The 60,948-nt window shown below is 36.2% G+C and overlaps 1 protein-coding gene across 4 annotated transcripts; it reads right to left on the bottom strand.

The window, feature by feature from the left end:
• Nucleotides 1–1,190: 1,190 nt before the first annotated feature.
• On the bottom strand, nucleotides 1,191–33,954 carry PRP40A (pre-mRNA-processing protein 40A). 4 transcript variants are annotated; one of them, XM_088942891.1, is made up of 30 exons: nucleotides 33,756–33,954; nucleotides 29,366–29,417; nucleotides 29,207–29,275; nucleotides 28,764–29,090; nucleotides 28,469–28,666; nucleotides 28,210–28,286; nucleotides 28,020–28,089; nucleotides 21,088–21,140; nucleotides 20,115–20,172; nucleotides 19,635–20,011; nucleotides 19,454–19,526; nucleotides 17,525–17,623; nucleotides 17,369–17,437; nucleotides 17,206–17,283; nucleotides 17,008–17,094; nucleotides 16,883–16,917; nucleotides 16,216–16,321; nucleotides 12,790–12,870; nucleotides 12,600–12,692; nucleotides 12,366–12,419; nucleotides 12,144–12,260; nucleotides 11,920–12,018; nucleotides 10,032–10,079; nucleotides 9,842–9,934; nucleotides 7,339–7,446; nucleotides 7,162–7,226; nucleotides 6,966–7,068; nucleotides 5,447–5,782; nucleotides 5,194–5,327; nucleotides 1,191–1,555 (listed from the first exon to the last, which is right to left on the bottom strand). In XM_088942891.1, exons 2-30 carry the CDS (start codon nucleotides 29,396–29,398, stop codon nucleotides 1,504–1,506), a joined length of 3,192 nt encoding a protein of 1,063 aa, XP_088799017.1. In that variant the 5' UTR covers nucleotides 29,399–29,417; nucleotides 33,756–33,954; the 3' UTR covers nucleotides 1,191–1,503. The 4 variants fall into 4 exon arrangements, with proteins under 4 accessions (XP_088799017.1, XP_088799020.1, XP_088799018.1 ...); XM_088942894.1 differs by having other exon boundaries at nucleotides 1,191–1,507; XM_088942892.1 differs by lacking the exon at nucleotides 1,191–1,555 and adding an exon at nucleotides 4,661–4,928.
• Nucleotides 33,955–60,948: the final 26,994 nt, after the last annotated feature.

The following is a 60,948-nucleotide window of genomic DNA, read 5'->3' as shown; positions in this document are numbered from 1 at the left end:
TATCGGATAGCCCGGACCCATTGACCGCCCTACCAAAGGGTTGGTGAATATGGTAGGGTTGGTACACTACCCAACCCAACCATATTATTATTAATTTGGCAGGTTTGAGTAAATAGAATATTTCAGTAAATAAATACGAATGATTACAATTAACGCATTTATAAGTAATGTTATAAATTCTGCAAATTTGGAATATAATCAACATTTGTGACGATGGATGATATTAAAATTCAACAGACAGTAACATAAACCTCTGCTGGAGTGATCGTCAAAAAATTCGGACGAAAAAGAACGGCGTATATTGTGTGACCATGATATATTCCATTAACAATGACTTATAATCAGCAATTCACAAACTTTGTAGTCTCCGCACTTTATTAATGAATTATAATAAACAATTTATGTGAACAAATCTTGAATTCCTAAACTGCAAGAGAAGACGAGGTTAGCTTCGTCATGGAATCATAAAATCACCCCAGCAAGAGTGCGGTTGACATCGTAATTAGCTAGCCCTGCATAAGCCTCACATGCATCTGAAATAAGCAGTCAACAATCCGGGTTTCTTCCAAGGAGATTGCCTCAGACCGTCACACAATGAAAGAAATATCTCATTATAGCCTGAATTAAAAAAAAAAAAAAACCTCGAAAGCTCCTAATCTTGCATTTTTTTTCCAACGACTTTACCGGTTATGTCTTGAGCCGACAACTCCTATCATAATCGAGTGGGTGACCCAGGTGCTATCAGAGGAGATGGAAGTGGGGACGAAGCAAGGAAAAAGTAGCCTATATTTTTAGCATCTTTGTGACTAGTCTCCCTTTTTTCCCATAAAACAGACCGTCACACTACGAAAGAAATATTTCATAATTTCCTGGAAAAATTCGAAGGCACCTAATCTAGCATTATTTCTAATGATGGTTTCCCCAATCTCTCTTCAACCCACAACTCCTATCATCTCAGGGAAGAGATGGAAGAGGGAAGAGGGCAAGTAAGAAAAAACTAGCGTATATTTCTAGCTTCTTCGTGACTAGTTGCCTCCTCTTCTGCAAATCAGAAACAAGACAGAGGCCTTACTGAACCGATTACAAGTGCCCACTATTGCATTAACCACTTAGTTATCATTCTACAGGTCATAAAATCATGGCCTTCATGGCTACGCCTACGTCCAGAGATATGATGAATCAAAAGAATATTTATCAATCAATAGAAAAACCTTTCATAATGAAAAAGTAAATAAGAAAGGACAATGCCTGCAAATTACAACACTTGCATGGAAAATAAGAAAATATTCTTAAACCTCACAAATCAATATCAAAACCACAAATGATGCCCACCTCCACTAAGCTACCATTCCAAGGCAAAAAGGAAACCAATTTACAGATCGAATCCCCTTCACCCAAGATCCCCCTGGAACAATTTCCCCATGATCACACCCCCCCAGTCATCCATGCCTTGGTAGATCACAAGAAATGCTCAAGTAAATTTCTGTTTATTTAGTGTCCATCCTACCTATGGCCATAAATAGTTTCATAATTAGCAAGTTTCTCGAGAGAATCTCTGGAGCATGTTCAAGAGAAAAGCAGAATTTCGTTAGATGGTAGCAAAAAGAATTGTAATTAGTTCTAGTTGCTGAAATAAGGGAAAAAAAAGATGGCACAGAAATTACAAGTCTGGGAGAATTGGAACAGTAGTATTAGAACCTATCTGTCAACTAGAAAAGGTGGCCATTCAAAGTTCAACAGTTTTTACATAGCCATATACTCCCAGGCCAGTCGGTTCTGGTGAATCTTCTCAGGCAGAAATATAGGCTGTACTTTCAGCATTACATAAAAATTATAGTTGAAGGGGGTTATAGGTAATTATACAATGGATAAGAAGTGATTATGACAGGTAGTGGAAATATAAAGTTGGCAATGGAATTGAGACAAGACAAAAAAGGGTTACCAAGAGAGGGTGAGCAGATGGGGCTAGGTGCCTACTTAAGGGGTTTTTGACTCGCTGCCGATTTAATAACATGGCTTGTTTTGTAACTAGCTGATGAGAATGATTTCCTGCATATCTGGTAATCTAATAAAACGGATTGATTAGTTCCTCAGGTTTTGTTTAATTATGCTTCACTTTAAGATATTATACTTCAATTGTTCTTCTCAATGGGCATTACCTATCAAAGCAATTTGAGGCATGCCAATGCCAGCTAAAATGAGGATTTTTGTTTATAGGTAGGTAATACACATAAAAATCAATACTAGTGAAAAAATATATTCTAATTCCCAATCTCGTATCCATTCAAATCTAGTATTTGGAGTTATTCTTTTCGCCATCTGTTATTGATAAAAAAATATTCTGTTCTATATTTGGATACCTCAGTCCACCGTTGATTATAGGATGTTTACTCGGTGCTTCTAGTCTCTAAATTATAGACAGAGGTAAAAATATGTAGAGATGAACTAGGGAATATTTCTTTGGGAAGAAAAAACGGAATAATAGTTAAAGGGAAGACTGGAACAAAGAAACTCCTATAGAAAACATTTTTGTGAAGGTGTATCATTAGAAATTTTAGTGTTGTTTGTTCTTCAACAGGAATTTTGATAAACACACAGCAGCTCCAAGAGATTTTTTTATAGTAAACAAATTAGTTAATGGGAAAAAAACGAATACTCTCATTCTTCATCAACATATTATTCTTCCCTGTCATCACCTTCCTCCCAAACCTCCCCCATTCCCCAACTGCTTTCCTTTTGTTATATTCTTCCCTTCTGTTTTTTTTTCTTTCAAGTGTTCAACTGCCTTCCTCACCACCCCAGCTCCCCCCAAAATAAAAGGCTGAGAGACATCCCAATTGCCACTTGTCTGTCAACCAGTCGATCAATACCCACTCTTCCAATCTTCCCTTCTCAGTGTAATGTTCTTTTGGAATCTCTTCTACACTCCTCCTTTCCTTTACGTCCTCAACCTGAACTTCCTCATCAACAATTTTTTTTTCAAATCTCCCGATCATTCGCCTTTCCCCACTCTATCAACAGTCACCTTCCCCACGTCCTCCTTCCCAACTTCACCTTCATTCCCTTCAGCAAACTTTATCCTATTCCTTTTTCCTCCTCCTCCCTGGCGAGACTTCAATTTTTTTTAGTTGAAACTAATCCTGATGCCTTTTTGACCAAGCCTACTTCCAAAGAATTTGCTTCACCTCTGTCCTACACAGAATTCTAACCTCTAGCCATGATTTTCAACCCCTTCCTCTAGTAGATTCTCTTCAATCTGCAGCAAAGACCGTCCCCAACATGCCCTTCCTTAGAGATGCACAGGTTCATCCTTTCCAGCACTAAATGGCACTGAATTTCCCATTAAAAATGAAGCACACTTCAAGGAAACCCGACCCAGAAGAAAACCCAGATGGAGAAATCGTCCTGTACTCAGAAAGGCTACAAGACACACAAGAAAAAAAAGGGGAAAACAACCACTTGCTGTGACATAAATCATCATGTCATGCTCTTAAAATAGTTGGGATCCGCTAAAATGTGTGTCCGGAAGCCTAGTTGGAGACAAGTTTACAAGAGAGGGAGAGAAACAAAATGATGATGAGACGCATTAGTGTTCCATTCTCATCCAATGGAAAGAATGACTGTTAATGAAAAGGGTTCTCATTTCTAGTTCTCAGTATTCAATCAGAGAGGCAGTGGCAATTGTAGACCTTTCAAAGTTTTCTTTTTGTTCTTAATGATTGAGAAGAAAACAAAACAAGCTTAACATTTAATGCAAATACATGACGTCTAAAACATATTTATATATAGAAAGAGACCATAACTGTCCTCTCAAATTGGAAATAAATAAATAAATAAATATTAGGCATATATTATAATCAGGTTGAATGGGATCTTATCAAATCAAATTGGATCCATCTGAATTTGATCCAATAAGTAAATCAATCCTGTTTGCTGATTCAAATTTGATTTATAGAAATCCGGCTGGATCAAAATCTTTCTTAAGTAATACATTTGTTCAAACAAACATTAATTAGTCCTCTCAAATTGGAAATAAATGTACTAAAATAAATAAATAAATAAATATTAGACATATATTATAATCAGGTTGAATGGGATCTTATCAAATCAAATTGGATCCATCTGAATTTGATCCAATAAGTAAATCAATCCTGTTTGCTGATTCAAATTTGATTCTTTTAATGATATCACTGAATCCAATTTATACAAATCGGGTTGGATCAAAATCTTGCTTAAGTACTACATTTGTTCAAACAAACATTAATTTGAAATCCAAAATAAATATGAAAATATCCAGCAGTCTGGTAACCACCCAGTAGCATGGCATGGAGTTCCATAAAACAAGTCCAAATCATGTGAACATGCCAATTGGATGGTTCATTTCACATGCTTTCCAATGACAAAAATAACCAGCAACTCTCCACTATTACCACCATGCCACAAGTTATTTTTGAGAAATTTAATTAAAAAAAGGCATTAATCAAGGTGAAGAATCAAAAAAAAATACTCTAATTTACAGTGTCTATCCAGCTACTAGAAGATGAATGTGGGAATGATCATTTACCCCATATAATAATATATATATATTCATCCCTTCCTATAAATGTTTCAGAAACTTAACCAAATAGCTGAATTTCCAAAATCCAGTAAAGCAGAGACATACTAGAACTGCAACAGGTTCTTTATTATTTGCACAAACAAGAGATCTTAGGAAGTTTTGATTTCATACAAAAAAAGTGACCCAACATCTAGTAGTACAAGTCAATGTAAAAATTGCAGAACCTGACCCAGTAGGTACTATATATTTCTGCATAAAATAGGGCAATATGTACTTATTTGGAAGTGTATTCCAATCCAATCTAGCAAGTCATGTATCCAACCTTGCAACCCCTCTCAAATTAGAAAATTATCTTGGACTTGATACTAATCTATTGAGACAACAGAATAAACAAAGCCATCAACTCATCAAGAAATTTAAAGGAATCACTGTAAAAGGAATTTTGGAAGCATGGCCAATTAAAAAAGCAACTATATGGATGTATGAAAAACATATATATACTGATCATGATATCTACCAAATGTAATCAAGTAAACTGTTAATATTAATATTTTTGAGTGGAGAAAGATGGGAAGAAAAGGAAAACAACAAAAGCAGGAAAAGGAATCAGTAACGGATAGGACAAAGGGAACTACCGGATTTCCCCATCCTCTCCAAGTTCCCCATCTTCAAGCTCCTCATAAGCACCATTTCTACGGGAACCATCCCGGTGGTCCCTTTTATGTCTCTTATGCCTGCTTTCACTATCTGATTCAGGTGTGTATGCAAGCTGCACCAGATAAAACATAAAATTAAAATCCTCCCAACTATGCTCAAATACAAATTAAAAAACCAGATTTCATATCCCATAAAATAGAAAGGGATTAATAACAAAACTCATCACCGTACCTTCCTTGATTTTTTGCGGTCACTGTTATGTCTACGGGACTTCTTTGAATCCTCTTTCTCATCCTTTTCAGAGCTCACATCATCTGCTGTACTATGGTGGCGTTTACGATGTTTCCTGTCTTTGTCTTTATCCCTGTCCTTGTCCCGGTCCTTGTCTTTCTCCCTTTTCTTGTCCTCTTTGGAGACATGAATGTCAGTTACATCAATGTTTTCATTCTCTGTATCATCCTTTTTAGATCTCTCTTTTCCTTTTTCTCTCTCACGTTCTTTCTCTTTTTCCTTTCTTTCTTTTTCTTTCCGCTTTTCTTTCTCCTCTCTTTCCTTTTCTTTTTTGACCTACAAGTCAAAGAAGTTCAGACAATAGGTTATTTTCTTAATTTCACAGTATTTCTGTCTCTAGAGTTGACAAATTCATTAAATAACTGAAAAAATAAACAAATAAACTAGCTAATAAGTGAGATAAACCACCAAAAATGAATAAGTACACTTAAAATTCATGATCAATTGAAAAGAACAATTACTACGTGCGACCTCTTATTTTTACAATAAATTTAGAGGAAATATTAGCATTGGCTTTTTCAGAACAAAAACATCCTTGGCACAACTAGAAACCAATTTACATCTAGTACAGCTAAATGGAGAAGTTCAGTGAATGAATTGTTTTCTCCTTTGCGTTCGCTGCGTCTCGTATCCTCTTTTACCAAAAAAAATGGAGAAGTCCAGTGCAGCCAAGAAAGCTTGCTTTCACTTGAAACCAAACTCAAAATTTAGAAAAAATAACATCCAAAAGGTGGTCTATTTAGATGCACAATCAGTACAAAAAGCATAAATATTCAGGTTTGAATTATTTGACAGAACCATATGTTGACAAATGTAAAAGATGCAAGTAAACACTGGATGACCAGATGTCCCCTACGCAAAAAATGAAGAATCAAAAATAAAACCATGATGAATCATCCCCCCCATGCGGCAACTCAATCATGAATGAAAGTACCAAGTGCAAGAACCTAATTTGTGGCATACAAAAGGTAACTCTCAAGAAATAACTTTATCACTAGTTCATTGAAACAAAGCAATGTAAATCCAATCTTCAATAGGTTTATAATCACACATTATTGCTGGTTCGCCTTGTCTCATAATACTCAACACATGTGGACCCCACATAAATGCTACCTATGCTTTTAAGTTTCTTTTATAATACCAATATTTGTTCGTTTTTGTGTTTTACCAGTACACCACCATATCCAGTCAACCCATCCTAAGACCTCAGATAGCTGGGACCATGATTAGTAATGACCTTTTAACTTCAATATTATATGATTAGTCTGCAATAGTAAGTTTTATTAGCACTGTTCCTCATTCTTATTTCAGATAACAATGCCTAAAGGCCCTGAACATCTGCACAATATCTAGCTACCTACAAATAAAAAAATGAAAAAACGGAAAATTTATGATATATGAAATATCAAACATGTTAATGAAACGAACAGTCCAAGAGGCGCTGATATAATTCAGGTACCTTTTCCTCCTCACGCTTCCGCTCCTTCTCTTTTGCCTTCCCTTGCAAGTGTATTATATACTCCTCAAAGATCTCCCTTCTAAAATTCTCATCCGAAATGGATCTAAAAAAGTGCATTTCACCAGCAAACGAATAAATGCATTAACTAGCTAGTTTGTCCAACAACTAATGCCATTAATGTAATTAGTATGCATACCTATACTCTTGGCTATCCTCAAATAGTGGTTTGGACTCTTCCCATTTAGAGGATGCAGTAATTTCCTGTAGATCAAAGCAGTTGGAATCAAATAAAACAAACTAAAAGCCACTCTTAACCAAAGCATTGAATAGTGACAATGTCAATACCACTCACTAATGCAAAAGCTTCTCATACCTTAATGGAGTGTAGTAGTTCAGAAAAATCATCAGCCAAACGTTGACGCTTTTTAGCTTCCTTTTCCTCTTTCTCCTTGATCCTTTCCAGTAGCTCGTCAAACACAAGCTGCAAGCAATGTTGGACGTGGAATTAAATTCATAGCATAGGCAAAAAGTTAAACATGACCAACAGAAAGTAACAAATGGTAGGCACAAAGCAGGAACCATCACAGAAGAACTCAAGGCACAAAGAACAAGGTGATCTGTGTCAGTGATTTAAAAGGCATGCCTAGGCACATTTTAGGGTATGTGCCTCGCCTAGGTCCTAGGCGCAGCCCTTTCTAAAGGCACACGCATGCGCCTTGTGCCTCAGACAAGGCATGCGCCTTCTGAAAATTTGACGCCTTTTTGCTTTGAGAACCCCTGTTTGCTAATGTTGTCATTGATTCATCCTAATAAAATATTTTCTTAAATAGCAATTAAAATTTTAAATTCATTATTTTTTGTGTGAGAACTAAGAATTTAACACCTAACATGGACTTGTTTGGGCTTGCCTCGAGGGGCGTGGCACAAAGGCGGTTCGTAGAATCAAAAGTGTAATATGTTTTACATTTCATTAGCTACTTGAAGTAATGCAATTGAGTGAAAAAACAAATTAGAGGTTTTACATGCTTGAAAATGTTTTATATTTTCATTTTATTTTTAAATTCTCATCCGATTATGCTTTACATCTTATGTTTATGGATTTTAAATTTAGATAAATGGTTTTTTAAAACATTTATTTTAAATTTTAAGTTTATATTTTTATTAATATTGTGTTTAATATTTTTATTTTATTGAATTTTATGACTTTTTTAGCGTTTTTTGTTTTTTGTGCCATACTTCAAAAAAGGCACGTGCCTCGCCTTGCGCCTCAAGCGCAAATTGACCTTTACACCTTTTACGGGCCTTGCGCTTTTAAAACATTGATCTGCATCTACTCAACAAGGTGCAAAAATGCCACAAATTAAAAAAAAATGCAGAAAATTAAAATTATTAAACATATTAATTTAAAATATTAATTTTTAAAATGAATGTTTTAAAAACACTATTATCAAAAATTAAAATACAAACATAACACGTAAAAAATATTGAAAATGAAAATGTAAAAAATAAAATCAAACATAACATATAAAACATATTCAAGCATGTGAAACTTTCAATCACTTTATTTTTTTCCCAATTGCATTTCTTCAAATAGTTAACATGTTGTTTAACATTTTGTATTCCTGATTCTACGAGCCGCCATTGTACCAAGCCCCTTGAGTCAAGCACAAACAAGTCATTGTTAGGGTCTTAAATTTTTAATCTGAACAAAAGGATTTTATAATATTATTTGACTTTAAAAAATATCTTCTATTAGGATGAATGAATGAACAACATTAGCAAAGGTGAACGCCGGTGCTGAACTGCAAACTGCACCAAGCGCAAACCTAGGTGCATCAGGCGCGTGCCTTTTGAAATGTTGCACCTGAGGCCTATGCAAGGACCACAAGATGCATACCATAAAATGTGCCCCGTATGTTCACCTCAGGCACACCCTTTAAATCACTGAGTTGGACTTACATTTTATAGAATTTTCCTTTTAGCCAAAGTAATATTCACCTATCACCTCAGGCACACCGTTCGTTTTGCCCATCCTGCTCTAATTCTATGTGCAACATCCTCCTCGATCTCTACTTTGTTATGAATTATTGAACCAAGGTAATTGAAAATATCACATTGCATTTTATCCTGGTGCACAATCCTAAGCGTACCATGGTTTACGCACCTATTATTCTAATTTATACCGCATATATTCTGTTTTAGTTCTACTTATTTCACCTCCTATTTCTAATACAGTTTCCATTAATCTAATTTTCATCTAAAAGGAAGACCCATTGTAACTCTTGAATATGTTTAGTCAATTCATCTATGGCAAATAAAGAAAGACTATGTGCTGAACCTTGGAGAAGACCCATTGTAAATCTAAAAACCGCATCTCTCCCCCACAGGTGTTATGACATTGATTTTCGATCCTCACACATATCCTTAACTAGGTCTGCATACCTATTTGCAACTCCTTTCTTACCCAAATCGCACCATAATCATCTTTTGCATCTTTAGGATAGCATAGCTAAAAAGACAGAACCATCATGGAGTTGGTTATGGCTTGGATTGGTCTCTTAATAGTGATTATAAGAAGCTGAATTTCACTATTAACAAGGTAGTCATTCAGTCATAGAGACTAATACAATTTAAAGCTCTTAAGTGAGGAACATTTATTCTTTCTTGGCATCATTTTTGTTCATAATATTCCTCATTCTCAGCCAAAATGTGCATGTGTGTGTGCATACACACTAACACAAAAACACAATAACACAGGAACAACATTTGGGGTCCACTCAAGCATCCACTAACATAAAAATGTTAGTGGGGAACCAACATAAAATATAGCAACAGATATAAAAAATGTAAATCAACTTTCAATGAAATAAATTTACCTTAAAGTTGATATCCGATATTGATGGAGAACCAACATGCTCAGCTATAGCTGCTTTAAAGTCTTCAATCGTCCAAGTTGATGCGATACTAATCTGAAAATATAGCAACAGACATTTAGAATAGTTAACTATGTAATAAAATAATAAAAAGAGGAAATAAAACAAGAGCGGGAATTAAAAAAAACAATACCTTTCCCAACTTTATTGCATCCTTTATTCGAGTCTTGTCATCATGATACTGCCAAAAAATAAAAATTAGGAAATCTACAATAGGTTTCTAAACTAAAAACGAAAATATGCAACCTATTTGATTAATAATTACTCATTTGAATATGCAACAAAGTTGTCAGATCAAGTAGCAGCCTAAAACCAGTTTTCCAACCAGTTCTTACATGTTACAACAATAAGATCCCATCAGCCCATTGTTTTAAAAGCGCAGAGCAATTTGCGCCCGAAGCACAAGGCGCAAGACAACGTGCACGCCTTTTTGAAGCAAGGCGCAAAAATTCCAAAAGAAATTCTAAAATTATCAAAAAAACGTCAGAAATTTTAAAAAATGCCAAAAATTCAAAAAAAAATCAAAAAATATTAAACATAATATTAATAGAAAATATAAACTTAAATCTCAACATAAATGTTTTAAAAAACCTGTTATCTAAAATTAAAATACATAAACAAAACAAGTAAAGCGTATTCAAATGAAAATTTAAAAAATAAAATGAAACACATAAAGCATTTTTCGAGCATGTAAAAACCCGAAATCTCTTTTTTCCTCAATTGCATTACTTCAAGTAGCTAATGTGATGTAAAACATATTACATTCCTGATTCTACGTGCCGCCTTTTAAATCACTGCATCAGCCTGTTATAATTGAGCCCATAGTTGTCAAGGCGTCACCTAGGTGCCCTTGGCCGGGCACCTCACCCAAGGTGGGTGCCTTATATAACATCATTTATATTGTTGTGTCTTATTAACTCATGTGTTAATACATTTTACTATATGCTATATATATCACTTATACTTTGCTATAATGTTTTACCATTGAAATTTAAAAGATCGAAGGGTTTTGAGGAGAGAAAAAGAAAGAAAGAAAGAAAGAAAAAGAAAGAAAGAGGAAAGAAATAATAGAAATATAAAGTGGTTCTTTTTCTATTATCTCTCTCTAATTAAATAAAACAGAAATTCCATCCTTGTTTTTTCTATTTTACTTTCCATCTTGCAAACTTATCATATAAACTTAATAACCTTCTTTAGTTGCTAATTGATACGAAATTGCTCTATTAAATACTTACTATAGTAGTATTATATTTGAAAATAATGAAATTAAGATATGTACAAGATTTTTTATCTTTTACACGTAATATGTTGCCACATTTTTAGAGGAAATTTAATGTTCTTAAATCTTAATAAAGAGAATTGCTTATTTTTAATTAATATACATGCCAAATGGTATATAAAACTAGGGAACTAGCCAAAAGTTGATTCTTTATATTATAAAATTCTTATCACCTAGGAGACTAGGCACCCCAATGTCACCCAGAATCGCCAAGACGCCATGAAAACTATGATTGAACCCAATACAAGTGATTTCTATGTACTCCTCGCTTAGCTAGTCCATCCACCAATCCATTAGCAGACCTTCTAGTCCAATACAGAAACTTTAATGCATATTTCTTCACCACAAATATCCATGACAAAGGAATTACAAAGTTGTAATTTGCACTGACCAGATTAAGGAGTTACATTGCATCTGTCAATAGATAAACATTTATGGTGTTGTATATCTAACAAAGCTTTTAGTTTAAACTTACATTTGCATTTAAAACAGTAAAGATCCCTGTGATTTAAAAAGCACACCTCAGACGTGCCCAGGCGCACAGACAAGGCACTTTTTTTTATGATCTATACCTCATGCGTCACTTAGGCCCAGGAGAAGCCCCTTTGAAAAGGCACACAACTAGTGCGCCTTCTGCACTTTGCACCTCAGCTCAGGCGTGTGTCTTAGTTAAATTTTCTAATTTTTTTAATGCATTACTCTTAAGAAACTACTACAGGGCCATGGTAGAATGTAAAAACACCTGTTTCTCCAGTTCTTCTGAAACATCTTCAAATAAATCTTTTGGTGTTGATCCAGATGTGTTTGAGGACACTGCCACATAAGCAGGCAAATCCTTGACCTGAATTGCAAAAAACAAAGAAATGGATAAGGAAAAACATTACCAATATAGAAGCAACACAACTTCAATTATATAAGCCTGTTACATTGAACTTGAATTCAAAACCAAACAAACTACTGCATCACCTTCATGCAATAGTCACGCCAGTGAGTTTTGGCAGTAAGTGTCCCAGCAGTTACATGTTCTTCCATCAACTTACGGAATTCATCTCGGTTTTTTCTTTCAGCTCGCCTAAGTTGTTCCTACATTTGTGTTGCATGGAATGAGGGTGAAAAATAATCACATTTCCACCGCTAGAAAAAGTATTTTTTATTAGTAACCATAAAAAAAAGGTATTTCCCCCACACCTTCTGAATCTTCCTCTGCTCTTCCTCTTCCTTCTCCAAGTCGCGTATGTATTCCTGCAACAACATTCCAAAATCAGTCACTTTGTTTGTACTGCAAATTGCAACAATAAAAAAGGACACTTCAAATTGGGTATCATAACAAAAGAACTCCAATATGCAATGTTAACAGTGAACTTGATTCCACACTGTTCTTATGCTGTACCTACGTACACATAAATTAGATGAGGAATTTACCTGGAAAATTTCCAGTCGGTCAATTTTTTCAAGACGGGAGCATCTTTCATCATCCTCCAATCGATCTTGCACTTTCCGCCATTGACTGTTTGCCTGTTAACAAAAAGGAATAATAAAGGGTAGATGTTTATAAAAAGATCAAATTTAAGAAGTGAATAATAAATAAGAAGCTCATTTTAAAGAAGCTTACCTTGATAAAGTCACACGACTCCAGAAATTGTCTGTACTCCATTATGTTTCGTTTATGTTCCTCTTGTGCTTTTGCTCGTTCCTACATAGGAACCACATAAAATGAGTACTAAACAAACAGATATTCAACAGATATTATTAAACTTCAAACTGCTTCAAGACTTCATGTCAAGCATAAAATTAGGAACAGAAAAGAGTGCTCACAGGAGGGGTGGGATCAAAACCCATGGATCTACAGGCTCTGTGCAGTATGACCGGTAGGGGTGTTCAAATTCGGTTGATAAACCAAAAAATGACCGATCGAAACCGAATAAGCTAGTTTGATATGGTCAATTCAGATATCGGTTTGTTTCGGTTTGGTTGAGCTTTTCAACCAAATCGAACCAAAAACCGAATTAGTGGCTGTATTTAATTAAGTATATTAAATATATAATATTCCATTCAACACTTTATACTTGTTAATTAATAAAAATTATCTTTTTCAATAGGTAATGATCAATTCGCAATTCCCCGTTGTGCTTTGGAAGGTTGGGCCTATTCCAGCTTTTAAATAATAATAGTTAATTAAATAGCCTAGAGAATCTAAACAACTAGAGTATTAAAGTCTACACTAATTATTAATTATTCATTAATTGTTTGTGAAGAATGAGTGTAATTGCTTTAATAATTAGTCATTCAACTGTTCATTAAATAACTGTAGTTGCATTAATTGTTCATTAAAACCAAGGTTAAAGATTATTAGCTAGGTGTTTATTAATCATTAAAACCCAACCGAACCATATTCAATTCGGTTAGGGTTAGTTCGGTTGGGACTGGGAGGGATGGTCAAACTGAATAGTCGGTTAGGTCTTCGGTCCTAACCAAACCGAACCGACCAATTGTACACCCCTAATGACCGGTGGTCAATATAGATGCTTTCAACTGCAGCATGGAGAATGAACATAGGATGATAGAGAAGGATTAACCCAAAATATTTTTGGACTCAAGCATGCAGATAAACATTGAGTGTCAAAAATAATAAAAATGCATTCGCAATAAAAAAGATACTAAGAACCCCAAACACTATAGCCTTTTTATTGTTAACACTTTGTAGCCTTTTTTCTATAACCAAGAATTAATCCATTTACACATGCTTAGTATAATAAAGATAACAGAGTCCATTTGTGCATAAACAATCAAAAAAAGGTTCTCTTGTACAAGGTTATTTGTTCTCACTTTAGCTCATTCCTTTTTACTTGAAGGTCTCAAGGTTAAACGATATTGGTGAAACGAGGAATGGAATAATTTTCTTGGCCTACATAAAGAGGGAGAATTATGTGGAGATGCGCTCACGCTGCCATGATTTGGACTCTTTGAGAAGAAAGGAATGCTAGCATCTTTCAAGAAAGGAAAGGAGCAGTCAGGAATTGAAAGAATGTGTGTTGCATAGGGCAATACTTTGGCTGCAAACTTGGGAAATCTTTCATCAATTCTCTTTTAGTGGCCTTTGGAGAAACTGGTCAGCAGTAGCGAGGTGTTCACCTTTAAAGGACAAGTCAATTACAAGCTGGTCTCCTCCATCTGAAGGCTAACTAAAGCTAAACTTTGATGGAAGTAGCATGGGTAATCCAGGATTTTCCAGAATAGGGGAGTCTTGGGAAATGAGAAGGGAGAGATTCTGTTGCCCTATTCGGGCCCTTTAGGAGTTGGGGACTCTATCAGAGCAGAGCTATTAGCTACTGTACAAGGGGTACAATTTGCAAACCAGCTGGGAGCATCTAATAATTGAAGGGGATTCCAAAGTGGTGATAGGCTGGTTGAAAAATCCTGAAGATGCAATATGGCGTTACAAGAATGAAATGAAGAAATTCAGTTGGTTGACAAGGAATATGTTGGTCTCTTCACAGTGGGTGAGGAGATCAGCAAATACTTTGTCCGATGTGTTAGCCGAGCAAGGGGTAAATAGGGAAGAACTGTTTTGGGCTCAGCTGTGATTCCTGTATTTCTTTCCTAGTTTACTTGTAAGATTCAAGGAAGGGCTGCAGCTCACGCCTCTCCCTGGGATATTGTGTGAATTCACAACTCTAAATCAGCTTTTAAATTAATAAAATTTACTATTATTCATCAGAAAAAGCAAGGAATGGAAGAAGAAGAAGATGGTGATGATGATGATGATGATGATGATGTTTTTATAGTTATTCCTTCAGCTTACAAGATCCATGACAGCCAAAAGCAGCCATGAAAAAATAAGGTAAGCCAATATCTACTTCTACCTCACTTTACAATGTAAATTTCATACCCAATAAAGTATGAAGCTGTGACCTTGCTGTATCCAGGTAAATTTCATACCCAACACTGAAATCAAACCATGCCCCTTTTTTCGTTTTCTCTAAGAGAAAAATCTTTCTAAAGAAAATACCCATCTTAGAACTGGTGGAAAGTAGTTTTACCTAGTTAGCAGCAGTAATTTAAAAGAGCAAGGCGCAAAAAAGGCGCAGGGTCAATTTGCGCCCGAAGCGCAAGGCAAGGCGCGTGCCTTTTTGAAGCAAGGCACAAAATTATAAAAAAAGCTAAAACATAAAAAAAATGTCAGAAAAATCAAAAAATATTAAACATAATATTAATAAAAATAAGAACTTAAACTTTAAAATAATGTTTTAAAAAACCTATTATCTAAAATTAAAATACAGAAACAAAAGACGTAAAGCATATTCAAATGAGAATTTAAAAATAATCAAACATATAAAACATTTTCAAGCATTTAAAACCTTTAATCACTTTTTCCGCTCAAACATAAGGCGCACACCCTGAAATGCGCCTCGGCACGCCTTTTAAATCACTGGTTAGCAGTCCACCTCCCCAATATTTTACCTCCCTAAATATTGCTTTATAACAGTTGTGCAAAATTCCTTTATAAAGTTTTAGAAATCATCCGGATGCAACATTGGCGGGCCCAAACTAATCTGACCTCAAGCCCATATCCATGTGAAGGTCATAGGTGAAAACCCAAGAGGAAGCCTATTTTTGTCATGTGGCTGTGGGCCAGTCCATGATACCCAAAAGCCAATAACCTACAGTCCATAACCCATTTTTTGACTCATCCCAATTTAAAAATTGCTATAGTAGCCTCACTTGGAAAACCCAAAAATGGAATATTCCACAGATGCCCAGGAGACAAGATCCGTCAGAATATTCTAACTTCTAAATGCCTGGTAATTTTGTAGTTTTTGTTTCCATGCTTTACAAGACAATCTAGCCTTGAAGAATTTCAATTAAATCAAGCTTGGGTTAGGTTTTGTAGTTTGGACCCATTGAATGGAAAACAGAAGTGTGGTAAACAGTTGTCTTTACTAACGAAAATTAAAACAAAGTACTAAAGAATGATGCATTCATCTTTTAGCCAGCAGAAGGATATAAGATATGTTCAAAAAATCTAAATAGATATTACCTTTTTCTGAAGTTCCACCAGATAGTTTTCAAAAAGATCTTCCCGATCTCTAGGTCGCTCAACAGCTTTGAATCGTTCATCATCCTCAAACATGGATATGGCTTTGCTGAAAGATTGTCCAGAACATTAATTATAGCACTTAAATAGCAATGCAAAATAAAACCATGGGATCTGGACTCACAGAATTCTCTTTTTTATCTTTTTCGAAAGAAATGTAACTTTCCTAATTGTGTGCAAACTAGACAACAGAAGGCCCTTCCAAAATAGATAATTAGACTTCAATATTATGTACATGGAGTTTCTATCATTCTAAAGGCCCACCGGTTAATGAATGCTATAAGCTTAACCTATGATCGGAAAAAGGGAGGTTCCCATGTTGCTATTGACTGGATAAGAGGGGCATTGATCCTTATGGAATATCTAATTACAAGGGATCCATAAATTGACTATTAAGTGATGGTTTCCAGAGGGAACATTCTCTGGCCAGAGGAATTTTAGGGAGGAATGAGCAGATAGTGTCTGTAAAAGCTTATCAATTGGACATTCAGGCCAGAGTTTTAGCCCTTTTTTATATATCTCTTATGCATCTATTTCTTTGAAATGATAAACAAAACCACTAATTATTATGCATTATTGATAAGAAAAAGGTGTAAGAGAAGATGCAGACCTCCATCTCGTGGATGAGGTTAGCTCTTTGGACTCCTGCAATGTAATTCAAGTAAAAATAACAGCATCAGAAACAAAGACTCATAAGTTAATAGCATATAGCACATTCCCAGAGCAATAACTTACTTCTAACATTTTTGTGAATTCTTCTCGTGCTCTTTTCTGCTTCATGCGTCTCTCCTCTGCCTCCAGTTTCTTTCTCTGGCCCAGGTACTGACATATAATAACAAACAGAATGTCAACAAATTGATTAGGTGTAAGAGATGTATAATTGTACAAAAATTAAACAAATAATGAACAGAACTCCATTGCCAAAAGGGCTACCTCATTAAAAGCTTGCTTCCGTTCTCCAAGAGTTTTCAAAGCACCATATCTCTTGTCATTAATTATTACCCTCATGGCCTAGGATTTTCCATAGAAACATCAATATCAAATGACTACATAGTATTCAGAAAGGCTTAGAATAACGCTGATGTAGTTTGCTTACCTGCTCCCAAGTCCAGTCAGATTCAACATTTGCAGATTCCAAAAGTGCTTTAAAAGCATTTTTTGCCTCCTGATAAGAGATATTAATGCATGCCATAAATTCTCAGACAGCATACAACTAAAAATCAACCATGAAAGGCAAATCCGAAGTCCCTACCAGCTTATTCGCATATACCAAAGGTTCATCATCAATTGTTTTCTCCTCAACTGGAGTAATATTGATTTTGCCTGCAACAGCCATCCCTTTCTTTGCTTCCTAATAAACGTAAACAGCATCCACATGTCAAAAAAAGCACATATGTGCCATAAAATGAGAAAAGCATGTCACTCAAAAGAATCAGACGGATTAATTTCAACAAAATCAGATGTAGCATATTTTCTTGTTGATAGGCAATCAGATGTAGCATAATCAGCATCACATACAATTACCCATAATAAAGAGGAGAGATCTAAGATAAAAACATAAAATAACAATTCTGCTCATAATGTGGAGATGTTGATTAGTAATGCTTATTTAAAAAAACACAAAAATAAAGCAAACCTCATTTCTTTATTTTTTGTGGGTGTAGTTAGAAGAGAAAAATATTGAGCAATTTAAAATTGAATATTCTATTTCAGCCAAAGAAGTCCATGGAAGCAAAGAAAAATGCACTGCAAAAGCTTTCAGATGTAAAGATTTTGGTAAAGAGGTTGAGATTTGCAGGCTCAAGGTAATTGGCTAAACCAGAAAAGAAAAAGTATTACATAAGTATGAAGCAACAAGAAAATAGCAGTGACTGAAAAGAAATGAAAGAGGAGAAGATAAACTAGGGAACAAGAGAATAAACCTAGACGGTCTGCCTTCTAACATCTATGGATAAAATTCAACCAAAGAAGCTAAATTACAGATGGCATAGTTGAATACTAAACATAATGGCAGGGCATCCCTTTATGGAATAACTGAGTGGCACATGAGAAGGGTGGAGAGATACAGTTGAAGACTTGATATTAGAGTCATCTCAATAAGAATCATGAAAGGAGATATCATTGTTGGGCATGTTAAAGATTCTGACATTTCATGGAATCTTGAGGAACACTTCTATGAAATATTTTCCTTTTTCTGTTTGCATATTTGACAAAAAAGAACCAATAATGCAAATGATGACTGCCTTTTCTCCTTAGAACACTAATAAGTAACATTTTTCATTATGCCAGGTCAGAGTTCTAGATATATCCTAGATTCTGAATTGTGTGTCCATGCAACACTGGCTACATTGATAAAAATACAACTAACAAGAGATAACAGGTGACAAGACACAATTCCTGAACCAGGGGACATCAAGGGTAGAAAAGTAGCTCCAAGCTATTCTCCCTTCCATGTAGGGCAGCTAGTGCCATTGCAACCAAAGACCCAGTTGCCCATTTAGAATTTTGCCAAATCTCTCTAAGGCTGCCTTGTTGATATTCAATTTTCAAATGATTCAAATCCTTAAATCGTCAATTTCATTACTGAAAAGTGTTTCTATGGCTCTGATATTTGTCATTATCACTACCAAATTTTTCTTCTGATGGCTCAAGATCACACTGTGATTACCCAACAAGGACAAGTGTGCTTCATTAAAAGCCCATTTAGACTGCCTTAAAAACACATATTTTATCTTCATGAATAAATTTATTAAATCATCTAGACAGATTCAATACATTACCAAGCTCTTGAGAGGGGTGAACTGTATACATACCTAAAATTTGGAATTTGTTGCATAGTGATCACTCACTACAACATGCACCCACACATTTCTCTGTCTAAGAGTTTACCATTGCACAGTTTACAACACCCAAGACCCTGAATAGTCAGGACCAACATTGGGTAATTGCCCAGCTTAAGATATCAATTCAACAGATTAAAATGATTACCAGCTACTTATGCTTTATAGAGTTAAGTCGGTTCAATCCACACGCATGTATTGCGTATACTTTATAACTTTTGTAAATTCCAGTAACAAAAACAAGGATTATTAAGATTTAAGAATTACCAAATTTCAGATCATAATCCGTACTTGAGTTGTAGATGCATAGTTTTCAATTTGTTAAAAAAGATGAGCAGTACCTCCAAATCCTGAGCAGAAGCTCCATCCACAGAAGCTGCAACATCTTGAGTAGACACATTCTCAGCACTATTCCTGCAAATGTGGGCATGTAAAGGGAATTCTTTTTAAAAAATCCAATACCAGACAAATGCTAAATCTTAAGCAAGTTTGCAACATCTAGGAGCTTCTAAAGATGCATACGTTGCTGTAGTATTTGCACTGGCAAAAGCAATAGGAACTCCAGCACCACCTGGAACAGAAACTGGTACGGTAGCAATAGCTGCCGCAGGAGAGTTGACCCCAACTGCATTCGTTGTTACTGCACCAGGTACAACAGGAACAGCTTGTGATCCAGAAGACACCACAGGGAGTGGATTAATAGCAGCAACAACGGGTGTCACTGGTACCGGGCTTGAAGCTACAATGGGTGTCACAGCTGATGTAGCACCAAGTGGATTAGCTGCAGCAGATGGTGTTTCAACTGAGGATACAGTGAGAGTAGAAGCGGTTTGAGAGGCCATGGTAGTCTCCGATTGTATGCCCTGACTAGCTGCCTTTTCAGCCTGTTCACGTGCCAACTGAAGTGCAAAACACGATTACAAAATGCAAAAAGAGGGAATAAGATAATCCTTAAAAGTTGGGAGCAAAAAACAAATATCTCAACAAATTCTAATGTGACACCTTAAGTTCGTCAGGCATTGTCCATTTGGATTGTTTAGTAGCCTTGTTGTAATAATACCTGCAAAAACCTCAATATTCAGATTTAAATAATTTGCAAAACACATTAGCCAGAACTCTAGTCAGAGTTTTTTGAAGGCAACAGATGATATAAAAGCCAAAGGGCCTTCTAGCGTCAAAGGCACAAGGTAGGGCACATGACAGGACAAAGAAAAGTGCACATTTTTGAAAAACAAAAGTATAAGATAAATAAATAACATTAATACATAAAAATATGGAAACTCAAATTTCTTAAAAGAAATTAAATTTTTCAAAAAGATAATTAACTCAAGTCAAAATGCACAAGTGTAGCATATAAAACAAATTTAGGGCCGGTTTGGTTCATAGGAAGAATACGGGTCTGGAATCGGAATTGGAATGCCAACTGTTTAATTGGGAATCGGAATCCCATTCCTACTGGAATGGCATTCCCCCATTAAAGGGAATGGTCATTCCCTCCCCCTCCCTTGGGAATGAAACCCCATTTCAGCTTATTTCAATTCTGATTCCGATTCCTGTCTGAACCAAACAGACTATGGGAAAAGACCATTCCGATTCTGATTCCAAAGGATTTTGATTCCGATTCCGACTACAAACCAAACGGACCCTTAAAGTGAAAGTGAAAGCAGACAAATGTAGAGCATAGAGAAGTTATTAAAACACTCAATTATACAAGCATGCAAGCTTTTCAATGTGTTTGTCTATCTCCTAGTTACATTACTTATAAGAAGGTGTGCACCAGGGGTGAAGCACAATGCACACCAGGTGCATGCCTTTGAAGCAGGTTGAGCTTGGATTGAAGCAAGTGCATGACTGCAAGCCTTAAAATGTGCCTAGCATGTGCACATAGGTATACTTCTAATAATACTGACTCTCTTATATAACATTTATCTCAGTAAAATGAAGAACTCTTATAAAACTGGAACTTATCACGCACTTCCTCCCTTCTGGAGTTGTAAATTCCTTCCAGACAGTTGATGCATCTGCCCTCTGTAATAGTGACAAACTGAATGAGTGATATTGAAGTTCAGCACATAAAATTAATTTCTTTCACAAAAGGAAGTTAGAAAAAGGAATTACGATCAATATACAAGATGCTATCCTATTCATATTAACCAAACTCAACATAAACCTACCAAACAGCATGAATTGGTAAATATCACAATACAGCCAATAGAGTGATAGACTCAGGTAAATGAAATTAGCATTACACTAATATTTAACAAAAAGAGGAAATTGCACAGAAAAAAAAAACAAATATTGAAAAATATTTGAAGAAGACTACAACAGATTATAAATATCCAAAAACAGCAAACATCCTTCTATCTTGCCCCCAATCAGCCATGGCATGCATATGGTTCCATCCTTTTTTTCAATATTTGCAATTTTCCTACAAGAAATCTTTCTCGAATGTCTCATGCCAAATAAAAAAAATTAACAAGCCATCCATCAAATTAATAAATAAAGGTAATCTTAGATTTGAGGTCAATTAACCTTTATTTTGCCTGGTGTAGCAGCAACGAAGGAATCTAATATAAACTCCCAAAACAAACTTATCAATACCTTCAAGAACTTTCAGATAATGTTATATAGTCATTGGACCTGGTAAGCCTACAAGCCCTGTCCATAATCACCATATGCATGAATATGCCATTCTCTATTCAACAGATTATGGTAAACCCTTCCACTAAAAAAGGAAGCACAGGACCCAGCATCTTTACACATAAGAGTATTAGTACTATAATCCTCATTAAGCAAACTCGCCAATTCCAATATATAGCAGTTCTCCTGCCAGCATATAACCATATAGGCCCATCAACTATCACACTTAGTTTGATAAATAATAATGTCAACAACATAGATACACTATGATTATGGGTCCAAAAGTTTCCACACTTGATCTATTAAAAGCAGAATGTTTCTTGCTTCACTATGTTACTATATTTCTACCAGCAAGGGTGCAATATCCAGATATAAACCATCTGTCATAATCTGTGTATGCTTCCAGACTAAAATGCAGATGGTTTGCAAAAAAGATAAATTTACCTGGTTAAGACTTCAAATACTTCAACACTCTTTCAACTACATCAATGTTGGGAACATTGGGTGCATGCATGTATTGGATAGTGACACCAATAGCATAAGCTAATAATACGGTATTGTCAAAGAAACAAAAGTCTCGCAATTAGTCTCTTGAGTTTTTCCTTTATCTTCTAACAACTCCTCACAACAGAATTAAGTTTATAATTAGGATCAATGGGATTTTCATTTGGTTTGCAACCAAGATAGCGTAGCTTCTAGAACAAATTTAATACATACTTATGTAAGACATGCAGATATCTTTTTATTCCAAGGAAGGACCTAAGGTTCCCCAAATCTTCAATTTCAAATTCAGAATTTAAGGAAATCTTGAACTAAAGAATTTCAGGACAATTTCCTATCAACCAAATGCTGCTCACATAAACAATCAATGTCATAATGAACTACTCACTGTACAAACAGTATGACCTACAAGGTCTTAATGATATAAACTTTTGGCCTTCATAACATATCAAGCAAAGCTATAAGCAATTATTTCAACCCATAGATTGCCTTTTAAGAAGATGCACCTTCCAAGACTGTCCTGGTGCAATAAATCCAAGAAAAAAGAACAATTTTCCACCACAAACAGTAGCATACACATGGATTTCATCCTGGAAACTAGAACAAATGTCTTTGTATAGTCTACACCATATGTTCAGATTTATCCTTTGCAAGTAGTTTGAGTTTTATATGGCTTTATACTTGCCAATAGACCCGTAAACCTTACCTTTAACTACAATTACCTAACTAGCCCCCACATCTTAATCTTCAAGGGAGAACTCAACACATTTACAATAGCTGACTTGCACAGTTGCACTCAAGGGGATTGAAAACACAAGAGGTAGCAAAATGAAAAGTGTGATATTAAGGATATAAAAAAATAAGATAAAAGGTGACAAAGGCATGAATCATATTAAGGTGATCATGGGCCAGACTGACCGAGGCTTAGCACCCATGAAAAGGGAAATAGCCCAGGCTGGGTTCCAGTCCAATGTCTTTAAATATATGGTATTAAATATATATATATATATAATATTTTTATAATAAATTACATATCATATATATTTAAAATTTATGTTATACACTATGTAGTGTAAAATACTGTATATAATATGGATCTAAAGGTGTCATATTATAATATTTATGTATAAAACATGACACAAAATAACACACACAAATATATTATATATATGCATACGCATAATATATATAACATGTGGCGGTCAGGCTCAGACCTAGGCCCAACACAGGTGTGAACACAAAACTTAAGCCCAATCCTGGAAAGTTCCAGACCAATCTGAAATGATCACCCCTAAATCATATACTATTTCTCAACTGCAAAGCAAGGCCTTTTGTACTGCATGGGCAAAATTGTATGTGAAAACTTTGTGGTTTCGTACAAAGAAATCGGTGGCAATGTTTTAAAATGTGGAGGCGTGACACAAAGTTTTCCACAATCTGGACGCTTGAGGTGTAGTTCAGAACATAAGAGGCATCTTAAGAGGAGGGAGACGAGGAAGAAGGAGAAGGAGCAGGAGGAGGAGGAAGAAGAAGAAAGAAGATCTCATCTTTTGATTTCTTTAATGAGAGATATCTTATATTAAGAAGAATGAAGATGCATCACACCAGTGTTTTAAAAGCTCAAGGGCAAATTTGCGTGCGCCTAAGGCGCAAGGCGCAAGGTGAGGCAGGAACCTTTTTGAAGAAAGGCACAAAATTACAAAAAAAAATAATGCTAAAATTTAAAAAAAAAAAGACAGAAAATTAAAAAAATATCAAAAATATCAAAAAATATTAAACACGAGCATAACATGTAAACCGTATTCAAATGAAAATTTAAAAATAAAAGCAAACATAAAAAGCATGCACCTTTTGAAAGGGATGTGCCAAGGACCTGGGCGAGGAGCATACCCTAAAGTGTGCCTAGGCGCTCCTTTTAAATCACTTAATCACACTAGCTGAAAGTGGGGTCTTTTCTTTCTTTTCTCCTTTCTCTTCTTTTTCTTTCCCTTTTTTTGATCAATAAGATAATCAGTTTCATTCAATAAGATAAACTCTCTTAACCCATCCCCAACCCAGAATAACCTATTTCTCCCCACTTCTATAGGAATGAAGAATATGAATGGGAAAACAAGTAGAATGCTTGCTGTTAGTGTAAACAGCAAAGAGACAGTTTGCCTGACAGAAGAAATAAGATAGAGGGGGAAAGAGGAAAAACTTCTGGAAACAACCAGAATACAGAAAACCAAACTTTATTTCTTCAAATCAATCTTCTTGAATTCCAATTACAATGACTATTTATAGACTCAACATACTAACTTGGGTGTCCTCTTTCAGACTGCAATTTGTACTAGGAAATTGATCCAACACAACTCCTAATTACTCTAGAACTAAGACAAACACATTATTAATCCATTAGGACACTTAAATAAGGACTCCAACTCCTAAACAACTCTAATAATACTTTCCTAACCCAAATAAAACTACTTTAATTTAAAAACATCACAAATTACTAAAAATAGTAAGCCATGAGTTCACTAAAAATAGTAATTACGAGAAATGCTATAAATAGAAAGTCCTTCAATTACCATAAATAATAATTTCAAAATAACAGAAACTAAGTACACTCCACTTCCAGTTTTTACCAGTTCTCCCACAAATTTCCTTCAAGACCATAATGATTAATGAGGCATTGAGGCAAAAACCCATTTCCAGACCATTTCTTCCTTTTTTCAAATCTATTAGCTTCTGTTTGGGTTTCCAAAGAGGCTCAAAGTGATTTAACCAAGTACATGCTGCTGCATCAACTCCTCATCCAAAAAGGCATATGAGGTTTACACCTCTTGCACATGAGGCATACGCCCCAAGGTGTTTTGGGGGCAACACACCTGGAGGTGCATCTCTAGGCATATGCCTCCCATGCCTTTTAAAACACTGGTTTGCGTATAGATGGCAGTGATAGCAACAGAGACAGAGAAATGGATCAAATAAAATCCTCAACTGCCACAGAACTCGACTAGTACACAAAATAGCATAGTGGGAAAGTACTAGTCCATTAGTAACAATAACAACTTCAAGTGAAAAAATTATCAAAATGCCATTTCAAAAACGTTTCAGCAGGAAATCTCTTGCAATCCATTATTACAAGGCTAAATTAATTATAATTCACTAAGTCCTGGACAACCAGCCAATAAAATCTACTATTTTAAGTTAAAACATATTATCGAACTACTATTTCAGAAAAGTTCCACACATGTACTTAATGCCAAATAGAAAAATAAGGACATAAATCAAAAACATAACCATGTGGATTAAGCTTAACAATAGAAAGATCAACCATATAAAGAGAAAAAATCACAAAGAAAAAGGAGTACTAAGAGATGTTGCTTTTCTGTTTCAGCTTCCAACATAAGATAGAAAGTAACACAATCAGTTTATCTTTTTAGACAAACAATGATAAGAAAATGCACCATCTAAGTACCATCCCAACTATATGCAGTCAGCTACCTGAATCCTGTTCCACCACTACATTCTGTTTCTGTTCAGTACTATATCCATTATTAAAGAATGGGACCTTTAATCATTTCTCACTAATTCAACCTTTTTGGTCTGCCCCTAGCACTTCCAATCCCTTCAACGTGTAACAAATCACTTCAATGATATGAAACATGTGATGCAAAATGAAAGAAAAAAGAAAGAGAAAGGCACCTCTTTGAAAGCCCTACAACTAAGAAAATCCACACAATGTTTCATTTTCAGCATTAAAAGGAGAAACAAATTAACGAGTTAAAACAAACGAGCATGAAAGTGGCCAAACAAGATGCCAATAGTAGTTACAGTGGTTCTACGGTTCTAAACATGTAACAGAACCAGAAAAAGGTTCCTTGAGAACGATGAACCGCCACAAAAGCCCATGAAGAAAGAATTATAACTAATTATGTAGATAGGTCAATGGTAGTTATTCCAAGCAGTGCAGATCCATAGTATCCCATACCTTTTAATTGAGAAGCATGTGTACCTGTGACCACTCTAAAAATGCTATAGATGTCAGATAAGTGACAAAAAAACATGTGAAGATAACCACCAAATAAAGACAAATCAGAATATTTTCTTAGCAATAAAACATCATCAAATTCTAAAAACTACAACTCTATAACTAAAACATATTAAAGATATTCATACAATAGAGAAATGCATCTAGTGATCATGCGATTAGAATTAATTGGACACATCAAGGCACTAAAAATCATATAACTAATTTCAGCATGCAAGGCAACTTTATTTGTAAGAAACAGTAAATTAAGCTACATTATTAAAAAGAGGAGAGAAAAACTCCATATGTTCCTATCCCTAGAGTATAGGAAAGTAATACTAAACTTCTTGCTGACTAAACCTTGAAGCCAAGACACCCCATAAGCTTAACAAGTTTGTTCCTGGCAAAGGAACACTCTACAATAGGTTCTGCCCTGCAACCCTGTCCTAGCAAGAAAATCTGACATACTGTTTGCTGACCTAGGAGAACACCTCAACAAGCAGTTCAAGATGGTGGCCAACCCGCTTCCTTCACTAACCAAAAATCTCAAGGTCCAAGGATCTTCTTCCCTTGATGATAGCCAGTTGACAACTACTTGATAGTCTCCTACTACTGTGTTAGCCCAACCACCAGATGACCAAGCAAATTTTAAGCCTTGTAAGAGGGCCAAAAGCTCTGCTGCAAGAGAGCTACAATCATTGGACAGATCTGATAATGTTAGCTCTTGAGGGTCCAAAGCTCTACAATCATCGGGCACAATATATATGCCCACCATGATCTCCGAACGCTTCAATACCAGATGCTGCAGGATTGCCTAAACAACACCCATCAAAATGTCATTTTATTCTGCATCTTCAGGGTTATCCAATCAACAGCTATCTGCTGTCTTCAGAGAGTAAAAACCAGCTACTCTCACTAAGGCAACTATAGAAAGCACCCAGATGCATTTTCAAACAACAATTTTAATCAATGCAGCAACCATATTGTAAATTGATAACCAAGCAAGCATAAAACCTGAAACAAATGTAACCCGGCTAGCCATTTTTGGATCATTGATCGGCCATTTCATTTTAATTTGATGCACAGGAACTGAATGTAAATGTGATATGCATATATACAGGGACACTTTTTGTACTTGATTGAGGGCTGCTGTCCTCCTATAGTTTATACACTTAATACAATTACTTCTCACCTTTAAAATAGAAAAAAAAAATGAAGTAACTACTATAGTAGTACATCTACCCTGCAAACATGCTGCCCATCAAGAATAATTTCCATCAATATTTATCAACAAAAAATAAATTCCATCTAGTCTCACAAAAAAATAATAGAAAAAGAAATCATATCATGTCTAAAATTCGCTCAGAAAACAGCAGCCTTTACTAAACCCTTGCCATGACAAATCATATCCAACCACCAATTCATAGGAAATGACTCTACATGATAAAATAAAAAGTAAATAGCAATCATTGCCTGCCTTGAGAAAGCAAAACCCCGCCTTCAAATGTGAGCAAACAGAGCAGTCTTTTTTTTCTCCTGACTTGCCATGACATCTACAGACCAGAGGAAGAACATGCAAACAAACAGATAATCCGCATAAAACAATGTTCCACAATATAAGCACAGCTACTATTGCCAACAACCACAAAGGGAGACGTGAATTCAACTTTCAAAGCAATCAATGGTGTGATTGACAAGGAATATGAGATGAAGCTCTTCATTATGTGAAACAAATATTAGGTAGCATGACTCACCTCAATAGGGGTCATTAATTCTACGGGCTTCTCCCAACTAGATTGACGGGTCTTCTTATTGTAATAATATCTGTAATTATTGTGTGCAAAATTATATTAAAAAAAAAACTAAAAGCTTACAACAAATGAACATGAAAAGAAGTCACCAAAACCAACTACTAACAATCAATCTGCCAATAACAATCAGTACCTTCTACCATCAGCTGAAGTATGCTCCTGCCAATCTGATGAAGACTGTTGAGCAGGACTTGGCTGAGCAGATGTTGCCTGAAATTCCAAAACAGGAGAAAAACATAATCAAGAAAAGCATATATTGCAAAGGGGGAAAAGAAAGTAAAGAAAAGGAAAAAGACATATCAAAGGGACTTTCCTTTTGGTAAATCAGTATAAGATTCATATATAATCAATAACCAACAACCAAGTGAAGAATATAATGAAAAAGACCATACCGGAACTTGAGCAGCTGTAATTGAAGGCTGTTGAATGTTCGCCTGCACAGGTGTAACAAGAGGTACACTCTGGCTTCCAGATGACAACCAAGGTTGTCCTGCAGCTGGTACTACAGGTGCATGAATTTGCGATACCGGCTGGTACTGGGTAGAGGTATTAATGTTACTTTGTGGCTGGCCATAAGACGATATTGTAAACTGCAACAATGCAACGACATGAAATCAAAAAAATAAGAAGCTTCACCAATACTTAAAATGTGTAACAACAACCACGAAAGCAGCAGCAATATCTTACAGTATATGATGATGAAAGAGGCATGCCCATGCCACCTATACCAGACATAGGTTGAGCATTTTGCTGAGGCTGTGATGACACAGATAAAATAGGCCTGTTTGGCTGAGGATAAGGCATTGGAATTGCCTGTGATGAAGGTGGGCCAGAACCTGGCTGACCAGGCCTTGGAGGCAACTGTTGTGTTGGTTGAGAGAACTGGAGTTGCTGACCTTGAGCAGGAGGTGTTCCAACATTTGATACAGAAATACCTTGGCTCACAGGGCGAAACTGTTGAGAAGCAGCTGGAATAAATGGCTGTGGTTGTTGCATTGGAACTACAGGTCGAAACTGCAATGAAGATTGAATTGCAAAATAGCATGCATTACAATGTGTTAGCTTTTAAGAGAAGAAACTATTAATATAAAAGGAGAGATAAAAACAGAAAACTCAAAAGAAAAACCTACTTGCATAGACATGGGAGGGCCATAATTTTGAGGAGGTCCAGCTGAACCAACTACAGGCGGCCGAAGTGGCTTTTCATAGAAATGTTGATTGATTCATCAGGGTTTAGTAAAAAGCTAAACAAATAGCAGTTTCTAAAGAATGAAAGAAAACTACACTACCTGTGCTCCAGATGATTGAGGATTATTGGCCATTTCTTCAAAAGGCAAGCATCTGAAACATATATACAAAAATTTAAGACCTTCAAAATTGTTGCATCAAAAGAGAAATCACTAGAGATTATTGTATCATAAGAAAATCAATAGGGAAAAAAGAAACCACATTTTTAGCCCACCAAAAAGAAAAGCATTTAACTATGACTTGATTGAGAAAGGAAAAAAATGACACCAATTGTAAATTTGTAATCTCCAGAAAGATGCTCCATATGATTAGGGGAAACGCAAATATATAGAGAACAAATGTTTGACAGCATATGTGGTTGATTGGTCTTTTCTACTTGAGGTCTTAAGGAATTGTGGGTTCGTGGATACTGGATAGATGGTGTGCATGGATTGATGGTTGGTAACAAACATGCCATTATTCAGTTATTTTTAACGGGGCAGTTAAAGATTGCTTCCCACAAGCAGGGAGACCCCCTATCACCTTTTCTTTTAACCTTGGTGAGTTGGTGGCAGATGTGTTTCGTAGGCTATTAACGAAAGAAGACTTTGTAGAGGTTTGAGGATTGGTAGGAACATTTCAGTGACTCACCTACAATTTGCAGATGACACAATTGTTTTCTGTGAAGGAGAGGATCCTCAAATGGCAAGAAATTTGAGATGGGGAGTGAAGCTGCCATCACCTTGGAAAGCCATTTCATGGCATTCTTCCTCAGTTTTTAAGCCTTACTAGGGACAATGTCTACACTAGAGACAAAATTTTATTCGGAGAAGATCTTTGGATAGGTAATTCTACCATTTAGGACTTCTATCCCTCTTTGTATTCCTTGTCATTGTTTAAAAACGAACCCATCCAAAGGGCTGCATCTTTTCCCCTTTAACTGGTAATAGTTAGGACTTAGGTTTCAAAAGACATCTAAAGGACCATGAGTTTGACCAGGTTGCTTTGCTTCTGAAAGTTCTTGAGCCTTTTACTTTAGATCCATCTTTGTCGGATTCTAGAATTTGGACCCCTCACCCCAAAGGTGTTTTCACCTATGCCTCTTCTTTTCCTCCATGTGCTTAAACTCTTCAACCCCCTCTTTCCACTCCAAAGAAGTCGAGGCCAAACCTGTCCCACCTAAGGTTAGTGTGAGCTGTTAGGAAGTCTACCATGTAAAGTTAAACCTTAGATGCTCTACAAATCAAAAGGTCTAGTCTTTATTTGTCTTTGTCCCCAAACTAGTATATCCCCTGTAAAGCCAGTGGAGAGACTTGCTTTCATTTGTTTGTCACCTGCCTGATGGTTGAAAGCCTTTGGGAAAAATACTTGTACTTTTTGGGTGTAGGTGGTCAGCACCTATGCAGGTCACTGGCCTTTTCACCCCTTCTCCCTTCATCTGATCTAAGTGGAGGGGTAGAATTATGTGGAGGTGTTCAAAAGTTGTGTTGGTTTGGACCATTTGGGAAGAAGAGAATTCCAGATTCTTCAATAAGAAGGAAATAAGCCCAGAGGCTCTATGGGATTGCATCAAAACAAGGGCTATGCGATGGGTTAAAACCTTAAAATTGTTCTCCCCATTCTCCTTTGATGATATCTGGCAGAATTGGGGAGAGGTTGCACTTTCTTCAAACACTAAAAAGCCAAACCTAATCCAGCATGGGATCAACTGGAAGAAGGGTTTCTAAAGCCTAACTTTGATGGCAGCAGTCTCGGAAACCCGTGGGCATCAGGTGTAGGGGTGTGATAAGGGATGAAGACGGGAATATAATTTCATTGTTTTCAGACCCAGTTGGCCTAGGGGACTCTATCTTTGCCGAGTTCCAAACAGTCCTGCAGGGGGTGCAGTTTGCAGAACAGCTAAATGTGGACAGATTGATAATTGAGGGGATTCCAAGATGGTAGTTGGGTGGCTAATAGATCCAGACTCTGTTATTTGGACCTAAAAGGAAACTACGAAGAAATTCAAACTAATGACCTCTAATATGATTGTGAGAATACAGTGGCAAAAGAGGTCAGTTAATGGCTTAGCAGACACTTTAGCTAAGCAATAGGTTTTTAGGGAATCTATGTTTTGGGTTCAATTGTAAGCTGATTTGTACCTAAGGTCGCATCTCCCGTCTCTTTTTGTTTTGAGATGCCTGTATGTACACAATCTGATTAATTTTTAATAAAAGTTTCTTTGTCTATCAAAAAAGAAAGTTGAACTGCATGGGACAAGAAATAGGTTCATGAAATATCAACGAGAGTAGGAACCAAGAGCATGGAATATTATAGATCTCTCAATTTAAAACCCAACTAGGAAAAAAGTCAAACAAATGGGAGTCTATGATGCTTCCTCTTAAAGAGCAAAGCCAATAGGGGACATTGCCTGGTCCAATGGTAAAATCTGGGGCTGACAAGTTTGATGCTGTGAATTTGAATCAAAAAGCAGCAACTTTGTGCCAGAAAAAGAAAAACAGAGGGATCAATAGTTAGACCCATAATCCAAGTGGCCCTTCCCAAGGTCCCAGATAGCTGGGGCCAATATTAGGTAATGGCCTTTATAAATAAAAGCCCAAACCAATCAGCATATAAAAAGGGGCATAATCATACATGCCCCCGTTAGGATGCTTATAACTTTACTACTCGCCTAGTTGTTTATTCTAGGCAATAGGCCTCCAAAACACCTTTATTGTGATGCCTAGGCAACACTTTTGAGTTTTGACAATACCACCACATGTTGTTATCTTTTTTTTAATTAGCATGTTTTGTTTATCTTCTTAAAATTACATTTTTTAGGTTATCCCATAAGTTGAGAAACAGATGGGAGGGATGATATAAGTAAGGAGGTATGAAGTGGTGGTCTTTTAGAAAGTTATCATCTGTGCTAGTTCCAAAGGTACTTCAAGTACCGGAATTTGGAATGACCCTAAGAGATAGCTCTGAGCACTAAAATGGAAACTGAATGCAGTTAAACACTTTCTCATGGAAAATAGCATATTAGTCCATCATCTCAATTCAAGAAAGGCAACTGAAATCAGCAAAATGGTTGATTACAGCACTGATCACTCTATGAAAAAAATATGGTTGCTATAAAACAATACATGCTTGGTGACATCAATGCTCTGGATCCTGTCATTGGGTTTATTTCTCCATTTTCTTGCCACTGTAATGCAATATTATCCATTTATCTGTTTAAAAAACAACTACATACAACTCTAAATCAGGTTGGAGACATCTTGCCATTAAAGAGGTTGTTTTCAAACCAGCAGGAAGGTATTTAATTCCATAACATTTACGAGCTACCATGGGAAGCAAGGTTTATGGTATCTTTCTAGTTTCTACATATACCAATTACCAAGACCTTTCCTTTCTCTTCTTTATGGTGTGAAGAGTGTTGGTTAGGACTGAGGACTAACATTTGTCAGGTCAATAACATAAAGATATCATCTAGCATTAACAAAATAAACCCTTCTAATTTCAGCAACTAGGGTCACAATGAAAGAAAACGGGTAAACTTATGTTCCTCACTCATGAAACCATATTCATTATGTTAAGAAACTCTTCAATACGCCAACCCCCCACCCCCAAGAATTGTTAAGTTCATTATATGAGAATTCTAGATTAAAAAAAAAAACAAAAAACAAAAATCAATGACTATGGTCCTATAAAAACGTCAAGACACTGGGCTTGTTGGACTTCCTGAACATAAATCTTTAGCATTCCCAGATAGAAACATGACAAACTCATCAGTCACAATTGGACAATTGTACATGCATATTTTTTCTTCTTTTTTTAAGCCATTGTACATGCAATTTGGACAAATTAAACATTTTCTTCCTTTAATACTCGTTTTTCCTCCAATGAATTTATTATATAAAGAATGGGAAAGATATTTGTAAAGAAAAAAATACTACTTGAGCAAACAAAAGCAGCCTAACTTGCAAAGAACACAATGAATAACAAAAACCAAACCATCTACGAACTGAAAACAAATATCACAAGTAACAATGACCTACTTAAAACCGACCACTTCAAGCTCCACAGATAAATAACATGTCGCAACTTAAATTAATCCTTAACGAAAAAAAAAAAACCCTAATCCGGAACCCTCCTCTAGACAATAACTCAAACCCTAATTCTAGTCCTTAACCAGAACCTCCCTGCGCCTCTAACAACATAGGCCCTTACTTGCTAGCTTGTGCATTGCTCCATGACGCCACTATAGCTCCAGCGTATCTAAGGGTAGTCCATCTCAACACAGAAAAGATACTTCGGCAAAAGTAAAGATGAACAATAATTCTAAAAAAGAAAACGAGAGATGGAGACTTAAAAAGAAAAAAAAAAAAAAAAAACGAATACTATATTATCAAATTTATCGAATCAAAAAAAAAAAGAAAGAAAGAAAGTCGACATAATATGATACGGTACCAATTTCAGGATTCGAATTAGAGCTGGCTAGATTTACAGTGCTTTGCAACTGTCTCCGCGCGTTCGCATGCTCAGAGAGAAAAAAAACTGCGATCAAGCTATTTATACTAGGTCACAGGGCCGAAACACCCTAATTTGGTTTCGATGCTCCCCCTCGAATTCACCCCAACCGGCCTACAAAGCTCGGGTTTAATTACATGCAAGAACATAGACACGGACACCAGTTATGTAGCGCGTGCGCGTTTGCTCCAATCGTGCGAATGCTAAACAATTAAACATCTTCACCGCCCATCTCACAACGATTATGATCACAGTAGGTTTGACTACGGTACTGCGCCAGAACATAGAACCCTTCGCACCGTATGAATCGATTAAATTGAGGTGTAAAACGGGAGTGCGACATGGATAACTTGGGGGGTCGGCACGGCCCAGGCCCGTGTCGTGGTGTAGGCCGAGTCTTGGGTTAGGTCGGGCCGTGTATTGAGTTAAAGCTATTTATTTAAAAAAATTGACAAAAAACTTCACATTTTAATTTTATATGAATTTTGATATATAAAATTATTTATTAATACAATACTTAAATAAATTAGTATAATAAAATTAAAATATTTATTTATTTTATTAATATATTATTATATAATCATAATTTATATAATATTATATAAATGTATACATTCATAAACACGATCAATCAACCTTCACGGTCGTGCCACATCACAGCACGATTGTTATCAGAATGACAACAGCACAATCTCACAATGAGGAGTAGTATACACGGACCTCAAAAATTTTGAAGTAAGTGAATTTTGAATGACAAACAACATAAAATTTAATTAATTTTGGATTAAAAAAACCTAAAATGACAAAAATGGGAATAAACACGGGAGAGACTTGTTATTGAGCTTCCCGTGGCACATCTGTAATCAAGAGCTCCTTTAACCACTCAAATGTGTGACAGTGAGACATGGCTTGCTTTTCCTCATGTTGTTGCTGTTGTTGTTTCATGAAGATCACTTTCACTCACGTTTGAGTTTCTTCTATTACTTTGGCCTTAGTAACAAATACCCTCGTAGAAACTGTTTCAACTACACTAACTGGACACTTACAACTACTCAATCCACTCTTGTCGAGAAATGTTCTGCGTTGTTTTCTTCTCTATTCTGGCTTCATCAAGATTGTTTTTGCCACCACAGGTACCATTCTTGGTATTATGACTGCTATTGTTGTAGGGAGATGATCAGTATAATAGAGTCGATAAAATAGAAAACATATAAAGATTGAAAGACTTTGTGATAGAAATCTTAATAGTAGTACTTATAGAAATTTAGCTCACATAGGTACAATAACACACCCTCACAATGTTATAAGAAATCTCTTGGAAAAAAAAAAAAACACTAAAGTTGCTAAAAAAAAAACTAATTGAGGATTCCATCTAATCCGAAACAGTCAAAGTTTCGACAGTTGTTCCTAATAGGACAAGATGATGATAAGGTAACATCTCAATGATTAAGGTGCACAATAAGAAAATGTCAAGAGGCATCTCAATTATAAAAGCCTTAGAGATAAGATCGAATAAAGTAGCTTAAAGCGATATCGCTATGAAAACATTGGCCACCTCTATATAAATCTCCCATATCTCAAGTAGAGGGTGTACAAAGTTTTGGGTGCAAGATTTGAAGAGAAGTCTATAAGTCTTTACAAGTAGTGTAATAATTTTTTTTTTTTCCGAGTGACTTGAGTGTTTTGTTTTCGAGAGATTTCTTATAACATTGTGAGAGTGTGCTATTGTACATGTGTGAGCTAAATTTCTGTAAGTACTACTATTAAGTTTTCTATCACAAAGTCTTTCAATTGTTATATGTTTTCTATTTTATCGACTCTATTATACTGATCATCTCCTTGCATGTCATGACTCTATTATACTGATCATCTCCCTCTCGAATTCACTCCAACTAGCTTACTAAGCTCAGGTTTAATTACATGCAAGAACATAGACACGGACACCAGTTATGTAGCGCATGCGCGTTTTCTCCAATCGTGCGAATGCTAAACAATTAAACATCTTCACCGCCCATCTCACAATGATTATGATCATAGTAGGTTTGAGTACGATACTACGTGAGAACATAGAACCCTTCGCATCGTATGAATCCATTAGTAGAGGTGTAAAATGAGAGTGCTAGGCTGAACGGCCCATGGGCGGCCGGTGCAAAGTGCACGTCGTGCCGCCCCAGGGATAACTTGGGGGGTCGGCATGGCATAGCCCACAGCCTACGCCTGTGTCATGCCGTAAGCCGAGTCTTGGGTTAGGTTGGACCGTGTATTGGGTCAAAGCTATTTATTTAAAAAAAATTGACAAAAAAACTTTAAATTTTAATTTTATATGAATTTTTATGTATAAATTTGCTTATATATAAAATACTTAAACAAATTAGTATAATAAAATTAAAAATTTTAGTTATTTTATTAATATAATATATACTATATATTATTATATAATTATAATTTATATAATATTATATAAATGCATATAAGATATATACAAATATATAAATAGTATATATGAGTTGTACTAGGCTAGGCTGCAAGTTGGATCGTGCCAGCACGCAGCCTACGGGTGGCACGGCCCACTCAGTCGTGTCGTGTCAGCCCGGCCCAGCATGACCTGAACGATTTTGGGCTTGGCACGACCCACACGATGTCGGGTCTGGCACGGCCCGCGAACTGTCATGCCAGTCGTGCCGAGCCAGTCCAAATTCGTGCTGGGTTGTGTCGGGCGGCACGACCCGCTTTATACCTCTATCCATTAGGCTCAATTTGGAAATAGTACAAATACAAATATGTAGAGTGTAAAATCTTATATTTTGTATTATTTTATGTATTTATACTATAAGTATTTGCATTTGTACTCCTTACAAACCACGCATTACCAAAAAAACATTGTATCCATGTAGGCTCAACTCAACTACTGTGATAAGTTTGAGAGCTAGGGGTGATCATGGGTTGGGCTGGGCTTTGCACTTATCATATGGGCTATAGCTTAGGCCTGGGCCTGAGACATAAGCCCTATCTTAGGTCTACATAGGCCCAGGCCAGGCCATACATGATTCTGGGCCAATGTCTTTCATATAAAAAACATACATATCTATAGTATTTTATATTAAATGACATAACATGTATATAAACTTATTCTATACATTATTTAATATAAAATATTACATATAATATATAATATTTATATATAAAACATATAATATAATGTAAAATAACATGTATACATATGCATACATTATACACAAAATGTACAAATTTAAATATATACGGGCCAGGTCGAGCTTGAAGTATTAAACCTAAGGCTGACCCTAAAATTTGCGGGCCTGATGTGGGCTTGGGCCCAGGCCGGGCCTAAACACATAACTCAGCCCAAGCCCAAAATTTCCGGACCAGGCTTATGCAGGCTGGGCTGAAATGACCACCCCTACTGAGAGCATGACATCTGACCGCACATCGCTAAGACGCCAATATATTCGGTACATGTATATTCAATGGATGTGGGGCAGGGTAACCGTGATAACAGGTTTTTGCGTCAAATTCAAATTCTTTGAATTGTGTAAAAAAAATTGTTTTTTTGGATTATTGATTTTTAGGCCTCGTAAATTTTTATAGATTTGTACAAATTAGAACAGTGATTGTAAAAATGTATAGTAGTAATAAGTGGGAGTTTGGGATGATACATTCAACAATTTCAATGTTATGTAAAAAAGACTAATAAAATATGTAAAAATTATAAATAATATTAAACATTCAAATCATAGAAAATACCACTTTTCAAGTAAACCAATTTCAATAATAATATATATTTTTCAAATGTTTATAATATATTATATATCATTTATTATTTATAATATAATATTATATATATTTTTGTATAATAAATATTATAAATATAAAAAATCGAAAAACTGAAGAACCGAATCGATAAAAAACTGAAACTAGTGGACCGGTTAACTGGTGGTACTAGTTCGATTTCAGTTTGGAGAATTGAAAAAACCAGTACCACCAGGTCGGTTTACAAAAAAGTGTCATGGTTCGGTTAACCGAACCGTGGACACCCCTACCTACAACCAACAAGAGACCTTAGGTTGTGTTTTGTTTGAAGAAAAAAGTGAGGAAATGAAAGGTAGGGTAACCTTTACAAATTAACCTTGTATAGGCTTCCCTAACTTTTTCCTTCAAACCAAACATAGCCTTATCAACCAACCGATTGGCACCTTACACACTAGAGAATGTAAGAGGATTTGAGGTTAGTAGAGGGTAAATGCATCCAAGAAATTTTGTCTACTAACTTTTAATGGAGTCTGGATCTCCTCCACTCAGTGTGGGCCGGGGTGCATTTCGAATCAGAAATGAACACGTCTAGTGTTTACATGTGCACCCTACTCTCATGTGCTCTCATGTGTGGATGAGTACCAAACGGTAAAACTTTGGTTAACTAACAATATTTTTATTTTTAAAACCAAAAAAAAAAGTTTAAAAGGAAAAATAAATGGAGAGAACCCAAATATTTTCAGACTTCCTGACTTAAGACTACAAATAAAAACACCACTAAAGCACAATGCTATTTGATGATGCGTGATCAGGTCACTCCTTATTGGAAGGTAGTTACATCGAACTGCTATGTAACTAGGTTGAATTACAAGACACGAGGATTAGATCTCTTGGGATACTTTACCCGGTGTGGGCATTCCGATGCTTAAATTAACGAAAGAGATTGTTGAGAGTAATGGTATGAGAGAGCTAAATCGCATGTACCTTATGAGGCTGGAGGCAAAGCTTTTATATAGGCAAATTGTCGTGGGCCTCATGATGTGTGTCCGAGATCACTGGCTCGCCTAACCCAAAGTCGGTTCCACTCCCGAAGATGGACTCTGAGTAAGTTGATAAGGCTCATCTAAGTTCATCCAATTCAGGCGGGATGAAGATAAAGTCCGTTGGTGTACGCCGTGATCCCGATGAGATTGGTGACAACTAGCTCACTTCTAGAAGGAGATTATGTGTCACCTAGGCGGGGCCGGTGAGTGTGGCGAGCTGCTTGAGCCCCGGTGTCTTGGCTGAGTGACCTGAAGTAGACTAAGATTGCTGAGGTGTTTGAGAGTGCTGAAGTGTCACCAAGTCGATGGATCGCTCCACGTGTCATCATGCCATTCATTGGTTGGGCCAAATTACCCCTCATCACTATCCACCATTAATGACTTGCAGAAAACCTTATTTTTTCAAGCCTAAGATCGGGGTGGAAAATCTACTTGTTTAGTTACTTGAATCTTTACAGCCCGAACTCTTAGAAATATAAACAGGGATTCAATATTCTTTAGATATTCAAAAGGTTCAATAATGAGTCACATGTCTTGTTCTTCATCAGTCCAAAAACGACAAGAACAGAGTTGATGCAACTGTAATCGAGGAAAAGAAATATCAATGAAGAAAATAATGCAAAAAAAAAAAGGATTGTAAGATTTAAATACATGAATTTCAGACATTTTAGAATGTGCTCTGCAACTCGTAGTCAGGAATCAATGACTGAGATGTTCGGCCTTCTAACATCATACCATGATAATAAAGGATTTGGTTCTGATTTTACTTTCCCCTGGTGTTGATAATCCTGTAAAGAGGTATGCAGTCCTTCGTGTTTGCTTGGAGAGAAGAGGATGCAATCATCGTTGTATATGTGGAATCTGTTGAAGTAATTCCATTTTCTATCCTACCGAATAGGCCTGAACTTCACATTTGGATTCCAAGAGATCCTATGCTTCATGTAAAAATGAAGAAGAATGGGGAAGTAAGAGTTCGAATTGTTCACAGATCTCTCTCCGTCCCTCGTCCGCCAGGTCTTAGATTTGAGAATACTTCACGAGAACCTCTTGTAGTTCCATCCAACATGAAGCTACATATATTATTTAAGCACAAACGGCAAGCTTCACCCCTACTAGCTTAAGGTTGAAGAGGATGGTCTTCTGTGGTCATCATTATAGCACTTTGGTTTAATGAAGTTTCCTTTTGGAGTCCCAAAGGCAGCAAATCTTAAAAGACTTGGGTTCCCTCTCCTTTTCTCACTTTTACCATTTTTTAATTTTAAAAATAAAAATATTATAATTTAATGAAAGTTTTAGCTTATACTCTATAAACGAGGTGGCCATGGCGTGTTTATTTCTTATTCGAAGAGCACCGCTGCCCATACCATTTCCAGACTCCTTTGAATGTACTCGTAGTTAGCAGGACCACTAAACTTTTTGGAAGAGTTTTTGGTGTTCAAAGGTACCGTTCGAATTCGAAGGTAACATTGAACGACATCTGAACCTTAGGAAAATAATTTTTTTCTACATTCGAATGACCAACCTTAGTTTACTTTTTTCCCCATTTAATCTTAACATCGTTAATAACAATAACTCTCACTTATCACAATTATTTTTATGTAATAAGATGAATATATGATATTAGAGTCATGCCCAATTTATTGCTTTTTTTTTTTCATTTTTAAGTTGAATAGTTGATGCAATGCTCATTAACAAGTATTTTGCATTTACAGTTGGGTCTTGAAAACATTGCAGCTGAATGGTATTTGATTGATTGGTTGTTAGAATTTTAGACACCACACCTTTTTTTTTTTTTTTTTTATGCCATGGCTAGACTCTATTTAGAATAAAAAGACTAACTACAACCACTAACAATATCTAATTATCCAACACCGTTTTGAAATCTAAACCGAACAAATTGGATTTTTTTTTCCGAACAAGAAAGCATGTGAACAATTCCATTATCCATTATATGGAAGCTACATTGTTGATCGTTTTCTCTCAAAATGGAAGGGATTACAATGACTCCAAATAACTACATAAATATGGCCAATAGAAAATTTGGCTAGTTGATGAACAACTACATTATAATTCTTTCCCTAAAACACAATATCACAATTTTGAAATCGAAGAATGAAGGCCCTACTATTAGCAATTGATCTCCTTGGTTGTGCCAATGAGGACTGAGGAGTATTGCCCCCCCAATAAAAAGAAAGAAAGAAAAAGTAGTGATTAAAAGTTAAAACCACATTGGAAGACTTTCATCTAAGACAATAAAACCACTAGACAAAAATTGAGCCTTATTAGCAAGCCAATATGCCGCTTGATTAACATCCCTATACACGTGTTTGTAGTTCACCCCATTCGTGAGGTTCTCCTTCAAATGCAAGCAATCAATCACGATACTCCTTAGGTTTCACGGAAGAGAAGTTTGGCCTTTCCCCTCCAATAATGATTCACAGTCTTTAAAATTGCATGCCAAGTTGTGAGCTTCTATGCCGCCCAAGCTTTAGTTGCATTAATAGAAGAGGTGCCTAAGGATTAGCCTTTGCAATCCATAAACTTGCCTAAATGGTCTCTCACAATAGCAACCACTGAACAACTTCTGTTTTTGGTTGCAAGAAGCACTAAAGTTAATCTTGACAGACCCAGGATTGGGGGGGGGGGGGGAGCCATGATACGAATTTCCAATTCCTATCCTCCTTAAAAACACTAGGTTTTTCAACAAGTTCCTTGAATTCTAATAAGGCTTTAATAGATCTTTCCATAACTATTTGAGTGTGGGGTGGGGTGGGGGGGTCTCCTCGTCATCAAACGTTATTTTGGTTCCTACTCTTCCAAATATGTGAAAGGATGTAAACACGCTTCTCTTTTAAGTTATTCCTTTCCACTAGATATTTCTTATGAATCTCTGTCAACCATTCTAACATATCAGCGCAAGGATCATTTACCGTAGCAAGATTCGAGTTCATTACGTTACAGGTTCGGGAGGAGAAATTACAATTCCTAAACATATGATTAAGGTCCTCATTGTCACCGAACTAATCCCTTTTAGTTCACTAAGTTACCCCTAGTGACAAAAGTGCCACACTTCAACTTATAAGCCGGTTTCATGGTTTTAACATTACTTGGGTTCAGACTCCAAATCATCTGGTATTCTCTTGGCTCCACTATAATAAAAATGGATTTGATTTTATTCCAACTATTTAAAAGAACCAGACTTTAGATTTTGTTCTCCTTCAGGCTCCTCTTTCTTGGTCAATGAAATCACTTTTGAGAGCATTCTCTTCTTCACCATGAACTGGGTTTTAAGCTCTCTGCAAGGCAGCAAGGGGTTCTTCACTAACCCATCTAATAGTCCAAAATTTGACAGAACTACCATTCCCATCTTCCCATATTAATCCCTTTCTCAATAAATCTCTAAGACTTAACACTTAATATACCTCTCAATGCTCATTAAATACTGTTCTCAACCTTTGCTTCCCACAAGTTTCCATCTCTCAAATACTTTCCCCTCGCCACTTTGACCCATAGATTTTCTTTTTCAAATAATATCTTCCACCCCCCAGCTTTGAAAGACTAGATTCATTAACTCATTTAAGATTCCTCAAGCCAATATCCCCCCACCCCCCAACTTTTTGGGGAAAAAACTTTATCCCACTTCATTAAATGAATGGGCTTTCTTTCCGAAGAATTATTCCATATAAAATTTCTCTGGGCTTTGTCTATTTCTTCAATAGTGTTATGGGAAATTCTAAAATACCTCACAACACACTGAGGCATCATAGAAGTTACTCCTGGATAGAGACAAAGTATGTTTTCCACCCAGCAAGTCTCTTGCAAACCCTTTTCCCTTACATTCTGAAAAAAGGTGGCTTTAGTGACTCTTAAATATAGGGGCTCCCAAGTAAATATTTGAATAAGCTTTGATCGGAATTTTCAGGATTAGAACCATGATTTTCTATAATTTATGAGGAATATTCTTTGAGAATTGAATTATCGATTTGTTGAAGTTGGGATTCTGGCCAGGTGTCCTTGCAAGTTCAGATAGAATCTCTTTATTTTTTATCCCAATAGGAATAATAGGCTCAACAAAAATGATGTAATCATCTGCAAATTGCAGGAAAAGATGGGAAGAAAAAGAATAAAAAGAGTTGAAGAAGAAGCAGAAGAAGAATAAGATTATTGTCGGAGATCGGTTTGGGATCAAGAGAGTCCAAAGTGCACAAAGTTGCTTCACTTAAAAAGCCCCAAACCAACAAATTGGAGTCTATTATTTTGACATTGGGATTTTGGTCCTTAATTAGCTTTTGCTTTGCGGACTTTGGCTTCAAGAACTAGTCGCTAGCCCACTACCAAGCAAACAAAGCTTTTTTTAGGGCTTTCAAAAGCGAAAAATCAAAAACAAAAGCTTATCAAAATGTCACACAGTAATGTCGGTTGATTGGTTACAAGTTTTTACTTGTGGGAAAAGAATTGGTGAACCTGGTTTAACCAACAATATTGGTTAGTTTTTACTTGTGGGAAAAAAAAAAATAAATAAACTATTCTGTATGTTTGGGGGTAGTGAAACTTAGCTCCCCATGTTTTCATTTGTGATGGAGAGGTACCTTGTACTTATGAGACAATTTTTGAAATTTTAAACTCTATTCACATTTTTGAAATTTTATGAGACAAAAATTTCCACTCATTTATTATATCTCCAAAATCTAAGTTTTAAACTTTTTTATATCTTCATCCTTTTTCCCATTCCATATGTTTAAATGAGTTGAAAGAGGTAGAATGTCCATCATTATTGGTTCTAACAAACAATAAAAAAAGGACAAAATAGACTCAAATTTATTTTATTTTATTTTTTGCATTGAACATATTTGTATTTATGTTATTTGCAAACTGAGTTGTGAAAAGAGTACAACTACAAATATATATGGTGCAAAACCTTGTATTTGAACCGTACATATTTATATTAATACTCTTTCCAAACTGAACCATAAATGCAAAATTTGTACTTACAATGAATGCTAATAAGATGAAAAGTGCAAATTTCACATAGAAGTGCAAATTATAATTACAAATAATTAAACAGTGTTTTCAAAATCGGATTGGACTGGAAATTCAGGGAATTGGTCACATGATCGGTTCCTTTTAATCCCAAAACCATTTTTTGGTCAAAAACCATTGATTTGATCAATAAACCATTGACCCAAATGATCGAACCATTAACTCCGATGGTCAGAGCATTTGACCAAATGCTAGAGGAGAAGGGGGGGGGGGGAGGAAGAGGATATAGGTACATGACATGAGGTCCACTAACCTTACTATCAAAGAGCCTGCAGTTCCAGCACGCGTCTCCATTTTTTTAGGTACGCTGTCTCTTCCTCTCAACTAAACTGGGTCATCGTCAGCATGCTCTTTTGACTGATTCATTGAAGGAGATTTGAGCCAAAGATGATGATTTTGAAGGTAGAATGTCAATTTATTTTTAGTCCAAGAAGAAGTTTCAATAATTTTTAAGGTATAATTTTCTGCTTCAATAATTTTCACACATCCAAACTCCACACTGATTGTGGGGAGAAAAATCTCAGGAAAGCATGCCAAACGCAACTGAGCATAACCAAAAACTCCACACTGATTGTCAAGGTGGTTCTATAAAACCTAATTGGGGCACTCTTGATGTGGTAGCTTACTCAGTTCTAAGTCTGTGACATCAGTGGTTGTTTTGCTTTTGGGATAGCAAAAGGGGGGTTGGTGTAGCCCTTGCAGATGGCATGGCGCTCTAGTAAAAGCGCTTGGACACAGCGTTGGAGATGGCGGATGCCTTGTGCATTCCCAGGTCGATTTTGCAGTCTTTCCCTTTGCTTGCCACAAGGCCAAGTTTGAGCTAGTCTATACACAAATGAAGACCTTATTTTGGTGCTCACAGAGTCAATCACAGGGTAGCTCAGAAGACTAATAAGGTTATCCTGATGGAGTACAGGGGTTGAGAATCTCTGTCGAATGGGAACGGTCCTCCATTGGATTCTGATACAGCTAACAATGTTTATTTAATCTGCTTAAAGAATAAGTAAAAAGAGAAAGAAATCCAGAGTAATAAAATCAAACCCTTTGTTATCATTACAGAGAATGGGAATTTAGAGGAAGATAAATTATTACAAACACATTGACAAATGGAATTGTGACACATGTATCCATGTCTAATCCTCCCTGTAATGAACCTTGTGTATTATGTTGTCCCTTCAATTTACCTCGCCTAAACTAGAACTTCTCTCCTGGAGTTCCAGGAAGAGGAAGATGAGACAACTTCACCAAGCTATCGTCTCTGACTGCACAGGAGTGCTTACAAGAAAGCCGGAACATGCTCTTCTTCACAAAATCTTTCTTACTGTCCTTGTACGACTTGCTGTTTTTAACGCTTTTGGTGCACTCCTTGTAGGCAGCTAGAAAAGGGTCCTCTTGTCTTCTAAGACTCTTCCTTGAAGAACTTTTAGATGCAGAGGGAGGCAGAAACGGGCATGGAGGAAGTGGAATCTGTAGCTCTGGACTTCGAGCTTTGGGGCTACCCGAGTAGTAATAAGGTGGCGGTGGTAGCTTAACAACATCTGGCGTCGTTTCTGCAGAGTTGTCATGATGTGTCACCACCTTGGAGAGCCCTGGTTTGTTCTCCCATGAAAAGGGTATGCTCCCTTTTGCTGACAGGACGTCGTTTTGACTCATCTCCGTAATATTAATTTAAGCCAGCAGCGGCCGTGGTGGTGGTGGTGGTGGTGGTGGTGATGAAAGCAGCTGAAAGACTATAGCAGTTGGCTGGTGGCTTATAAAGATTTAATCATACCGTCCACGCTCTCTAACGGCAGAAGTTCATCAGGGATGGTGAGTGAAACGTGAAGAAGGGGAACAGAGTTTTGCTTCTAAATTAATTTGAAGGGAAGACATGAGATCAATGACACCGAAACGAGAGCAGGTCCTCTTGGTTTGGGTCCATGTCATAGAACCGTGTATAGATTGGCAAATAAATTAAAGGGGACCTCGGAAAAAAAAAAAACAAAGAAAAGAGGCAGCGTCTGACGAGGTCCTTGATTGATGCTCTGGGTTTGGTAGGCGAGGGTCTTGGATTGGAAATTTTGTCGCTTAAAAGCTTTGGAATATCTCTCTAAGGATGTTATCAACAAGTAAGTTAAAATCGTCTGTCTAGATACTAAATCCATTGACTTACTACATGCATGATTATGTGGCTAAGCAGAAACAGAATTTCCTGCCTCATTGCCCCATAATCATTCTTTGATTGTAGATTAAGTTCTCATAAACTGCATCCACTGTTTGGAGGGTTGCTTACAGATAACAACTTCTATGGATTGGAACCGTTTAATAAGTGATTAGTCTAATTTAATTCCTTCTTTCTGTACATGTAAGTATTTGGAATTTTTAGCCTTAGAATCAACAAATTTGTGCATCCCAAGCACGCATCTTGATTAGTTTTAGGTGATTATTGTCAAGGGCTGCGCAGACTGCAGCGTGAACGAAATCTTGTCACTCGTTATTCTGTCTGCCTTGAATGTCTAAAGTCATGTGCTTCAAAAAGGAATGGATAGAGGGGCAAAATTTTTACTCCAATTCAATTCAAGTAATCAAACCTGATGTAGCCAATGTTTGAATTAACTTACTACCATGGGACTGTATGCCTTTGAAGCTTGAAATGTGTCATCTTACCGTATAATGTAATACTAAATATATATACAAGACAATGGTCCGTTATAATTAATGTCTGTATTATAAAGAGTATCAGACATGCTTTGGAAACCCATTGGTGTAGTGGAAAAAAAATAAAATACACATAGATGAGTCAGGAAAATGCATATAAATTTTAAATACAAGTTATTACATGACCGTAAATAAGTAAGGTATAAATATATAAGAAATAAACATTTTAGTGATTTTTTTAAGCCATAACGCAAGAGCTTTATTCAACTTTCAACTTGAAAAATTACATCTCATCTAGAATAATAGACCGGTAACATTCTGGGTTAGAGGACCAAGTGAACAATCGGTTTTATCTTAGAGCAAATTGGGCAAGCCCATGGGCTGCTCTATTACGGGATCGAGGGGTATGATACCAAACAGGATGAAAAAGATATTGAGATAGATTTACAATCCAAGCCAACTAACAACGATCTCCAAGTGGATTCCAGATCCAAAGAGAGAACTTGGATAGCAATTCTTGCATCACTTTCTATGATAATCGAGTCCATGGAGAATGATTTTGCTAGTCGAACACCCTTTAGAATTGTTTTGAATTCAGATTCAATGGGAGAAGAACACTTCACCATCAAGGCTCTAACTACCAATAGAGATCCAAATTCATCTCGAGCAATAACACCAACAACAGCTTTTGAGGGAGTCCATGCTCCATTTGAATTGATTTTGATGTGTAGATGAGGAGGTTTGATCCAAACCACTGAGGTCAATTGAAGAGATGAATGAGGTGCAAAACCCAAATTTCCTAGCTGGGTCATCAAAATTCTTTCACACATATTCACAATATCTCCAAGATGGGCATTATAGGGTATGAGAATGGCTGAATGAGTGAATGGCTTTCCATTGAAATAGGTTTGACATCTAGCCTTCCAAATATACCACATTAGAATAGTACCTCTAGCTAATAAGGAGAGATCGGACCCCTCTTCAACACCCTTCATTCCTCTAACCAGAAAAGAATACCTTGATCATTACAATTGTTGACTTACAATCCCATGAACGAGGCAAATCAGATTGGTTGAACTGCTAAGCAGTGAAAGAATAAGTGTCTATAGTTTTAGGATCTTCATGGCATAGTCTATAGATGGGATCAAATTGATTTGATCTCTTGGTTAGATCAGTAGACACAGGGAGGGCTCCTTTACAACAGCGCCAAATAAAAGTTTTTATTCTAGGTAAGATGTATTTTGTCTTCCAAAAAGATTTTCAGCTCGGTCTTAAACAAACCCACATAGAATGTGAAGATTCTAGTGAATTGGATAATAAACTTGTACCCAGAATTACATGTGTAATTACCATGAGGAGTTAAAGTCCAAACCGAGGTATCCTCTTGGGAAAGAATAGTAGAAGGGATACCAGTTCTCAAAATCATAGTAACCCTCTCCTCAGTAAAACCTTGTGTGAACACAGAATTACTCCATTTAAGAGAATGCTGATATATAAGAGTAGCCACCATGTTTATGGGCTGGTTCTAAGTTGTAGGTTTGTCTATTAGACCATTTGACAGACAAGGATTATAAAAAGTATTAACATTCCACCCACTACAAATAATCCACTTACATCATTTAATTAAGTCAATTCTGCAATCAAGAGTAGCAGTCCAAAGAGGTGAATCACCAGATTTTTTTTTCTTACGCTAGAAAGAACCATTCAAAAGATATTTTGCACGGAGTACCTGGGCCCATAGGGAGTTATTTTCCTTTAAGAAATACCAAACAATCTTCATTATGAGCGCTTTGTTATCCAGGTCAAAATGTTTGAATCCTAGACCACCTTTCTCACTGGGAAGTAAAAAGGAGTGCGAAGCCTCAAGATAAAGAGGTTTTTTCCATGAGACACACCCCACCAAAAGTCTTTGCAAATGGCAGCTAGATCCTTACAAATTGTTGAGGGCAGAGAGTAAGATAGCATGTGGTAAATAGGCATTGAGGCAAAAGTAGATTTAATAAATGTAGTTCTTACTGCATGAGAGAGAATCCCCATCTTCTAGCCTATGAGTTTTGTTTTAACTTTATCCAATAAAAACTGCCAATAAGAGAATCGAAGCGTGTATATATGCCATAGGAATTAATTGTAATTTATAGAAATGGTGGCTTTAAAGTTAAGATTTAAAGCGGATATTTTGTTAACTTGTTAAGAGGTGGTGTAAGTGTAACCGTTAAGAGCTCATGTTTTTCATGTAGGTGACCTGGTTCGAATCCTTTCACTGGCATGGCATATAATAAAAAGGAAAATTTGAATGAAGTATGGTTAAGAGCTATTGTGTGAGTTAATAATTAACATTTTGAATTTGAACCTAAATAGATGAAGGGTATGAATCAATTGCAATTAATTAAGGTAATGCGATTTAAATGGAATTAATTAGTGGTTGAATCTAAACGGGTACAAGTTAACAGAAAGCTTGAATAGAGTTAATTAATTAACAAAGTATTTAGATTTAAATGAAACTAATTAATTATTGGTGCATGAGTTGTAAACCTTCTTCATGTCGTAGCCTCGTGGGTGAATGCAAAATCATCGTTTTCGTCCTATTTGTGCAACTTTTTTTACACTCTTAGAGTATTTAATGGCGTTGTACATAGGATAGCAAAGATGATTAGCTTGTAGTATCCGAAGCACTTGCACGTGGTCTGTAGCACACATTCCTTGCATCCTTTACTTGTAAGAGATCTTCTTACTGAATGAATGAATAGATGACTTCTGATTTTTCACAAAAAAAAAAAAAGAAAAGAGTTGGGGCAAGGGGCCGGCGATTGGGTTGAGTGATTGGAGACTTTGGAGTGCGAGTTATATAAAGTATAAACTGTATAATGCCAATACTAGCCCTGGCTTCATGTTCAGACCACTGTCAAAAAAATATCTAACTCATCTATATTCCTCTCTTCCTTATTCCTTTTAGTTGTATTTGATTTATAGGAAAAAGCAAGGGAGCTCTGATTTACTACAAATTTTTTCTATGCCGTGAGAGATGTGTGGCTGCAATTCACTGCGGGTAGAGAGGGGGTAGGAAATCCCGAGTGAAGATAAATCCATGTAATGTTTATCAAAATTTATGAAGAATTTTGATCGGTTTTCTTTTTCCCTTCATTTATCTTTTCTTACACGTGCCACTTAAGTAATGGTAAATTATATATATATATATATATAGACGTATCTATTGATAAAACTTACTAAAATTATGGCTAAGCAGCTAGCTGTATCAGCCGATTCTGTGGAAACCAATGGAATGTAATAGCCCTCATACCATGCTATGTTGCTTTTTTGAAAACTCATGATACCTAATTTTTGTATATCATGAGTAACGGGGTTTATGAGTTGGGTCGGTTTGAGTTATTTTCTTCAATCGATTCAATTTAATCGGTTTATTTATTGACTAAATTGAAATCGATCGACCCTGAAGCAAAATTGACCCAAACATGAAGGACCAGTTTATCGGTTTAGTCGGTTTTTATATATATTTGAAACTAAAATATCTATTTATATTTAAGTTTATTTCTTTTTAGTTTTATTCAAAACCAAAATATATATTTAAGTCGATTAGTTTTTTATGCAAAACTGATTTTTTTTGTCAATATATGTTTAAATTTATACAAAACTGAATTAAATATTGTACCATTATATTATATTTGTATTGGTTTTGCGTATTTAATTTTTATCATAAATAACCAATTTTTTTTTTAAAGTTCAAACAAACAGAAATAAAATATATCAACCTTTAACATATAGGGTAGGGACTATTTAATAATTAATTAAACACTTAAACATATAGGACCGGTTTAGTTCGGTTTCATGAAAACCAAAACCGAGCCAAGTAATCGGTTATTTTCTCATACAAACCAAAACCAACCGGTGGTTTTAATTGCCCAACTCAAATTGGGTCAGGCCGGTTTGGTTGGTTTGATATTTAATGTGATCACTCCTAATCATGTGTATAAATACTCTGAACCATTTCCTCTTGTGTTATCTTCACTTTCTTAGAAAGGAATCTATGCCAATTTACCTGTGTCGTTTTTTAGTTCAGATTTTTCCCCTCTGTGGCCATATTGGCACTTATTAGGACAAAATTCCAGGTAGGTAGATTAGGAATACTTTTGTATGTATCATTAGAATAAAGTAAAGGGCCGATGTCTGATGTAATCAGTGTATATACTATTAATTGTGGATATAAAACTTCAAGTTTTTCAAAATTGGAGACCGCAGAATGAAGACGAAGATGCTACACTTGCTACAGTATTTTTCTTGCGTGCGTGTTATAAACAAATATATTTCTTTGTTTGAAAAAAAAAAAAAAAGCAATGTTAGAACCGAGGAAATAAAATCCACTTGGAGATTAAACCAATTCAATTATTGTGAATCAACTGTTATTCATTCAATTAGTAAAAAAGAAAAAAGAAAAACAGAACAGAAAGCATTCAAATTCATGTAAATGATAATTGATGATTTATAGATGCGTTGGACAGGATCCTGTCCTTACTAATGTAATAATTTGATTAGCTTTAATTTACAGCCCTACAATTTTGATGTGAATCTTTGAATCATGGAAAATTTTGTGATTTGTGAAGGGGCTACCAATGGCAATGGCAGCATGCATGTAGCCCTGGCCAATAAACACAGTGGACCAGTACTTAAACATCTTTATTCAGTCAGTCAAGGGCTCAAGGCGGATAAGGGATTCCGTTGGGGGCAGGAACCGTTGGCTTGAACCTTGATGACTGATAATTAAACAAACTTGGGGCTTGTTGGGATTTGGGAAGCATATAGCATGTGCCATGTGGGTCTATATTCTATAGGTTCAACTATGGGCCTTGTAGCCCCAAATCCAAATCAAATAGAGGGTGTTGAGTTAACATAAGCTCCATCATTCGTGTGTAAGCCCTAGTGAAGTTTTTCTACTTTTCTTAAAATGAATTTCGACGGTGCAAAAGTCTCAGAGTACTTACTCTTCGGGGCTCAGGGTCAGGTGGTTATAAGGGATTCAGGTGGGCAACTTTTGTCTTGGCTGGGCTTTCGTCCAAAACAAGGCATCAAGCCCAGTGGAATCAGAAGTTGTAGCATTATTAGGACTGAATTTTGCAGCTTCGTTGGGTATATCCCACCTCCGGGTGGAAAGGATACAAGCTCTCTTGGAGGAGAACGGTACCGTTCCTCCGCGGCGTATTCATCACTTGTCGGCCGATTGCAGAGATTATATAAGCAGTATTCCCCAATCCCCACTGGTCGCGCGGTGAATTAAATGTCAAGAGCTGCAAATGGTGCAGCACACACATTAATTCATCATGAATATATAAAAATATACAATCGTGGTCTACATGGCTAGAACTCCTGATTTCCTTTGAATTATATTTCTAAGGAACGTTCCCTAACCACATTTATATCAAGCAGGTTCCAAGGAGTATAAATACAAATATGTACGGTATAAAATACAAAATATAAGGTTTTATACTGTACATTTTTGTATTTCTACTTGTACCTAACTAAATGTACGTACACATGTTATGCAAAAAAGGGGTCATATGAGGAACCATCTTGCACATAGCTTTCAAGTTTCAACACGATCTACAGCCTCACATCTCGAGCACGTTTCGTAATTTTATCATTTACTAGCGAAGTAACCCGTGCTAAGCACGGCACGGGAGTGTGAATTCATAGAAATTCTACTCCAATCCCAAATGCTCATTTTCTTCACTTCCAAAGAAAATTCACAGGACATAAAGAATATCTCTTTTATCCTCACCGATTGGCAAAAAGCAACACAACCAAACATATTGATAATATATAACAAAAAAAAAAAAAGAAAGAGACAACTGTTTAAGGCAAAAAAAAATTAAAAGAGGGAAAAAATGAAAACCACTCTTAAAAGTGCATTTTGATGTTTTGGTGTATATAAAATGTAAAGGAAATTAATTATGTATGTAAAAGTATTTGTCACTTCTACTGCAGACAAGACTCCAAATGAGGAGGATGATTCAATTATTGAACTCGTATCCATGAAAACTGAGAAGGGCACCCTTATAAGAGTGGTTTATTTTATGAATAACCCAGAGTAGCGATTGAATTAGTTTTATGTCCTATATGAATTCTGCAATAAGCCTCTTTGTTGGCTTCATAAAGTAAATATAGATACATGTCATTTATCTTTTCCTCTCTTAGAAGTGGCTTTGGTGCTATGAATATAATTCTGCCTTAGGATTAAATTATTTTCTTGGGGTTCTTTAGTCTTGCATTTTCTTCTAAGGGGGGCATTCTTTTTCTGGTTTTTTGAGAGGGGGGGAAAGTTGGTCAATGGGATTTTGATTCCCATTGACCAAGAATTTTATGTTTTTTTTTTCAGATTTATATGGGGCCAGGAAAAGTTTATTTTCCTTGGTATAAGTGATACCCATCTCCTAGGTGGATAAATAACTTTTCCGCCTTGGGAGAAATTTGTCAACACTTGAACAGACAAAAATGCCCCTTATAATAATGGATTTTTATAATTAAAATGGCCATTGCCTTATTTACATGGGAAATAAAAAAACATGAACAAATGTATTTATTCCGGTAAACTTTTCCTTGAAAACATATACGGGCAATTACATTTACTTGAATAAATAACTTACTGAAAAAAGGAAAAGGGGGCCTAAGTTGTAAGTTGTAACCTCTGAATTTAATTAAACTTATCTTACACTTTTCTGCCCAATTAACGTGATCTAGTTGACTTAGTAGTTAGTACTTTGGCCACAAGAATTAGTATGTTGAAACGGTTGGATGTGGCAATAAAAGTTCAATTGAGAAGCTATTTTTAACAAAGTTCAGTTGTTGAACAACCTGCAAGAGATGTTAAGACTGTAAGACATTTAGAATACATTGATCGGTGGAAGTTTTAAGACCATATGCTATTTTTGGTAATCGGTTTTAAGGCATCCCCTCGAAACAGCAGGCGCCCAGAAACATATATTCAACATGCTGACAAGCAAGGTGTGCCAACTCATCCTACAATGTCAAATTGATCCTAAAGAGAATCATGACTCATTTCCGAGGAATGGTTAAGACCTTCTATATGTAATACCATAAATATCAACCACCAAAATAATCCATTTAGGGGGTATCATATCAAATCAACGACGGATAAGACAATGAACTCAACAGATGGAGTTATTGGCCCACTTCTCTTCAGCAACAACATGTGAATAGTTTTTGGACTTTGGACCCGTGGTGCAGTTTGTACAAACTAACATACAATTATATGTGCAATATCACTGGGACTAATGCATAAATGCGAATCATGGCATATGCTACTAATACATTCCAAGATATTATTGAGTTCAAAAGCAGAGTATATATGTTTTTATTTATGATCGATAATTAAGTTAATGCTATGTTATACGCATAAATTGCAAGCCTTTTCAACACGTCAGAATTATTAACTATATTCAAGTAAAGGTCCGAAATCCTCAAAACAGGAATGCAAAACACAGAACCCCAACTAGTGTCACTGTACTACGGTAACCAAAATAGTATTTCCCACTTCTCTCCAAACCCTGGAATCAAGAATTCAAGCATAGCAAAGGGAAGCAGATTCATAGAAGCAGCCCAGTCTTCAAAATTTTTAATCAACTACCTTTTAGCACACCAGAGGATAACCAACTACAGTACAACCTAAAAAAGCGAGTAGATTACCAGACTATACCAGAGGTGGATTTCTTCAAGCTGAGGCGGGTCCAGGTGAGGAGTATTGGAGATGCTCCTTCTTCCATGGAATCTCTGAGGGTCTAAAGTACACCACTCGGTTGTGGTGGTAATAGTCGTTGTCGTCGTTGTAGTCGATGGAGCATTGGAGATGGCGATGAAACCCCAATGGTTTGTTGTTTGTTGTGGCCAAAGAAGTGGAGAGATGGTGAGAAGTGAGACGGTTGTATGGAGCAAATCCTTTCGTTGCCCTACAATATGCATGTTTAAATTTCTTATTCCATTCTTTTCCTCTCTCTCCTTCTCTCTTCCAAGTTTTGCCGGAAGCTTTCTGCGTGTTGTTAATTTGGGATTATAGCCCATGTCTTCTACATTGTATTGGAATCTGGGTTTTGTTATTTCCTGAAAATATTTTCAGGAGAATAGAATTGTGTAGAGACTTTCGACTTGGAATCTGGGTTTTGTTATTTTGCCAATGTTTTCAAAAGAGACAAAAATAAAAAAGAACTAATAACGGAAGAATTAGCAGAGTGAAGAACCCATTTTGTAGAGACTTCCCGATTGACCATCATAACCTCATTCCAAAGAGAAAAAAAAAAAGAAAAAAGAAAACAAAAGAGGAAACATTTGAGATATATCCGCACGGACATAAAGATTTCACGTGAGAATACCTTATCCTCCGGGAAGGAAACGAAAGAAAGGCCACGTCGTCTTGACGAAAACCCTTCTATGTATCAACAAAATACATTCAGGCCCGAGCCTAAGCTTGGCCCGATCATTGGACCTAGGTCTTGAGTTTAAGCTCGACCCTTATATAAAGCCCGAAGCTTGAGCCCGATCAGAAATTTGAAAATATTTTATTCTTTTTAATTCGATAAAAAATTGTTTTTTTATATTAAAAACCTTCAAAACTCAAAAATAATAAACATCTCACTATTACTTGAAAAAAAAAAGAGAAGAAGAACAAATAAAAAAAATATTATATATATTTTATTTAATAAAATATATATTTTACTATTTAATCTATAGTATCATGTTGGGCTCGGGCCGGGCTTTTTTGAGAAGTTTGAGCCCGACCCAAAAAAAAAGTCAGACTCGATGCTTTGGGCCCGAGTGCGAGCCTGCGGGCCTAAAATTATGACCATGCCCGACTTATAACAGGCCAAGCCGGGCCGAGCCATCAGGCTACTTGGCCCATGAACAAGTCTTGTTGTAATGCCATTCTATCAAACCAAATACAGCCTAAGAGCCCATTTCAAAGAGCTTAAGTATTAATTGAGTTGCATTGGCTGAACAGCTTTAGAAACAGTTTCAAAAAAGCTACCTAAAATGACTTCACTAGAAAGCTGATTTTGTAGCTCATGAAAGCATATTATTGGTTTTCCAGGTTTTTCACCAAACATGGCTTCATGACTTTCCTTATGGGTAGGGGTGTCAAATAGACCGATTTTGAGTTGGACTATGTCCAAATCAAAATCAATTCGGACGAACTGAATGGGCCAATAAGACATATTGAATTTGGATGGACCAATATGACATGTTGGATTGGACCTGGTCCATCCACAATAAACTTATATTGGATTGAGCCAATATATGATCCATTGATAGAAAATATGAACATAGGTGTCAATGGACCATGTTTGAGTTGAAACCAATCTAAATTTACAAAAATTTGAACAGATTTGACGGTCTCTGGACCAATTCAAAATGGTCTAAAATATTTGTTGAACTGGCTTGGACCAGATCCATTTGCAATGAGCTTACACTGGACTGGATCAGATTGAACCAAATCCAGTCCAATTGACACCCCTATCTATGGGTATACAATGCTTGAAGCTGATTTAATTTGTTTTGGTTCATTTATTAGGAAACCCTTTTTGTCATTTTGCATTCTACCAAACACGACCTGAAATGAAGCCTCGAGAAGATTTTTTTTTTGGGTATTTAGTGCTATGCACCATTAATACTTTACTCTTACCCCTTTTCCACAAAGTGCTTTTGCAGGTATGTTGGGCTGAAATGGGCATCTTCAACTTTACCACCGAGTTAGGCGTTTTTGGGATAGACAATTGAAACTTGACGTTATGGAAAAGGTTGTGGATGAAGAGTCCAGATCAGATAGGTACGTCATTGTAAACATATTAAATAAATACTTTCAAAATTTTTAAACACCTATTCCGTGAAAATACCTCCAATTTGTCCTTGAAAACTGAGTAAAGATAACTTTTAACAGTTATTATAATATTTATAATGTATTCACTGAGTGTGCTTTCCATAGTGTACCTACTGAATCCGGTCCGTGGAAGAACCTTCCTTAGGCATAGACGATGGGAAAATTTCTCCTTGGTCTCAGTTTGAGAAGAGCACAAAACCTTGCATTCGATTGGAAGTTGTAACTCTTACCAAACTGGAGCCTTAAGTAAAAATCACTGTAACGGTTGGAGATAAAAAGCACCTGGAACCTGGATTTGGAACAGACAAACTACGTAAAATGAACATATGTTGTAAAATTTAGGGATAATAGAATATAAGTGCAACTTTTGGGGTTTAAAATCAATAAAAGTAATATATTTTTAAAAAAATAAAAATAGATTAATTTTTTAAAAATAATATCAATAAAGGGCAAAAACATTGCTCTTTTTCTTCTTCTTGCCATTTATTCACCAGAGCCGTTGTCCGCTAGCGCTTGTCGCTATCTCCACCCACCTCCGCCTCTGCCTCTCGCAACATTGTTGTAGGTGGTCGGAGGCAGAGGTGGCAACAACGCTGGTGGTTTTTTTGTCCAACGCCACCACCTCTGGCACCGTTGCCAGAGATGAGTGGAGATAGAGGTGGCGGCAGCGACGGGTAGAGGAATGACCACCAATGCTGCCACCACCACCTCTACCTTTGCAATGTTGCCGGAGGTGGCGGCAGGTGGCAACGGATGGCGGGCGGCGACAGATGGCGGCTCTGGTGAACAAATGGCAAGAAGAATAATATGAACAGTGTTTTTTCCCTTTGTTGATATTATTTTTAAAAAGTTAACATATTTTTTAATTTTTTTAAATATATTACTTTTGTTGATATTAAACCCCAAAAGTTGCCATTCTATGCTAGAAACCCTAAATTTTAACATCTAACACAAAAGCAGTGTTTTTAACCCGTTATTGGCGTGGTCGGTTGAACTGTTCAAACTAGCACATAACCAAGATTTTGGGTCCAGTTCGATCAATACCCATCAAACGATCAAAAACTGTTAACTTGGTTAATGACCATTCGACTCGGCCGGTTCAACCGTTGACCCATTCGACCTGGTCATTGGGTCGCATGTTGCACATTCAATGTATGCAAACTTTCAAAGGCCATAACTTTGCAATTTGATGTCCGATTGGAGTGATTTTTTTTTTGGTAACTTTTAGAGATCTATGCATTCCAAGGTGCAACAAATGTGTTGCTCCACTATTTTCACAAAAAAAAAAACCATTTTGCCTATAAAAAATAAAAATTGAGCCTAAAAAATATAAATTAAATATAAAAATACATATAATATATCGAAAACATATATATATATATATATATATATATAATAAACTGTTTGACCCAACTGGTGACCCGCGACCCAATGGAAAAATGGTTCGGCCTCCGAATCAATTTCTAAAACATTGCATAAAAGTCCAACTGATATAAAAAAATTTCACGTGGCAACTGATAAATTAGTTTGGGGACGCTAGACATTGTAATTCGTCTAGGTACTCACTATTCATAACTTGCCATCTGTCCTAGATTATGTAGTATGTGCGATGCGATCCATCATTCAATTGATTTAGGAGTTTAAATTGTTGTGCAAGATATGCGCAGAAATCAACTTAAGTGTTTGAAGCCAAAATTTGGACGGTGGTGAAATTTACATTAAGCTCTTTCAAAGCTTCAAAAAATGATGCAAGGAATTAGTGTAAAGAGTAAAGACATCTGATGATTATGGGAATCTTGAGGCGTTCGTTAGGGTTTTCTTTTGGGGTGGCTCCATTCGGGGAGTGAAGGGAGCCACCCATCTGGGTTCTCCTTTCTTTTCCCCCATCTGGTTTCTCTCTCTTGCGAGATAGACCTCCTCTCAAGTTTTCTCGAGGCTTTGTTCTCTGGTTTTTCCCATTTCGGTTCTCCTTTTCCCCTGTTTTTTCTTTCATTTGCGTTTTAACATGGGGTTCTTCATTTGGGCTCTTTATTGGGCGACCGTTACAGGTGGATGTAGCTTCATGATTATTGTCTACGATTGAATTAGTTTGCATTTCTTTGGCAAATGTTGTTCATAGTGAGTTTTGTTCGCAGTTCTCCGACAAAGGCAATCTTTTGGAATCCTCTACTTCTATTGGTAAATTTTATTCACCTTTAGTAGGTTGTAGAATTTCTTTATGTTCTTCATCCATTTTTATATTTTGTTCTCTTGAGAAATTGTTTTTAGGTTTTTTGATTGGCCTTGTCGACAATTTTTTAAATCAATTTCTTAATTGAATGAAATATGATGCCTAAGGGCGGTTTCAAAAAAAAAGACATCTGATCATTTTGAATTTTGGCATAAGCCCTCTCTTAAGTGGGCCCAAGTCTTTCTGTGCTTTTGTGTTTAGGGCCTACCCTGTCTATGTGGGTGCAAGTTGGGCAAGTTGGTTTGGGTTTTAGCTCAACCTAGGTCAAACCCTAAGAATTGGGCCTAAAGCCCAAGCCCAAGGCCAAGCCCTAACTATCAAACCTAAGCCAACATGCTTTTAGGTTTTGATGCACTTTGGGTTGGGCTTGGGTTGGACAATCACACCAAACTAAAAATTGATATACCTATGTGTGTAATTGTATGCATGTATGCATGTATGTATGATTTATTAAAAAAATCACACATTTATGCATGTATGCATGCATGCAAATATGTATTTATAAATGTATATGATGGTTTTGGGCTTGGGTTGAGCTCAGGTTAGGTTTGGGTTTGTTGGAATTGCATAACAGAAATAACATAATTTGTACGTGCACAGAAACAAACAAAAGTAGATAGTAATAAAGAAAGAAAGAAGAGAGAACACTAGATTTACGTGGTTCGGCCAAATTGCCTATATCTATGGGCAACAGCTCGGAGCTTCATTCTCACTATAAATAGGAGAAAATATAAAATGACTTCATTGGAATCACACTCGTACGTAGCACCCAATACACCCAACTCAATACTCATTTCAACACACTATATACACTATACATTAAAATTAAATGGAGAATGGAATGAGAAATAACATTGTAATAACCCCTATTTATACATGAGCTGAGAGTTATAATGGATATTTATAAAAAAAATTTTTCATGGCTAAACGAACCATAACTGGTGATTTGCAAATGATATACCACCGAATAAATGGTGGATTCAGCTTTGTAGGCCACCGATTACAAATTTGGTGAGCCACCGACTGGCCCAACTTTTTGCATTTCAACAGGGCTACCTAGGAGCTAAGCCTGATCTTAGCCCAAAAAATTTAAAAGCCCAAACTTTTGTGCATAAGTCAGCTTAAAGACTAAAATTCAAGCCCAAATCCAAATAAAATTGCCGACTGAAATGGTCCACGCTTGACGCTTGTATTGGGCTTGCGCAAATTATATCACTACATGCATGTATTTGGATTTTCTTTTTCACATCAAAGCAACATGATGATGATCATGAGACAGTTTCCCACAAACAAATACACGCATGGAAACTATTTTCATACGGAGATATACCTAGCATGGGATGCTATGTAAAGCGTTTTTGCTCGTAACTTTGTAAGGCTGTGTTTTAATGCGGTGTAAAAGTAAAAGTGCACCGATGGTATTGTACACCATCTGTTTAAAGTTATGGTCCACTGGAAAGTGTGATTATAGGTGTAAATATTTTATATCGTTTTTATTGAAGTTATATTTACATTGATTATCGATGTAAAATTCGTCATCATAAGTGAAATTTTACATCGATTTTTTGATATTTAACTACATTCCATTCAAACGCTGACAAAAACGGACGGAAGAATTTAATTACACTGGTTTATATTTACACCGCAAAAAAACAAAACCTTATAATTAACTGAATACAATAGCTGTTAAGCACTCAAGGCTGTAGAACAATAATAACGCTACACACGGACACACCGGTCATAAAATGCATAGGCACTTTAACCATTCAACCTCGTGCCATACAACCAAAGCGTTCAAATGGAAATGGCAGTAGATAGTAGTTTAGTACATGGTATTGGGATATTCATGTCATTTTGAGCAAAGTTTCATAAATGATGGAAACCCATTAGGTTCCGTGAGACCGTGACTAGGGTTAGGGTTTGGACTTCCGATGACTCTTCTTTAAAGAGATTGTATGGTCGCAAAGATATTGGAAGCTCGTTGGATTCCGTAACTAGGGTTAGGGTTTGGTCTTCGGATGACTCTTCTATAAAATGGTTTAGAGATTGTGATGTTCTAACAACGTCGGCTTCGTAATCTTTTTGAAGGTTGTTTATCATTTTCTTTTATTGCGGCTGTTTCTGTTCTTGCATCTTATCAGCGTAAATCTTCTTCTTCTTCTTCTTCTTCTTCTTCTCCTCCTATTTGTATCCTTTTTTCGTTCTTATAGGAATGAGTTTATATTCTGTTACATCGCATCGATCCTGTGGTGTTTTGTGACTAACCATTCCTGATAAAGAAATTGAGGCGTTTAAAGCCCTAATTCGTCAATAACAAAGATGTACAGGGATTAGGGTTACGCTTGCCTCCATATCGTTCGTTGTTATTTTCACATTTTTCGTGTTTATTTTTTTCGGAATTTTCTCATCTCTTATTCTTGCCGTTATGACTCGAATCGGTTATCGGTTCTTATAGTGTTGTTTTTAGTTTATTGTACATTGATACAATTGGGTATACGTTTTGCCTTTGCATGTTCATCC

Source organism: Nelumbo lutea, chromosome 5 (genome assembly GCF_056320005.1).
Source record: "Nelumbo lutea isolate HS-2025 chromosome 5, American lotus-T2T, whole genome shotgun sequence".
NCBI lineage: Eukaryota > Viridiplantae > Streptophyta > Magnoliopsida > Proteales > Nelumbonaceae > Nelumbo > Nelumbo lutea.
The sequence above is the reverse complement of the archived record's forward strand: the minus strand, read 5'-3'. Positions and strand labels throughout refer to the sequence as shown.

Excerpts from the sequence above, each read along its gene's own strand:
- PRP40A (XM_088942891.1), bottom strand. The coding sequence starts at position 29,398 with ATGGCCAATAATCCTCAATCATCTGGAGCACAG. Across the intron at positions 17,284-17,368 it reads CTGACTGGACTTGGGAGCAG|GCCATGAGGGTAATAATTAA; the intron begins GTAAGCAAACTA and ends GGAAAATCCTAG. Across the intron at positions 1,556-5,193 it reads GGAGAGGATGGGGAAATCCG|AGATTCTCTCGAGAAACTTG; the intron begins GTAGTTCCCTTT and ends AACATGCTCCAG.